Source organism: Zea mays, chromosome 10, assembly GCF_902167145.1.
Source record: "Zea mays cultivar B73 chromosome 10, Zm-B73-REFERENCE-NAM-5.0, whole genome shotgun sequence".
In the NCBI taxonomy this organism is placed as follows: Eukaryota; Viridiplantae; Streptophyta; class Magnoliopsida; order Poales; family Poaceae; genus Zea; species Zea mays.
The window spans coordinates 22,111,765-22,183,853 of NC_050105.1; the positions used below are offsets into that span (position 1 = coordinate 22,111,765).

Sequence of the window (72,089 nt, forward strand, 5' to 3'; positions counted from 1 at the left end):
CTGTTCACAAGACTTTTAGTTAGTAGAACCAAATATTATGTCATCGACATAAATTTGGCACACAAACAAATCACCATCACATGTCTTGGTAAAAAGAGTTGGATCGGCTTTCCCAACCTTGAAAGCATTAGCAATTAAAAAGTTTCTAAGGCATTCATACCATGCTCTTGGGGCTTGCTTAAGTCCATAGAGCGCCTTAGAGAGCTTACACACGTGGTCGGGGTACCGTTCATCCTCGAAGCCAGGGGGTTGCTCCACGTACACCTCCTCCTTGATTGGCCCATTGAGGAAAGCGCTCTTCACATCCATTTGGAACAACCTGAAAGAATGGTGAGCGGCATATGCTAGCAAGATACGAATTGACTCTAGCCTAGCCACAGGAGCAAAAGTCTCCTCAAAGTCCAAACCTGCGACTTGGGCATAACCTTTTGCCACAAGTCGAGCCTTGTTCCTCGTCACCACCCCATGCTCGTCCTGTTTGTTGTGGAACACCCACTTGGTTCCCACAACGTTTTGCTTGGGACGAGGTACCAGTGTCCAAACTTCATTGCGCTTGAAGTTGTTGAGCTCCTCTTGCATGGCCAACACCCAGTCCGAATCTAGCAAGGCCTCTTCTACCCTGAAAGGCTCAATAGAAGAGACAAAGGAGTAATGCTCACAAAAATTAACCAATCGAGATCGAGTAGTTACTCCCTTGCTAATATCACCCAGAATTTGGTCGACGGGATGATCCCTTTGAATGATCGCTCGAACTTGGGTTGGAGGTGCCGGTTGCGCTTCTTCCTCCATCACTTGATCATCTTGTGCTCCCCCTTGATCACACGCCTCCTTTTGATGAACCTGTTCATCGTCTTGAGTTGGGGGATGCACCATAGTTGAGGAGGAAGGTTGATCTTGCTCATGTTGTTCCTGTGGCCGCACATCTCCAATCGCCATGGTGCGTATTGCGGCCGTTGGAACGTCTTCTTCATCTACATCATCAAGATCAACAACTTGCTCTCTTGGAGAGCCATTAGTTTCATCAAATACAACGTCGCTAGAGACTTCAACCAAACCCGATGATTTGTTGAAGACTCTATACGCCTTTGTATTTGAGTCATAACCTAACAAAAACTCTTCTACAACTTTGGGAGCAAATTTAGAATTTCTACCCTTCTTCACTAGAATGTAGCATTTGCTCCCAAATACACGAAAGTAAGATACATTGGGTTTGTTACCGGTTAGAAGCTTGTATGACGTCTTCTTGAGGAGACGATGAAGGTATACCCTGTTGATGGCGTGGCAAGCCGTGTTCACGGCTTCTGACCAAAAGCACTCGGGGGTCTTGAACTCTCCAAGCATCGTCCTCGCCATATCGATGAGCGTCCTGTTCTTCCTCTCTACCACACCATTTTGTTGTGGTGTGTAGGGAGCGGAGAACTCGTGCTTGATCCCTTCCTCCTCAAGAAACTCCTCCACTTGAAGGTTCTTGAATTCGGACCCGTTGTCGCTTCTTATCTTCTTCACTTTGAGCTCAAACTCATTTTGAGCTCTCCTTAGGAAGCGCTTGAGGGTCCCTTGGGTTTCAGACTTATCCTGCAAAAAGAATACCCAAGTGAAGCGGGAAAAGTCATCAACAATAACTAGACCATACTTACTTCCTCCTATGCTTAGATAGGCGACGGGTCCGAAGAGGTCCATATGTAGCAGCTCCAGGGGTCTTGATGTGGTCATCACATTCTTGCTGTGATGCGCTCCTCCCACTTGTTTACCTGTTGACAAGCTGCACAAGGTCTATCTTTTTCGAATTGCACGTTAGTCAAACCTATCACGTGTTCTCCCTTTAGAAGCTTGTGAAGGTTCTTCATCTCTACATGTGCTAAGCGGCGATGCCACAGCCAGCCCATGCTAGGCTTAGCTATTAAGCATGCATCTAGACCGGCCTCCTCTTTTGAAAAATCAACTAAATAAAGTTTGTCGTCTAATACACCCTTAAAAGCTAATGAACCATCACTTCTTCTAAAGACAGACACATCTACATTCGTAAATAGACAATTATATCCCATATTACATAATTGACTAACAGATAGCAAATTATATCCAAGAGACTCAACTAAAAACACATTAGAGATAGAGTGCTCATTTGAAATTGCAATCTTGCCTAAGCCTTTCACCTTGCCTTGGTTCCCATCACCAAATATGATTGAATCTTGGGAATCCTTGTTTTTGACGTAGGAGGTGAACATCTTCTTCTCCCCCGTCATATGGTTTGTGCATCCGCTGTCGATAATCCAGCTTGAACCCCCGGATGCATAAACCTGCAAGGCAAATTTAGGCTTGAGACTTAGGTACCCAACTCTTGTTGGGTCCTACAAGGTTAGTCACAATTGTCTTAGGGACCCAAATGCAAGTTTTATCACCCTTGCATTTTGCCCCTAATTTCCTAGCAACTATCTTCCTATTCTTTCTACAAATAGTAAAGGAAGCATTCAAAGCATGATATATTGTAGAAGGACCATCCATAACTTTCCTAGAAACATGAACAATATTCTTTCTAGGCACATGATGAACATAACTCCTAGACATATCTCTATCATGCATATAAGAAGAACTAGAAGCAAACATAGCATGTGAATCATAAGCATGTGAATCATAACTTCTATAGTCATTTCTAGCGTGTCTCCTATTATGATACATAAAAGCATGGTTCTTTTTAGTACTACTTGCCATAGGAGTCTTCCCTTTCTCCTTGGCGGGGATGGGAACCTTATGGCTTGTTAAGTTCTTGGCTTCCCTCTTGAAGCCAAGTCCATCCTTAATTGAGGGGTGTCTACCAATCGTGTAGGCATCCCTCGCAAATTTTAGCTTATCAAATTCGCTCTTGCTAGTCTTAAGTTGAGCATTAAGACTAGCCAATTCATCATTAAGTTTGGAAATTGAAACTAGGTGTTTACTACAAGCATCAATGTCAAAATCTTTACACCTATTACAAGTTGCAACAATTTCTACACAAGATGTTGATTTACTAGCTATTTCTAACTTAGCATTCAAATCATCATTAATGCTCCTTAAGTTAGAAATTGTCTCATGGCAAGAAGATAATTCACAAGAAAGCATTTCATTTCTTTTAACTTCTAGAGCATGAGATTTTTGTGCTTCTACAAATTTGTCATGTTCTTCATACAACAAATCCTCTTGCTTTTCTAAAAGCCTATTCTTATCATTCAAGGCATCAATCAATTCATTAATTTTATCTACCTTGGTTCTATCTAGGCCCTTAAATAAACATGAATAATCTATTTCATCCTCATCACTAGATTCGTCCTCACTTGAAGAAGCATAAGTAGAGTTTCGAGTACATACCTTCTTCTCCCTTGCCATAAGGCATGTGTGACGCTCGTTGGGGAAGAGGGATGACTTGTTGAAGGCGGTGGCAGCGAGTCCTTCATTGTCGGAGTCGGAAGAGGAGCAATCCGAATCCCACTCCTTGCCTAGATGCGCCTCGCCCTTTGCCTTCTTATAGTTCTTCTTCTTCTCCCTCTTGTTCCATTGATCCTGATCACTATCATTGTCGGGACAGTTAGCAATAAAATGACTAAGCTTACCACATTTGAAGCATGAGCGCTTCCCCTTTGTCTTGGTCTTGCTTGGCTGCCCCTTGCGACCTTTTAGCGCCGTCTTGAATCTCTTGATGATGAGAGCCATCTCTTCATCATTAAGTCCGACCGCCTCAATTTGTGCCACCTTGCTAGGTAGCGTCTCCTTGCTTCTTGTTGCCTTGAGAGCAAGAGGTTGAGGCTCATTGATTGGACCATTGAGAGCACCTAGAGGGGGGGGGGTGAATAGGTGATCCTGTAAAAACTTAAAACTTAAGCCACAAAACTTGGTTAAGTATTAGCACAATAATCACCAAGTGGCTAGAGAGAAGTCTTAGCAAAACACAATAACCACAAGAGAACAATCACAGAGATGACACAATGGTTTATCCCGTGGTTCGGCCAAGACCAACGCTTGCCTACTCCACCTTGTGGCGTCCCAACGGACGAGGGTTCCAATCAACCCCTCTCAAGCGGTCCAAAGACCCACTTGAATACCACGGTGTTTTGCTTGCTTTACTATATCCCGTTTGCGAGGAATCTCCACACTTTGGAGCCTCTCGCCCTTACACTTAGATAATCACAAAGAAACACAGAGTAAGGGAGGGATGAGCAACGCACACAAGACTCAAAAATCAGAGCAACAACACACACACACAAGTCGCAACAAGAGCTCGCAACACAACCCAATGAGTTTACAACTCAACTAGAGCTCTAGATGCTATCACAAAGAAACAAATGCGTGGAATCGAAGTCTCGATGCTTAGGATTGCTTTGAGTATGCTTGGTGTACTCCTCCATGCGCCTAGGGGTCTCTTTTAGAGCCCCAAGGTAGCTAGGAGCCGTTGAGAGCATTCCAGGAAGGCAAATCTTGCCTTCTGTCGCGTGGCGCACCGGACAGTCCGGTGCCCGATTTCTTTCCTTAAATGGTGCAGCCGACCGTTGGCAGCCAGAGAGCCGTTGGCGCACCGGACATGTCCGGTGCACACCGGACAGTCCGGTGCCCCCTTCTAGCCGTTGGCTCGGCCACGTGTCCCGCGCAGATCGCGCGGCCGACCGTTGGCCCGACCGACCGTTGGCTCACCGGACAGTCCGGTGTACACCGGACAGTCCGGTGAATTATAGTCGTACGTCGTCGGTGAATTCCCGAGAGCGGCCAGTTCGCTCGATCCAGCCTGGCGCACCGGACACTGTCCGGTGCACCACCGGACAGTCCGATGCTCCCAGACTGAGCAGAGTCTTGGCTGCTCGAGCCAGGACAGTTCCAATTCGATTTTTCCTGTTTCCAGCACTTAGACACAATACATTAGTCTCTAAAACAATGTACTAAGTCTGAGAAACCTATCTTTATCCTTGATTTGTACTTTGTCCACCACATTGCATAGATCAACACAAAAGCACTTGCGTTGGCACTCAATCACCAAAATACTTAGAAATGGCCCAAAGGCACATTTCCCTTTCAATCTCCCCCTTTTTGGTGATTTATGCCAACATAACATAAAGCAAGTAGAACAAGTGCAAAATCACTTCAAATAAACTCAAATTTGTTTTTGAATCAGATTTGGCATATATGGATCATTCTTTGCCACCACTTGGTTTGTTTTTGCAAATCAAACTCAAATTTCTATCTCTAAGTCAAATACACATGTTAAGACATAAAGAGAGTCATTCCAAGAGAAATTGATTCAAGATTTCAAAAACTCCCCTTTTCCCATAATCAACACTTCTCCCCACAAGAAACCAACTTTTGACAAGAGAGACAATAAAAGAGTTTTGACAAACCAAAAGCTCTATTCTACTATTTTCAAAATCTCTCAAGTGATAGCTGATCCATTTATTGCTTTGGCCTTTATTTTCTCCCCCTTTGGCATCAAGCACCAAAACGGGATCAATCTTGGCCCTTGAACCCCATTGCCTCACCAGAATCTTCAATAAGAATACAAAGGCAATAAGAGTACATGAGATGAACTTGGAATAAGTTACCCTCTCATCGGAGTGCAGTGGAAGTCTTTCATGGTCCAAGTCCACCTTTTACTTTTCAAACCTCCTTTGAGACTAAAACAAGCAAACTCACGCACATGGTCAGTCTCAAAGGGTCAAGTTGTAACACATCTCCCCCTAAATATGTGCATCACTTTGCAACGGACTTGTGAGGTCCAGGGAGTGTTTGTACAACTTGAGCACCATAACTAAGCAACAAAATGCATAGGGAACATGATCAAAGGCATAAACACATGTATGCTATAACTCAATCCAGGTTCCGCGAATCTAAGACATTTAGCTCACTACGCAACCTGCAAAAGGTCTTCTCATCTAGAGGCTTGGTAAAGATATCGGCTAGCTGGTTCTCGGAGCTAACATGGAACACTTCGATATCCCCCTTTTGCTGGTGGTCTCTCAAAAAGTGATGCCGGATGTCAATGTGCTTTGTGCGGCTGTGTTCAACAGGATTGTCCGCCATGCGGATAGCACTCTCATTATCACATAGGAGTGGGACTTTGCTCAGATTGTAGCCAAAGTCCCTGAGGGTTTGCCTCATCCAAAGTAGTTGCGCGCAACACTGTCCTGCGGCAACATACTCGGCCTCAGTGGTGGATAGGGCAACGGAGGTTTGTTTCTTAGAATTCCATGACACCAGGGACCTTCCTAAGAATTGGCACGTCTCCGATGTACTCTTCCTATCGACCTTACATCCAGCATAGTCGGAATCTGAATATCCAATTAGGTCAAAGGTAGACCCCTTTGGATACCAAAGCCCGAAGCAAGGCGTAGCAACTAAATATCTAAGGATTCGCTTCACTGCCACTAAGTGACACTCCTTAGGATCAGATTGAAATCTAGCACACATGCATACGCTAAGCATAATATCTGGTCTACTAGTGTGGGGGATAGATATCCCCTGGGTCCACTAAAGAAGTAAAAGGCCTCACGAAAGGCCCAAGGGCCCAATAATTCGTAAGGTCATTCTTTCGTGGGCCTAGGGAAAGACAACCAACAAAGAAGAGAAGACGTGAGACTGAATTAGTGCAGACCCGGACGGCCCACAACGTCGAATGAATGAATCGCAACAGAGACCCGACTTTCGCGCGCTGGAGCCCCCATGCAACGGAGCCATGCGAGGATAAGTCGGCGAGGGTTACGTAGGGATAAACTCAAGAGGTTCACTATCTTTTAGCTACTTGTTGTTATCATATCATATGTACTGCCCCACGGTCGAGTATATAAGGCCTAGGGGCACCCCTTCAGATCGATCGACCCTGTTTTACTTAGCCACCGACATAAGCTCTCTGCGCCCTCTATCCAGAGAGCCCACTTGTAACAACACTCGCATACTCACCAGGACGTAGGGTATTACCCACTTCTAAGCGGCCCGAACCTGTAAATCTTGTCCATTGTCCCTCGTGCGATCGGCACGAACCATTTTGCTACAGTCGTCGATACCGTCCTACTCCTAAAAACACCTTGAGGGGCAACCCCGGGTGTGCGGTCGGACCCAAAACACCGACAGCTGGCGCGCCAGGTAGGGGGTGTGTCGACGATCCAAGCTAGCTCAATGGCCGTCACCTTCCACAGCAAGATCGCCGTGCATCCCGGATCTGTATTCTGCTTCGGGACAATCTCATCTGTAGCGGATGAAGAAGGAATTCTACACCGCATCGCAGATCTGCCGGAAAAGAAGTTTCCTCCAACAAACTCCAAAAATGCTGGAAAGATGCTACCTCCGGCTCTTCGGAAAAAGATCGTCTCCGGGGAGGCTGGGGCTGGAAGCTCGCTGACCCGGAAGACTCCGTTGTCTACTTCCCCGACGAAAGAGTGGACACGGGTCGTGAGAAAGAAGGAGACCAGGGAGAGGCAAGTCGTTCTTCCCGTTCCTCCAGCCTCAAAGGAGAACAAAAAGAAAGTCGCCGCGACAGCAGTACCATTCTACCCCGACGTCCTCTTCATCGGGAGAGCGGAGTCGCCCGCCGTCTCTGACGATGAACCGACCGCGCCTGGAGAAGAACCACCTCAGCGAGAATCCCGCCGACGAAGGAACCGACGCAGAAACGTTCGACGACATCACGCAGCCGGAGAACGGGATCCGGAGCAGCCTGTCTCGCGAGACGAGGTCTCGGAGATAGGAGAAACTCCGGAAGAACGCGTCTTCAGGGAACGAAGGAACTCCCGACGACGTGATCGCCGGCGGACTCAGGAGCAAGCCGAGCAAGATGCAAGGCAGCGACGCGAGAATCCGCTCTTCGGGCGCAACCTGAACCCCGACTTCACCCGAGCTATGAACACGCCGAGCGAAGTCGGAGGCGTTCTAGCTCGGATAGCTGATGGACTTCCTCGGACTCCCGACGCCGAGGGGTACCGACGCCTGTTCACTCAGGCGGCCAACCATCTTCTACCGCTCGCCCACCCGCCGAACGACTTACGACACGCCATCAACAGTCGCCGAGACGCGCGAAGCTCTATCAATGCTTCGCGCGAACGACGGCATGAGAACGAAATTCGCCGTCGGGAGGAGTATGACCGAGATCATGGCTTCCCGACTCAAAGCCAGGCCACCCGAACTGAGTCGGCAACAGCTTCAACTGGTGGAACCACCCGGGGACGGTCGAGGAACCACCACCGCCACTCCCCTCCCCGGGACAGACGACATCCCCGACGACAGGAAGACACGTGCGGAGTATCCGCCCTTACTCCGCGCCTTAGGGCCATCCAATGGCCTCCCAACTTCAAGGTATCCAATGTCGACAAATATGAACCTAAGCAGGATCCAGGGGGTTGGTTAGCCGTCTACACCACCGCTGCTCGGGCTGCCGGAGCATCCGAAGACGTCATGACCGCGTATCTGCCCATCGTCCTTGGGCAAGATGTGCTGCAGTGGCTACGACATCTACCCCGACACTGCATCGACGACTGGGGAGACTTCAGTCGACGTTTCACCGCCAACTTCCAGTCTCTCTCCGACAAGCCAGCGCAACCATGGGACCTCAAATCCATCAAGCGCCGGGGGGATGAGACTCTCCGGTCATACCTTAAAAGGTTCCAGACCATGAGAAACCGCATCCCCGAGGTCACGGAGGCGGCCGTGATCGAGGACTTCTACAGAGGGTCTAATGACTCGGCTTTCGTCCGGGCCATACTACAAAAGGCGCCGACCACCTCCGAAGAGCTTTTCCGGGAAGCCGACCTCTACATCACCACCGACGAGCGGGCCCAGGATCTCATCGGAGGAGCAAAGCCCGCACCGGCAGCACCACGACGCGACGCGAACCAGCCACCCGACAAACGCTGGGAGAAGAGGCCTCGTGAAGAAATACACGCCGCCGGACCACCCGCCTCTCGCGCCCGAGGAGGGCCTCGTGGAGGCGAACGCACGCTGGACGACATCCTCGACGCCCAGTGCCCGTACCACAAGGACATGCGCCACACTCTCCGCAACTGCCGGGATTTCAAGCACTCCGTCGGGCATGGCCGACCCTTCCAACCTCTACCGCCTCCTCCGCCGAGAGGAGGACCAGATGAACCACGACAGCCCCATCAGCCGGAGGAGGGGGGAGGAGGAGCTTTCCCACGCGTTGACAGGGAGGTCAATGTCATCTTCGGCGGACATGGATCGCAGGAGAACAAAAGACAACAAAAGCTCAACGACCGCCAGATACTAGTGGCGACCACCGGCCCTCCCGCCCCATACCGGTGGTCAGAACACCCGATCACTTTCACTCGGGAAGATCAATGGCTCAACTTCGACCATCCGGGCAAATACTCGCTCCTCGTCGATCCGGTGATCCGAGAGAGCCGGGTGAAGAAGGTGCTAGTGGACGGGGGGAGCAGCATCAACGTCACCTTCCCCCGTACGCTCCAAGGCTTGGGAGTTCACCTCAAAGAGCTCCACGAGTCAGACACTCCTTTCTTCGGCATCGTGCCGACGGAAGAGGAATACCCGCTGGGCCACATCTACATGCCGGTCACCTTCGGGACTCCGGATAACTACAGAACCGAGTTCCTGAGGTTCGAGGTGGCGAACTTCGACTGCGGGTACAACGCCATCATCGGGAGGCCAGGGCTGGCCAAATTCATGGCCATCCCACACTATACATACATGATACTGAAGATGCCAGGACCGCAAGGAATCATAACTGTGCGCGCCGATTTCCAAGGCGCCGCGGAATGTTTCCGAGTGGCCATCCAAGCAGCCCTCACCACCAAGCCGTCAACGGTTCCTTCTACACCGGCGAACTCTAAGCCTGAGGAAGACCTCGCCGTGCCGGCAAACGAAGCTCAGGCCGCGACCTCTATGCGGCCGACTGAAGAAACCAAGCGGATCAACCTGGGGTTTGCTGATGAGCGCAAGGCGGCCATCATCAGCTCCAGTTTGAATGACAAATAGGAAAGCGCGCTCGTCCAGTTCCTGCAAGATAACCGAGACGTATTCGCATGGCAACCTGCGGATATGCCGGGAGTCCCGAGGGAGTTGGCCGAGCACAAATTGAAAGTCTATCCTCAGGCGAGGCCGATCCGAAAAAAGCTGCGTCGTTTCACGCCCGACAAGAGAGAGGCCATTCGTGCCGAGTTAGCTCGCTTGGTCGCGGCCGGATTTATTAGAGAAGTATTACACCCCGAGTGGTTAGCCAACCCTATTCTTGTACTCAAAAAGAACAAAGTGGATTGGCGCATGTGCGTCGACTATACTGATCTCAACAAACACTGTCCGAAGGATCCCTTCGGGCTCCCGAGGATAGATCAGGTGGTGGATTCCACCGCTGGGTGTTCTGTGCTGTCTTTCTTAGATTGCTATTCCGGGTATCATCAGATTAGTTTGGCAAAAGAAGACGAGGAAAAAACGGCGTTCATCACCCCGTTTGGTGCTTTCTGTTATACCTCCATGCCGTTCGGCCTCAAAAACGCTGGAGCGACTTATCAGAGAGCCATTCAAACATGCTTAGCCGATCACTGGGGCAAGCGTGTGGAGGCTTACGTAGATGACGTGGTGATCAAAACGGAGAATCCGGAAAACTTCATTGAAGACTTACAGCTGGTTTTCAACAGCCTGAGAAGGTATAGATGGAAGCTCAATCCTGAAAAATGTGTTTTCGGGGTGCCAGCAGGAAAGTTACTCGGATTTATTGTCAGCCACCGGGGAATTGAAGCTAATCCAGATAAGATTGAAGCTATCATGAAGATGGAAGCTCCTCGGTCGCAAAAGAAGGTTCAGCGACTCACTAGATGTATGGCAGCCCTGAGCAGATTCATATCCAGGCTGGGAGAAAAAGGTCTGCCATTTTATAAACTACTCAAGAAGGTGGATAAGTTTCAATGGACTTCAGAAGCACAAGAAGCTCTAGACGCACTGAAGAAATTCCTGACAACACCACCAGTACTAAAACCGCCCCGGCGAGCTACGCCGACTCAACCGGCTGAAGATTTGCTGCTATATATCTCTTGCACGACTCACGTGGTAAGCACTGCGTTGGTAGTCGAGCGAGTGGAAGAAGGGCATGCCTATCCGGTACAACATCCTGTCTACTTCATCAGTGAGGTTCTAGGCCCATCGAAGAAAAAGTATCCTCAAGTTCAGAAGCTATTATATGCAGTACTTCTAACTGCCCGCAAGCTACGCCACTACTTTGACGATCACAAAGTCATAGTAGTTACTGGTTTTCCAATAGGGGACATTCTTCACAACAAGGAAGCCATTGGCCGAATAGCCAAGTGGGCTTGCGAGTTGGGATCCCATGATATCGAGTTCCGACCTCGCACTGCCATCAAAACTCAAGCACTGGTCGATTTCGTATCAGAGTGGACAGAACAGCAAGTTCCAGACAATCCAGAAACGGCAGAAGTATGGCGAATGTATTTTGATGGCTCGCTGAAGCTGCAGGGAGCAGGAGCAGGAATTCTCTTCACTGCACCTGGAGGCGATCACCTCAAGTATGCTCTCCAGTTGCTATTTCCGGCCTCTAACAACGCAGCCGAGTATGAAGCTTTGATACACGGATTAAACATCGCCATATCACTGGGCGTCAGGAGACTGATGGTGTATGGAGATTCTCTGGTAGTCATCAGTCAGATAAACAAGGAATGGGATTGTTCAAGTGATTCAATGGGAAAATACTGCGCCATCGTCCGAAAGCTAGAAGATAAATTCGAGGGTCTGGAGTTTCATCATATAGAAAGAGATCGGAACACGGCGGCTGATGTACTGTCCAAGCTCGGATCCGGTCGGACTCAGGTCCCGCCCGGGGTCTTCGTGCAAGAAATTCTCCAGCCAAGCATCTCAATGGATCAAATAGAAGAATGCAACATCATAGATCAACCCGAGTCAGACTCTGATGACTGGAGACAACCGATTATTAAGTATATAAAGAATGAAGAAGAACCAGATGACAAGAATTCGGCAGAGCGCATTGCCAGACAATCAGCTCACTATACACTCATTGGGGAGGTATTATACAGGAGGGGCGCGTCAGGCGTCCTCATGAAGTGCGTTCTCCCGTCCACCGGGAAGCAACTTTTGGAGGAAGTCCATGCAGGGCAGTGTGGAGTACATGCAGCATCCAGAACACTAGTCGGGAAGGTTTTCAGGTCAGGATTCTATTGGCCGACGGCGAAGAACGATGCAGCCGAGTTAGTTCAGAGATGCGAAGCTTGCCAGTACCTGTCAAAGCAACAACACATGCCAGCACAGCAGCTACAGACCATACCAGTAACTTGGCCTTTCGCATGCTGGGGATTGGATATGATTGGACCTTTCAAGAAAGCTCAAGGAGGATACACCCATATACTGGTGGCAATTGACAAATTCACTAAATGGATAGAGTTCCAACCCATTGCCTCTTTAACCTCTGCTAAAGCCGTGGAATTCATACAAAGCATAATATTCAGGTTCGGGATACCAAACAGTATCATCACTGACTTGGGATCCAACTTCACCAGTTCAGAATTCTTTGACTTCTGCGAGCAAAAAAGCATTCAGATCAAATATGCATCTGTAGCCCATCCGAGAGCCAACGGGCAGGTTGAGCGAGCCAACGGAATGATATTGGAGGCACTCAGGAAAAGGGTCTTTGATAAGAACGAAAAATTCGCAGGAAAATGGATAAGAGAATTGCCTTATGTTGTTTGGAGCTTGAGAACCCAACCTAGCCGGGCCCTGCATGGAAACACTTCTTTTTTCATGGTCTATGGGTCGGAGGCAGTGCTACCTGCTGATCTCAAGTTTGGGGCGCCAAGATTGATCTTCGATAACATAGCAGAGGCCGAAGCCACCAGGCTGGAGGATATTGATGTACTTGAGGAGGAACGACTGAATGCAGTAATCCAACCAGCACGATACCAGCAGACTCTAAGGCGCTACCACGACAAAGCTGTGCGGCAACGTTTCTTTCCGATAGGAGACCTCGTCCTCCGCCGAATTCTAACGGGGGAGGGACGGCACAAGTTATCACCCTTATGGGAAGGGTCATTCATAGTAGCAGAGGTCACTCGGCCCGGATCGTATCGCCTCACCCAGATGGATGGCACGGAAGTTGGGAACTCCTGGAACATAGAGCACCTCCGAAAGTTTTACCCCTAGCTGTATTTCAAAACAGCCGGGGCGACCGTGTATTCTGTATAATGGAAATACGTCATCAATAAAGAGAAGATTTCAAAGACACTTGACTCGTTTACGATTGACTTGCACGCTTACTTAACTCGGGGTGACCACTATGCCCTACAAACGGAGCAATCGACTTAAGTCGGCAACGACTTAAGGCGGTGCAACATGCTCACGCTTACTTAACTCGGGGTGACCACTATGCCCTACAAACGGAGCAATCGACTTAAGTCGGCAACGACTTAAGGCGGTGCAACATGCTCACGCTTACTTAACTCGGGGTGACCACTATGCCCTACAAACGGAGCAATCGACTTAAGTCGGCAACGACTTAAGGCGGTGCAACATGCTCACGCTTACTTAACTCGGGGTGACCACTATGCCCTACAAACGGAGCAATCGACTTAAGTTGGCAACGACTTAAGGCGGTGCAACATGCTCACGCTTACTTAACTCGGGGTGACCACTATGCCCTACAAACGGAGCAATCGACTTAAGTCGGCAACGACTTAAGGCGGTGCAACATGCTCACGCTTACTTAACTCGGGGTGACCACTATGCCCTACAAACGGAGCAATCGACTTAAGTCGACAACGACTTAAGGCGGTGCAACATGCTCACGCTTACTTAACCTAGGGTGGCCACTATACCCTACTAACGGAGCTATCGACTAAAGTCAGTGGTGACTCAAGCCGGTGCAGTTTACTCGCGCTTGCGCAACCCAAGGGATGACTTCCATATCCCGAAAACAAACTTCATAATCATCAGGCAGAGTTACCACAAATTTGCAATTCGGATACAATAAGAGATTGATGATGTCATCCGAATAATAAGCCGATAACCTCTAACGAGTACTTGATCATGCCAAACCGCGCGCTAATAGCACGCGCAATGTTTCTTTATTTTCCGATGTCTTTCTCAGGAACGACTGACGAAGAAGGGCGATTCGAAGAATCGGGGGCAGCATTCACATCGGCTCTTATATCTTCAGGGACAATCACGCCGGGTCTTCTCATCAAGATTCGTCCCGCTCGAATAGCCTTGTCCAGGGCTTTATCACGCTGAGCTTTGAAAGTGACAGCAGTTTCTTCGGCAACTCTAGTAGCCAGCTGAGCAGCTTCTAACTCCTGAGCAATGGATTTCTTAGAAGCTCGGAGTCCCTTGATGGTGGCATCCTTTGCTGATAGCAACTGTGTAAGGCGTGTCACTTCGTCCAAAGATTCTTGTAGCTGACGACGCTGATTGTCCAGTTCTTCCATCGTAAAACGGTGGCTCCTTTCCAAGATAGTCAGCGAGTTGCTGGAATCTCGGTACAATCTGTCCAGGTTGTCACGAGAAGCAGCAAGGATGCGTTTTTCTTCCTACAAGCAAAAATCAACTCATCCAGAATCCAAAAGCATGATAAGGCGAAGCACGGTTTCGTGAGTTACCTTTTCAGAGTCAAGCTGAGCATGAAGAGAAGAACTCAGAGCGTTGGCGTCATCCAAAGCCGCAGAGACTTGACTCAATTCAATCTGGCTCTGAGAATACTTATCCTCGAAGTCAGCGCACCGTCGAGCCATCTCAGCTTGATCTTGGGAATGTTTTTCTCCAAGAACTGTAATCTGCCGAGTCATCCCTATCAAGAGGTATTCAAATGAAATGAGATCAGAAGGTAAAACAATCCACGAACAAGAACAAGGAAGAAGAAGAAAGGACACTAACCAACATTAGCCGCCTCCAACTCGGATACACGACGACGAAGCAACACCGGATTCCAATGCTCAAGAGATAAAGCCACTTCCGGGATGGAAGCACCCTGCGACTTTAGCTGGCTGGCCATTCCATCCACCAAAGCCTGATAAGAAGAGCGGATGAACATAATGACACAATTCATGCAACATAAAGATCAAACTAAAGCATAGCACAGCACCTGGAAGTTGGAAAAGAGCGAAGGGATCCCCAAGTCAGGAGGAATCAGCTGGTAACCAGGTGCCAGACCACCACCTGAAGTAGCTCACAGCAGACCAGCAGGAACGAGCTCAGTACATTCAACAGGGCCTAACGCCAGACCAGTGGGGGTGCTGCCCTCTAAAGCGACCCCCTGATCCGGAGTTTGGGCCACCACCATACCGCCAGAGTGCGGAGGTGAACCTGCATGAACATCCATGGAAGTGCAGGAAGGAGACCTCGCTCGGACATCCTCGGGGGCTGGGTCAAAGTTGGCACTGCCCACTTGAGCCGGATCATCCCCGGCAACACCCTCGGGGGCTGGGCAGTGACTTATACTCCTCACCCGAGCTAAGTCTTCCCCGGCGACATCCTCGGGGGCTGGGCACGTGTTAGCACTATTCAAGGGATCCAGGCTCTCTGTCGTAACCACCTCTAAGGTTGACGGGCCTTCAGCTATTTTCATGGGATCAGGACAATCCAAGTCAGCATCCCGACCCTCGAGATCATGCTCTAAGGTCGACGAGGCACGGGATGACCTCAACCCAGCATCTGGCACGGCTGCACAAGTCTCTGTTGCATCAACATCCATAGGTTCTGTCAGCAAATCCTCTGGGACCATATCCTCTAGAGTTTGATCAAAATTGGCCTTGGACAGCTCTTGCAGACCAATAAGGGCAGACAAAGCAGGAGAAGGAACTCCACTACTTCCACCGCTAGCGACGAACTGCCGACTATTTTTCCGAATTAGTGGAGTTTCATTTTCTTCCTCCTCATCTTCCACAGTAACAGCACAAACAGCATCCTCATTGGGGTCAGTAGCAGGCGGAACACACCCATTGGGATCAATGTCAGCAAGGCCAGTTGCAGTCATTTCTTCAGCAGCAGGAGCTAAGGTACTGGCGTCCTCGTCAAAGCTGGATACTCGCCGGAGGCGTCTTCTCTTCTTCTTCTGCTCATCAGCAGAAGGCTCGGGCTGACTGGTTCGGCTATGGCGCCTCGGGCGAGTACTGATAGGTTTCGGGACATCCAAGGTTGCATCAACCTCTAGAAGGGGCACCACTGCCAATGTACCATCAGGAGCAGCATCAGATGAATCCTCAGCTAGCAGATCAAGCATGTCATTTATGTCTGCATCACTAGGGTTCAGGGGCACTTCAAAATAAATCTGCCGTTCATCATCAGGTATCTCCCCGAGCGAATCAACCAAAGTACGGACTTCTTCAGCGGAGGGTCGCACTCTAAGACCCAAATTGCTATCAGTCACGGGCGGATTGGACACAAAAAGGGTGGAAGCTTTGGGAGAAGGTAGGTTCCAAGCTGAGTATGCCACTGGAGCACCAACGTTTGAAACTTTACCCCTGAGGATCATCTCAAGTCGGCTTACCAAGTCAACAGAAGGAATTCTCCTATTGGTAACTCGGGTTGAGTCGGCCAGCCCTCGATAAAGATATGCCGGATAGGCCCTGTCTTTCAGCGGCTGAATGTTTTTGAAAACAAAATCTGTGACCACAGCTTTGGCAGTCAGACCTCTCTCTTTCAGTAACCCGACTTCAGTAAGCAACATGCCTGCCTCGGCCACTTCTTGATCCGTGGGAGACTCAGTCCAACTCGGAGTACGAACGTCCGGCTGTCTTCCTGACCGGGAGGGGAGAGAATTTCCATAATTATCAACTATAAACCACTCCAGACGCCAACCTTTAATGCTATCTTTGAGGGGTATCTCGAGATACTCGGTCTTCCGCCCACGACGCATCTCCAAACTGGCACCTCCAACCAACTGATGTTGCCCCCCGGCCATCCCAGGACGACAGTGATACAGATACTTCCATAAACCGAAGTGCGGCAGCACGCTGAGATAAGCTTCGCAAAGGTGAACGAAAATGGAGATTTGGAGAATGGAATTAGGGTTCAAATGAGTCAGGTTGATGTGATAAAAATCAAGGAGGCCACGGAAAAAAGGAGAGATGGGAAGGCCGAGGCCGCGGAGAAGGAAAGGAGCGTAAACTACTGACTCGTGGGTATCTTCGGTTGGGACAGTAGTCCCGTGGCAAACCCGCCAAGAACAGAGTTCCCGCGGGGGAAGAACCCCGATGGAGACAAGACGGAGGAGCTCAGCTTCGGAAATTACAGACATGTGGTTACCTGCGAAGGGTAACTGACTGTTGGGGTCGATTGAGGGGATCACTGCAACAGACGAGTTCGCAGTTTTCCTCTTGGGCGCCATCTTGCTTCTCACTGGCGGACAGAGTAGGAGGCGAGTGGCAGAGAAGATTCAGATGCGGAAATGCAAGAACTAGGGCACGGAAAGCAAAGGCGGCTAAAAGCGCAACTCTTATGGGATATTCTTAAGCCAGATACCGTTTCAAAAAGTGCCCAGTCATCGCCGGGCGGCTATTTCCGAAACCTCAACATGCCACGTGGACATCTGGCAGTCATTTCCAGAAAAGCCGACGTACCACTTCATCACTCGGATATTATCCTCAAAATAACCCGCGCGGCTGGCTATCACTCAGCGTTGCCTCTAAGACGCCGACCCCGTATTCAATCGCTCGGCATTACTTCTAAAATGCCGACGCCGACCTTCAATCACTCGGCGTTGACTCCAAAACGTTGGTCCTGTGTTCTATCGCTCGACATTACTTCTAAAAACGCCGACGCTGACCTTCAATCACTCGGCGTGGCCTCTAACACGCCGACCTCGTGTTCAATCGCTCGACGTTACTTCTAAAACGCCGACGCCGACCTCCAATCACTCGGCGTTGCCTCCAAAACGCTGAACTTGTATTCTATCGCTCGGCATTACTTCCAAAATGCCGACGCCGACCTTCAGTCACCCGGCGTGGTCTCTAAAACGCCGATCTCGTGTTCGATTGCTCAGTGTTACCTCTAAAACGCTGATGACAACCTTCAATCGCTCGGCGTTGCTTCTAAAACGCCGATACCGACTACAATATTATTCGGCAGCTACTTCTGGAAGCGTCAATGTGATGCGCAAGTTATTCATCTACTATATCAAAAGAGCCAGTTCAACAATCAGAGAAAGCAAATCATCGAGATGGGGCCAACGACAGTTCTTCATTAAGGGGAAACTAATAAGTTTACAAACCAACTCTTCGCGAGTTGGTGCTTCCCTACTTCTACTCTACATTACTACTACTACTAAACTACACTATACTACTCTACATTACTACTACATTATTCTAACTATACTAATATTTAAAGACCAGTGGCGTTTAGCCACTGGCCCTGCCGCCGCTGCCCTTGCCGCCGCCGCCTCCGGTGCTGCCCACGCTGCTGCTGCCCTTGGTGCCGCCCTCGTCGCCGCTGCCTCCGCCGCCGTTGCCGCCATCACCGTCACCTCCGTCGTCGTCGTCGCCGTCGTCGTCGTCGTCATCTTCGCCCTCGCCGCCGTCCGAGTCCTCCTCGTCCGAGGAGAACTCAGACTCGTCCGAGCCCTCGAGCCCGGAGCGCTCGACGGCCCGGATGTACGTCCAGACCTCCGCCGCAAGCCCCTGGGAGTCGTCTGAGTCATCAGACGACTCACGCAGGGGGATGGGAGCCGGAGACCCCTCGGACTCAGAGGAGAACTCCTCCTCTGAGTATTCCGAGTCACCAAACTCCTCCGATGGAGGAGTCGGCTCACGCTTGCGCTTGTTGTTCTTGCCCATGGTGGAAGCAGACAGAAGGGAGGAGAAGAAGGCAGTAAAGAGCAGCGAAGAGATGTGAAAAAACCAGAGAAGCAAAGGTGTTATTTATAGAAGGGAAAGGCAACCGCTCACTTCTAACCGCGGTCACTGAACAGTCGCAAGGCATTCAATAAGCACTTCCACCCATCTGAAGACACGTCAGACGGCGGACGCCGTTTCATGCAACACTACACCCATTGGGACTCCAGTCAACAGCGCAAAGGATATGATTACACTAGCCGTCCCATCGCATTACTACTCAGAAGCAGCCGGCTAAAACACTCAGCGTACCAAGCCGTCCCTTGCCCACACCCATTGGGGGGGGACGCCTAGGAATTATCAGTATATTTTTCAAACCGGTCACATCCGTGCAGGGCAGGCAGTGAATACCTCAAGACAAAAATGAGATATCAGTAAGGATCAGAGGAAAGCCAAATATAGCCAGCAAAGTACAAGATATGGCCGACAGAAGCGACGTGAAGACTAGACAGAGAACGTCCGTCAAACGTCCAATCAATCGCAGAAGCAAATAAATTGCACTACCTAGCAAGATATGGATGGATTGCAAACTCGGTTGCTAAAGACAAAATATACGCTGACCTCTGCAGCAAAATATTGATGACATAATGCTGACCTCCAAAGCATAATGCAAAATAGCTTCATGCCAGTTTCCACAAACGAAAGGAAGACCTTCGAATGGATTATCCTTAAAAAATCCATTTGAAGGTCGGGGGCTACACCCATTGGGTGCACCTCCGGTGCACCCCATGGATTATCATTCCAAACCAAGATAGTGCAGACTTCTAAGGCGTGGGACAAGATTAAAAAGACCAATCCTCAACCAAGATGCAGGAGTGCAAATGGAGATAGTTCCTGGGAAAGACCTTTGAGTGGATTATCTTCTAAAATCTACTCAAAGGTCGGGGGCTACACCCATTGGGTGCACCTCCGGTGCACCCAATAAAGTCCAGAATCTTATAATCCAAAATGCCGACCTCAAAGGCACAAGCACAAAACTAAACTTTTGTCGAACGAGTGATCAGAGCAAGAGAAGACAGCAGGAAATCATCTTTTGGTCCTTGGATCTTTGAGTTGATTACCTCTAAATCAACCCAAAGATCGGGGGCTTGTGGGGGATAGATATCCCCTGGGTCCACTAAAGAAGTAAAAGGTCTCACGAAAGGCCCAAGGGCCCAATAATTCGTAAGGTCATTCTTTCGTGGGCCTAGGGAAAGACAACCAACAAAGAAGAGAAGACGTGAGACTGAATTAGTGCAGACCCGGACGGCCCACAACGTCGAATGAATGAATCGCAACAGAGACCCGACTTTCCCGCGCTGGAGCCCCCATGCAACGGAGCCATGCGAGGATAAGTCGGCGAGGGTTACGTAGGGATAAACTCAAGAGGTTCACTATCTTTTAGCTACTTGTTGTTATCATATCATATGTACTGCCCCACGGTCGAGTATATAAGGCCTAGGGGGCACCCCTTCAGATCGATCGACCCTGTTTTACTTAGCCACCGACATAAGCTCTCCGCGCCCTCTATCCAGAGAGCCCACTTGTAACAACACTCGCATACTCACCAGGACGTAGGGTATTACGCACTTCTAAGCGGCCCGAACCTGTAAATCTTGTCCATTGTCCCTCGTGCGATCGGCACGAACCATTTTGCTACAGTCGTCGATACCGTCCTACTCCTAAAAACACCTTGAGGGGCAACCCCGGGTGTGCGGTCGGACCCAAAACACCGACAGCTAGCACATAAGTAAAGTAATGACACTACCATTGACCGGTATGCCTTTTGATCAACGGACTTACCTCCTTTGTTGAGATCAGTGTGCCCGTCGGTCCCCATCGGAGTCTTTGCGGGCTTGGCGTCCTTCATCCCAAACCGCTTCAGCAAGTCTTGCGTGTACTTCGTTTGAGAGATGAAGGTGCCATCCTTGAGTTGCTTCACTTGGAACCCAAGGAAGTAGTTCAACTCGCCCATCATCGACATCTCGAATTTCTGCGTCATTACCCTGCTAAACTCTTCACAAGACTTTTTATTAGTAGAACCAAATATTATGTCATCGACATAAATTTGGCATACAAAAAGATCACCGTCACAAGTCTTAGTGAACAGAGTTGGATCGGCTTTCACAACCTTGAAAGCATTAACAAATAGAAAGTCTCTAAGGCATTCATACCATGCTCTTGGGGCTTGCTTAAGTCCATAGAGTGCCTTAGAGAGCTTACACACGTGGTCGGGGTACCGTTCATCCTCGAAGCCAGGGGGTTGCTCTACGTACACCTCCTCCTTGATTGGCCCGTTGAGGAAAGCGCTCTTCACATCCATTTGGAATAACCTGAAAGAATGGTGAGCGACATATGCTAGCAAGATACGAATGGACTCTAGCCTAGCCACAGGAGCAAAAGTCTCCTCAAAGTCCAAACATGCGACTTGGGCATAACCTTTTGCCACAAGTCGAGCCTTGTTCCTTGTCACCACTCCGTGCACGTCTTGTTTGTTGTGGAACACCCACTTGGTTCCCACAACATTTTGTTTAGGACGAGGCACCAGTGTCCAAACTTCATTCCTCTTGAAGTTGTTGAGCTCCTCTTGCATGGCCAACACCCAGTCCGGATCTAGTAAGGCCTCCTCTACCCTGAAAGGCTCAATAGAAGAGACAAAGGAGTAATGCTCACAAAAATTAACTAATCGAGACCGAGTAGTTACTCCCTTGCTTATGTCACCCAAAATCTGGTCGACGGGATGATCCCTTTGAATCATCGCTCGGACTTGAGTTGGAGGTGTCGGTTGCGCTTCTTCCTCCATCACATGATCGTCTTGTGCTCCCCCTTGATCAGACGCCTCCTGTTGATGAACCTGTTCATCGTCTTGAGTTGGGGGATGCACCATAGTTGAGGAAGAAGGTTGATCTTGCTCCTTTTGTTCCTGTGGTCGTACATCACCAATCGCCATGGTTCGTATAGCGGCCGTCGGAACATCTTCTTCATCTACATCATCAAGATCAACAACTTGCTCTCTTGGAGAGCCATTAGTCTCATCAAATACAACGTCGCTAGAGACTTCAACCAAACCCGATGATTTGTTGAAGACTCTATACGCCTTTGTATTTGAGTCATACCCTAACAAAAACCCTTCTACTGCTTTGGGAGCAAATTTGGAATTCCTACCCTTCTTTACTAGAATGTAGCATTTACTCCCAAATACACGAAAGTAAGATACATTGGGTTTGTTACCGGTTAGCAGCTCATACGACGTCTTCTTGAGGAGGCGATGAAGGTAGACCCTGTTGATGGCGTGGCAAGCCGTGTTCACGGCTTCCGACCAAAAACACTCGGGGGTCTTGAACTCTCCAAGCATCGTCCTTGCCATATCGATGAGCGTCCTGTTCTTCCTCTCTACCACACCATTTTGTTGTGGTGTGTAGGGAGCGGAGAACTCGTGCTTGATCCCTTCCTCCTCAAGGAACTCCTCCACTTGAAGGTTCTTGAACTCGGACCCGTTGTCGCTCCTTATCTTCTTCACCTTGAGCTCAAACTCATTTTGAGCTCTCCTTAGGAAGCGCTTGAGGGTCCCTTGGGTTTCAGACTTATCCTGCAAAAAGAATACCCAAGTGAAGCGGGAAAAGTCATCAACAATAACTAGACCATACTTACTTCCTCCTATGCTTAGATAGGCGATAGGTCCGAAGAGGTCCATATGTAGCAGCTCCAGGGGTCTTGATGTGGTCATCACATTCTTGCTGTGATGCGCTCCTCCCACTTGTTTACCTGCTTGACAAGCTGCACAAGGTCTATCTTTTTCGAATTGCACGTTAGTCAAACCTATCACGTGTTCTCCTTTTAGAAGCTTGTGTAAGTTCTTCATCCCCACATGTGCTAAGCGGCGATGCCACAGCCAGCCCATGCTAGTCTTAGCTATTAAGCATGCATCTAGACCGGCCTCCTCTTTTGCAAAATCAACTAAATAAAGTTTGCCGTCTAATACACCCTTAAAAGCTAATGAACCATCACTTCTTCTAAAGACATACACATCTATATTTGTAAATAGACAATTATATCCCATATTACATAATTGACTAACAGATAGCAGATTATATCCAAGGGACTCAACTAAAAACACATTAGAGATAGAGTGCTCATTTGAAATTGCAATCTTGCCTAAACCTTTCACCTTGCCTTGGTTCCCATCACCAAATATGATTGAATCTTGGGAATCCTTGTTTTTTACGTAGGAGGTGAACATCTTCTTCTCCCCCGTCATATGGTTTGTGCATCCACTGTCGATAATCCAGCTTGAACCCCCGAATGCATAAACCTGCAAGGCAAATTTAGGCTTGGGACTTAGGTACCCAACTCTTGTTGGGTCCTACAAGGTTAGTCACAATTGTCTTAGGGACCCAAATGCAGGTTTTATCTCCCTTGCATTTTGCCCCTAATTTCCTAGCAATCACCTTTCTATCCTTTCTACAAATTGCAAATGAAGCATCACAAGCATGATAAATTGTAGAAGGTTCATTAACTTTCCTAGGAATATTGACAACATTTCTCCTAGGCATATGATGAACAACATTTCTTCTAAACACATTTCTACCATGCATATAGGAAGAACTAGAAGAAAATATGGCATGAGAGTCAAAAGCATTACAACTCCTATCATCATGAACATTTCTAGAAAATTTTCTATCATGGTACATGAAGGCATGGTTCTTTTTAGCATTACTTGCCATAGGGGCCTTTCCCTTCTCCTTTGTGGAGATGGAAGCCTTATGGCTTGTTAAGTTCTTGACTTCCCTCTTGAAGCCAAGACCATCCTTAATTGAGGGGTGTCTACCAATTGTGTAGGCATCCCTTGCAAATTTTAATTTGTCAAATTCACTTTTGCTGGTCTTAAGTTGGGTAGTAAGACTAGCAACTTCATCATTTAATTTTGCAATAGAGGCTATGTGTTCACTACAAGCATCAATATCAAAATCTTTACACCTATTGCAAATAACATCATTTTCTACACAAGATGTTGATTTACTAGTTATTTTTAACTTAGCATTCAAATCATCATTTATGCTCTTTAAGCTAGAAATAGAATCATGGCATGTAGACAACTCACAAGCAAGCATTTCATTCCTCTTAATTTCTAATGCAAGGGATTTTTGTGCCTCTACAAACTTATCATGTTCTTCATACAAAAGATCCTCTTGCTTTTCTAGAAGCCTATTCTTATCATTTAAAGCATCAATCAATTCATTAATTTTATCTACCTTGGTTCTATCTAGGCCCTTAAATAAATATGAATAATCTATTTCATCCTCATCACTAGATTCGTCCTCACTTGAAGAAGCATAAGTAGAGTTTCGAGTACATACCTTCTTCTCCCTTGCCATAAGGCATGTGTGACGCTCGTTGGGGAAGAGGGATGACTTGTTGAAGGCGGTGGCGGCGAGTCCTTCATTGTCGAAGTCGGAAGAGGAGCAATCCGAATCCCACTCCTTGCCTAGATGCGCCTCGCCCTTTGCCTTCTTATAGTTCTTCTTCTTCTCCCTCTTGTTCCCTTGATCCTGATCACTATCATTGTCGGGACAGTTAGCAATAAATTGACCAAGCTTACCACATTTGAAGCATGAGCGCTTCCCCTTTGTCTTGGTCTTGCTTGGCTGCCCCTTGCGACCTTTTAGCGCCGTCTTGAATCTCTTGATGATGAGAGCCATCTCTTCATCATTAAGTCCGGCCGCCTCAATTTGTGCCACCTTGCTAGGTAGCGTCTCATTGCTTCTTGTTGCCTTGAGAGCAACAGGTTGAGGCTCATTGATTGGACCATTCAATGCGTCGTCCACGTATCTTGCTTCCTTGATCATCATTCGCCCGCTCACGAACTTTCCAAGTATCTCCTCGGGCGTCATCTTGGTGTACCTAGGATTCTCACGAATATTGTTTACAAGATGAGGATCAAGGACAGTAAAAGACCTTAGCATTAGGCGGACGACGTCGTGGTCCGTCCATCGCGTGCTTCCATAGCTTCTTATCTTGTTGACGAGGGTCTTTAGCCGGTTGTACGTTTGAGTTGGCTCTTCTTCCCTTATCATAGCGAATCTCCCGAGTTCGCCTTCCACCAACTCCATCTTGGTGAGCATTGTGACATCATTCCCCTCATGAGAGATCTTGAGGGTGTCCCAGATTTGCTTGGCGTTATCCAAGCCGCTCACTTTGTGGTATTCATCCCTGCATAAAGAAGCTAGAAGAACAGTAGTAGCTTGTGCATTTTTATGAATTTGCTCATTGATAAACATGGGACTATCACTACTATCAAAATGCATTCCATTCTCAACTATCTCCCATATGCTTGGATGGAGAGAAAACAAATGACTACGCATTTTGTGACTCCAAAATCCGTAGTCCTCTCCATCAAAGTGAGGAGGTTTACCAAGTGGAATGGATAATAAATGAGCATTTGTACTTTGCGGAATACGAGAGTAGTCAAAAGAAAAGTTTGAATTAACCGGTTTCCTTCTCTCGCAGTCGTTGTCGTTGTTGTCCTTTTGGGAAGAAGTGGACTCATCGCTGTCGTCGTAGTAGACGATCTCCTTAATGCGTCTTGTCTTCTTCTTCTTCCCATCTTTGCGTCTGTGGCCCGAGCCCGAGTCGGTAGGCTTGTCATCCTTCGGCTCGTTGACGAAGGACTCCTTCTCCTTGTCGTTGATCACGATTCCCTTCCCCTTAGGATCCCTCTCTTCGGGCGGTTAGTCCCTTTCTTGAAGAGAACGGCTCTGATACCAATTGAGACCACCTAGAGGGGGGGGTGAATAGGTGATCCTGTAAAAACTTAAAACTTAAGCCACAAAACTTGGTTAAGTATTAGCACAATAATCACCAAGTGGCTAGACAGAAGTCTTAGCAAAACACAATAACCACAAGAGAACAATCACAGAGATGACACAGTGGTTTATCCCGTGGTTCGGCCAAGACCAACGCTTGCCTACTCCACGTTGTGGCGTCCCAACGGACGAGGGTTGCAATCAACCCCTCTCAAGCGGTCCAAAGACCCACTTGAATACCACGGTGTTTTGCTTGCTTTACTATATCCCGTTTGCGAGGAATCTCCACACTTTGGAGCCTCTCGCCCTTACACTTAGATGATCACAAAGAAACACAGAGTAAGGGAGGGATGAGCAACGCACACAAGACTCAAAAATCAGAGCAACAACACACACACACACACAAGTCGCAACAAGAGCTCGCAACACAACCCAATGAGTTTACAACTCAACTAGAGCTCTAGATGCTATCACAAAGAAACAAATGCGTGGAATCGAAGTCTCGGTGCTTAGGATTGCTTTGAGTATGCTTGGTGTACTCCTCCATGCGCCTAGGGGTCCCTTTTATAGCCCCAAGGCAGCTAGGAGCCGTTGAGAGCATTCCAGGAAGGCAAATCTTGCCTTCTATCGCGTGGCGCACCGGACAGTCCGGTGCACACCGGACAATGTCCGGTGCCCGATTTCTTTCCTTAAATGGCGCAGCCGACCGTTGGCAGCCAGAGAGCCATTGGCGCACCGGACATGTCCGGTGCACACCGGACAGTCCGGTGCCCCCTTCTAGCCGTTGGCTCGGCCACGTGTCCCGCGCAGATCGCGCGGCCGACCGTTGGCCCGGCCGACTGTTGGCTCACCGGACAGTCCGGTGTACACCGGACAGTCCGGTGAATTATAGCCGTACGTCACCGGTGAATTCCCGAGAGTGGCCAGTTCGCTCGATCCAGCCTGGCGCACCGGACACTGTCCGGTGCACCACCGGACAGTCCGGTGCTCCCAGACTGAGCAGAGTCTTGGCTGCTCGAGCCATGACAGTTCCAATTCGATTTTTCCTGTTTCCAGCACTTAGACACAATACATTAGTCTCTAAAACAATGTACTAAGTCTGAGAAACCTACCTTTATCCTTGATTTGTACTTTGTCCACCACATTGCATAGATCAACACAAAAGCACTTGCGTTGGCACTCAATCACCAAAATACTTAGAAATGGCCCAAAGGCACATTTCCCTTTCAACCATTCAATGCGTCGTCCACGTATCTTGCTTCCTTGATCATCATTCGCCCGCTCACGAACTTTCCAAGTATCTCCTCGGGCGTCATCTTGGTGTACCTAGGATTCTCACGAATATTGTTTACAAGATGAGGATCAAGGACAGTAAAAGACCTTAGCATTAGGCGGACGACGTCGTGGTCCATCCATCACGTGCTTCCATAGCTTCTTATCTTGTTGACAAGGGTCTTAAGCCGGTTGTACGTTTGGGTTGGCTCTTCTCCCCTTATCATAGTGAATCTCCCGAGTTCGCCCTCCACCAACTCCATCTTGGTGAGCATTGTGACGTCATTCCCCTCATGAGAGATCTTGAGGGTGTCCCAAATTTGCTTGGCGTTATCCAAGCCGCTCACTTTGTGGTATTCATCCCTGTACAATGAAGCTAGAAGAACAGTAGTAGCTTGTGCATTTTTATGAATTTGCTCATTAATGAACATGGGACTATCCGTACTATCAAAGTGCATTCCACTCTCTACAATCTCCCATATACTAGGATGGAGAGAGAACAAGTGACTACGCATTTTGTGACTCCAAAATCCGTAGTCCTCTCCATCAAAATGAGGAGGTTTACCAAGTGGAATAGATAATAAATGAGCATTTGTACTTTGAGGAATACGATAGTAATCAAAAGAAAAGTTCGAATTGACCGTTTTCTTTTTCTCGTAGTCGTCGTCGTCGTCCTTTTGGGAAGAGGAAGATTCGTCGCTGTCGTAGTAGACGATCTCCTTGATGTGCCTTGTCTTCTTCTTCTTCCCGTCTTTGCGCTTGTGGCCCGAGTCCGAGTCGGTAGGCTTGTCATCCTTCGGCTCGTTGAAGATAGACTCCTTCTCGTTGTTGTTGACCACCATCCCCTTTCCCTTAGGATCCATCTCTTCGGGCGATTAGTCCCTTCTTGAAGAGAACGGCTCTGATACCAATTGCGAGCACCTAGAGGGGGTGGGGTGAATAGGTGATCCTGTAAAACTTAAAACTTAAGCCACAAAACTTGGTTAAGTGTTAGCACAATAATCACCAAGTGGCTAGAGAGGAGTCTGAACAAAACACAATAACCACAAAGATATCAATCACAAAGATGGCACGGTGGTTATCCCGTGGTTCGGCCAAGACCAACGCTTGCCTACTCCACATTGTGGCGTCCCAACGGACGAGGATTGCAATCAACCCCTCTCAAGCGGTCCAAAGACCCACTTGAATACCACGGTATTTTGCTTTGCTTTTCTTAATCCCGTTTGCGAGGAATCTCCACAACTTGGAGCCTCTCGCCCTTACACTTGAAGTTCACAAAGAAGCACGGAGCAAGGGAGGGATTAGCAACTCACACAAGACACAAAGATCACAGCAAATACGCACACACAAGACCCAGACTTGAGCTAAAGAGACTAGCACACTAGAACGGAGCTCAAATCACTAGAATGTCGAACAAATGCGCAGGAATGGAGTGTGAGTGATCAAGAGTGCTCGAGGAATGCTTGGTATACTCCTCCATGCGCCTAGGGGTCCCTTTTATAGCCCCAAGGCAGCTAGGAGCCGTTGAGAGCAATCTGGGAAGGCAATTCTTGCCTTCTGTCGTCTGGCGCACCAGACAGTCCGGTGCACACCGGACAGTGTCCGGTGCCCGATTTCTTTCCTTCTACGGCGAAGCCGACCGTTGGCAGCCAGAGAGCCATTGGCGCACCGGACATGTCCGGTGCACACCGGACAGTCCGGTGCCCCCTTCTAGCCGTTGGCTCAGCCACGTGTCCCGCGCAGATCGCGCGGCCGACCGTTGGCTCGGCCGACCGTTGGCTCACCGGACAGTCCGGTGCACACCGGACAGTCCGGTGAATTATAGCCGTACGTCGCCGGTGAATTCCCGAGAGTGGCCAGTTCGCTCGAGCCAGCCTGGCGCACCGGACACTGTCCGGTGCACCACCGGACAGTCCGGTGCTCCCAGACTGAGCAGACTTTGGCTGAACAAAGCCATCTTATTTCCAATTCGATTTTTCCTGTTTCCAGCACTTAGACACAATACATTAGTCCATAAAATAATGTACTAAGTCTAGCAACATAACTTTTGACATGATTTGCACTTTGTCCACCCCTTTTCATAGTTTAACACAAAAGCACTTGTGTTGGCACTCAAACACCAAAATACTTAGAAATGGCCCAAGGGCACATTTCCCTTTCAATCTCCCGCCCGGGGTTGTCCTCGAGCAAGCCGTGACTACGTCTCCCGCTCAGGATTGGCCTCGGGTGAGTCATGACTGCGTCTCCCGTCCGGGGTTGACCTCGGGCGAGTCGTGAATGGATCTCCTGCGCGAGGTTGGCCTCGGGCGAGTTGTGACTGTGTCTCCCGCCTAGGGTTGGCTTCGGGCGAGTCAGACAACATCTCCCGCCCGAGGTTGGCCTTGGGCGAGTCATGACTTAGGTCTCTCATGCCTTGGTAAGGTTGGGAGCGTGTTTGCTTATGACCCTTTCTTACTCAAGCGTCTAGGCACTTTAGAGTTGTGATCTGGACCCCTAATTACGGTACCTGACACTTACAATCTCTAATGCAGTTTAACCTCTAACTCGTCTATAAACACATTATCTGTTTACCAAGTTTCTTACTAGTAGCAGTTTTCAGTTTAGCAACAACACGTTACTCAGCACCTTGTTAGTAAACAATTCAGGTATTGTATTTTTAGTTTTTCAAGCATCTTATGTGGATCACATGTCTCACATCTGATCAGCAGCATCACATATAATAGAAAGAAATTGCATTGTGAAACAAAACCACCAATGACATAGTATGGGAAGCAACACAACACACCAATCAAAATTGGAGGAGCGCATAGTATGGGAATATGACAACCAATGGCCTGAAACTAAGCAAAAAACAAGTAAACTATTCTAAAAACATTGGATTGTGTCTTCACCGGTCAAGATTAGCACCAACATTGGAGGAGCACATAGTTCTGTCTTTAACAAGTAAACTATTCTAAAGAATGGTCTTAGTAGGATTGTCTGGAGCACATGGATTTCAGTAGGTGATCTGAACTGTCTAGGGCACATGAAAAAGCTAAAGATGTTCTCAGTGGATGGACTTGCAAGAAAGAAATAAAAGACTTGTTTTCTGGATAGCAACAAATGTAATTTGGCGACAACAAGTGAATGCATACTATTGACTGGACAACAACTAACGAGTTCAGAGTTGGAATGCTTATTCCTGAACTTATGGAAGAGTTGGAATGCTCAGGCGATGTCGTGACCTGGGAACAGAACCAACACATCCACACATATGCTTAGTCGTTGTTCTCAGTAGGAAAAAATGAAGATGGCACCTACAAAGAAACAACGGAATACGCACCTCCCGTTGTCCTCGCGATGGGTGATAGCATCGTCTATGGCGCCCCTTTTCCACTCTCTAATAGTAATCACTGTGTACTGGCGAATATGGAAGGAGCGTGGTGTGGGGGAGAGGATGGAAGGGCATCGGAACGCAAAGCGCTTGGGGCGCGAAATCGGGGGCATCTCCTGTGGAAGGCGAGACCGGCACGTTGGCGAGGAAGGAAGGTAGATCCCGACGCGGGGCGGGGGGTTGGTTTTCATTGATTGGCTGTCGTCTCAACCGATCTTGATTTCACTGATCGAGTCGAGGATGGAAGGGAGAACGACGAGTGGGTAAAGATGGAAGGGGCTAGCTGCTCGAGGGTAAAGATGGAAGGTGGCACTGGCTGTACTGGACGGATGAGGCTGGCTGGTGTTGGGCGACATCCGTGGGAGAGAGACGTGGGCACGTCGGGCGCGGTGGCGGGTACTGCGGGCGCGGCGACATTCGTGGGAGCACGTGCAACGCGGGCGGGGCGCGTGGGCAAGAGCAGAGCTATGGACGCTGACTTTACGCTCTTAATAGAGTGTGAACATATTCGTTTTATCACGTTCTAAGTGCTGATGGTTGGTCGCAACGACTTCAATATCCTCTGCATCGACATCTTGGATGCCTTGAGCTTGAGGACCCGGCGCTACTCTGAAATCCAGCGGACTGGCACACATGGATCACAAATGCTCGCACGATTCTCTCTCCCTTTTTTTTTTGTTTGCGAAATTTCCCGCGTCTCTGTCTCGCGATCCTATTGACAATTCTGGCACCACTGAAGCGGATCGGAAGAAAGAAATTGCTGCCAAACACTCATTCAGAGAGACGAATCAACGACCAGTACCCCATTACATAGCGAACGTTTCCGATGCGACAGACTGACATGCATGAGGCATGGCATCACATGGTGATCCACATGTTGATTAGTTACAAGCAGGCGGCCAAAGTAAATAAAAAGTATTTTTATCACCATCAAAGGGAGGGGGCGCAGACGACGCAGGCGAGCAGAAGCATGGCGGAGGAGGCGGCGTCGTCCTCCTCGCTGAAGCAGCTGCGCTTGAACCGGCACGCCTTGGCCTTGTTGATCGGCAGCAGCCGACGCAGCACCAGCTCCTGCTGCTGCTGATGATGATGGCGACGATCCCGCCACCGCCCCCCGCTGCTGCCTCCCGCCGCGGCCGGCTGGTCCGCCACCCGGCTCCACCCTTCGCCTGCCCGATCGCCGGCTGCAGCCGGCCGCTGAACCATCTTTTGTTTGCTAGTACGATGGTTCAAGAACTAGCTTATTAGCTTATGAGATGGTGAACGATCCTGGGATGATCGAGTGGAGTGGAGAGACATGGCCATATGGTGAGGCGAGGTCTATCTATTTATAGGCGGCCGGGGTTGGCGTCCGCCGGCCGGCGCGGTCTCGTATGCCATGCCATGTGCTGTGCCGTGGCCCATGCTGCGATTCTTGTTTGGTTCCAAATGAAAAGAAACTCTACACTACGCTACTATAGCCATATGGCAGTGCAATGCATAGACATCTTTAATTCGAATGCATTCGGAAGCCACAGCCGGCATGCATGGTGGGATGGATGGGGTGGCCGATCCCGATCGAGGAGGGCCTGCTACGGGTAGAGTAGAGGAAGCGACGCGCGCATAGGACAGTTTTGATGTGGGTGGGCCTGTGGGCTGTGGCGTGGCAAATGATAAAGCTGGAGGATTTGAAAACCGGCGAGGAGGGAGAGGGGGGGCCAGAGCTGATGGGCATCAGCTGCATATACCGGCAACGGGCATCCTGTTGATGATATTATTATCAGGGCAGAACATGGTAGGGTACACGGAAGGAGGGGCCCATCCCATGGTCCACCGAGATGGTATGGAATGGAGCAACGTCTCCATGTACAGAGAGACGTGTGTTGAAACTGCGACCCCGGGTGTCGAATTCCAACGGAGTCAAAAAGAAAAACTGGAAAATAAATCTTAACATTATGATAACTGAATTGCCATTTCTCTAGTTTTGAAACAAGTTAGATGAGTTTTATTTTTCTAGTTTTAGAGTGTGTTTGGTTCAGCTTCTTCTTAAACCAGATTCTCTGCCGGAAACCTAGGTTTTAACCAAACATAAACCGGTATACAACCGTGAAATAAATTTACGAAGATCTATTGATTCCTCTAGTTCAATTTAGAATCATATTGTACCCTCCAGATTTTCCAGATTTCCGTCATCCATATTACACGCTATCATTCTTTTACGAAATCTATACTTGACAATTGTTTCACTAAATATATTTTACTAGCTGAATGCCCGTGCGTTGCAACGATAATATATAATACGAGTATTCTACGATAACTTATATACAAAATGTGTGTTATACCGTTATGAGAAAATGTTTCATAACCAATTTGTGATTCTGACCATACATAAATTTTGTTATTTATAATCTATCTGTTTCACCACTACATTGCAACTATCAGTATCATGCAGATTTCGATATATGTCACGATTTGCATGGTCTCATCATTATAGAGCACGTTCCACACATACTGGAAGAAATTACATCGTACATCGTTAGTCATCAGACACATACCACCATACGCTTTTGCTTAAATAAAAAGGCAAGTGTGTGTTTGCGAAGAGAATTAAAGGAAAGCCGGCACAAAAGCTACCCCAACGGTGGCGAGGATGACGAACTGGTCATTGTTGTCGGTCCTCCTCTGCGTCACCTCTGGCGCCAAGATGACGCCACAGTCCTCGATATAGTAGTCATCGAACGCACGCGACATACCGAGTACTGATGACTCTTGGCTGGGCTGTAAAACGAAGTGCACCCCGGGCTCATCAGCAAGGTAGTACCCCTGACCGTTGCACCACCGGATGCGCTACTCCTCTACATACATCGTGTTCAAGGACACTCATACAACGTCAGCAACGGCCATCGTCTCAGCGCACAAGAATTCATGGCCAGTCAGTAGCGACTTACGTGGCAGGTTGGGCTTTAGGTGGACGATGAGCTAGACGACGTGATGACGTCGTCGTTGAATGCAGTGCCCAGAACAACCCGAGAGTCACCGATGTTGGCGACGACCATGAGGTCCCCCAGCTTGACGATGGACAGCGCGGAGCAGCCGCTCTGCACCGCGTCCAAGCGGTGGCGGCGCCAGAGCTTGTCGTACATAGCGGCACATGCGGCCACGTAGGGCTATTTCTAGATGTCGAACTGGCAGTCGCCAAGTTTCTTCTTGTCGTCGATGAGCGACCCCAACACGAGTGCCTCCTGCTAATGATGTTTGTTCGGGGTTTTCAAGTAAGAAACATGGATTCATGTTTGACGTTGTTTTATAAAAATGACTCACAAGTCAGATCCATGGGAAAAATATTACGAAGAATAAATGTCACACATGCAAAAAAGGAATTTAAGTTGAAAATATTATTCAAACAAAAGAAATTGCATGTAAGGCTCTTCTTTAAATACTACTCACTTCATCCAAAAATATAGTTCAAGAATCTCGGTGATACTTATCTAATACTACACATTGTGCAAGGATAGCAGGTGGGCTTGGGAAGAGATGTAGTAAATGTGTTTTCTGTTATAGTTGTAGATATAAACACACATGTTGTGTAGTGGTAGCTACTGTTAGCATTTGCTTGAGAGGTCGTGGGTTCAAATTCCCTTGGGGCTATGTGTATTTTTTTCAAATCTCCTTGGGGCCATGTGTATTTTTTTAATTTTAGCTAGGCACCGATTGTACGGGGGAATGGGAATGAGAATGAGCTGTGCGTGGGGAGGAGGGAATCGGAATGGCAGAACACGGAATGACCGACTAATATTACAGCCTTAATAAGTAGTAGAGATTTTCCTAAAACCGGCGGCTCGCAACAACTTTCTCGCAGCCCGAACCAGGATTCAATTCCTTGTGAGTTGAAACTACTATCGATGAACGTTATCCGAATCATGTAATTGTTTTTTTTGTCCAAGTTACCGTTGGGCGATAAACAGCACGATTTTCAGCAACACCGGGTGAAAAAAAAAGTTAGTCCATGTTTGGTTTCTTTAGTCTAGGGACTAAAGTTTAGTTAGGAGACTAAAGTTTAGTCCCTAACATGTTTGATTCTAGTGGCTAAAAATAGTAATAATATACTAAATGACTCATAAGAAGACTAAAATGGCCTTTAACATTATTCTGTTATTAGTACAATTGAACTAAAAGTGATAAATGTGGAATTAATATGGTTTAGTGCCTTTTAGCACATATGTGAAGGACTAAATACTAAATCATTTTAGTCCATATTTTAATCTTAGTGTTTGGCAAAAAATAGACTAAATGAGACTAAACTAAAGACTAATCTTTAGTCCCAATAACCAAACACCCCCTTAAACTAGCCTTCATAATATTTGGTATCACAAGTGGATTTTTGTAAATCATATATCACAGCTAGGGCTGACAATGATCTATAAATTTTGCACTATAAGATTTAAGGATCGAATCGGGTTAGGATCGGACTCTATTTCTAGTAATTTTTGAACTATAATTTATTTAGGTCCTTGATATTTTGTGAAAAACCATTTGGATCACGATCCATTACCACCCCTAATCACAGCACATTTGTCCTTGGTACATTATTAGCGTCGTCCTTAGCAGGTCAACGCCTTCAAACCTTCGGGGCGCCAAACGGACAGTCGATTTGATTGAGTACATCTGGACCGTGCTCCGTGCATCTTACCACTGCACTGCATTTGCATGCATGTTCTTCGTTATCAGGGAAGTCACGCTTTTGCTTTGTGCATGCTCCTTCAACTTATACTAGTTAATTAGTTGGCCATATATTGCTATATTTTTCTATATATTATATTGATAGGCCTTTTTAAATAATTTATATTTATTCAAACATAATTATATTTTAAAATTTTAAATTATTAGTATATATATACAATTTCATTCTTTATATAGCACAAGTGAACAAGTAAGTGCCTCAGCCGTGGATATGTCAATTCTTTAGTTGCTGTCTACAGTTTAAATCTTGCCTGACACACTATTTTTTGGCAATTTCTCCAGTGCATGACTCAGGGGTAGATCCACGTTGAAAGGAATGGGGACACAGAGCTTTATTAGTTAATAGACCTAGAATTTTGGTGATAATCCACATGTATTGAGTGGTATTGAGCCGGTTTAAATCCATTATAAATCAAAATACTTATCAATTCCACCCAATACACTTCAATACACATGTAATATCAATAACCGAACAAGGCTTAAATATAGTAGAGATATACGTTGATAGGGCAGTAGTCTCAAGCAAAACAACCGAATTTTTTGTATTTTAGCCCTTAAACAGAAGTAAATTTACGTTTAGACCTAAAAAAATTTTAAATGCAGTTTTAGACCCTTAGCTCGGCGCCATAGCCTGTGGCGCCGAGCTAACACAGCTCGGCGCCACAGCCTATGGCGCCGAGCTATGACGTGGCCGCAACGGCTAGCTGCGTCCAGGGCTGACCTGGCGCTGACGTGGCGGCGGCGCGGCCTCGTAGCTCGGCGCCACAGATCTTGGCGCCGAGCTACGAATTCCTATAAAAACGCCCGCGCGGCTGGCCGAGAGCAGCTCATTTCATCCCATTTCCAAACTTCGTAAAAATTTCCTGGATTCAAAGATTTGAGTTGGTTCACTTCGTAGACCAAGGTATGATTTCGAACTGATTCGTTTTGTATATTAGGTTTTTAGTTTAATAATTTGTATACACCTATTATATTATCATTTCGATTATTAGTTTGTGTAAACTTATTATAAAGCATAATAGGTACAAGTGATAATTATAATCGTTTATTAGATGAAAGACATGTACCGAGAGGCGTTGTGGCAGAAGAGAGGTCGTCCTCGGGAGTTATATCCGGACGTATCTAGTAAGGATGCTCCTGTTCCTCCTGAACTCCCCGTGCCTAACTGTGACTGTGGCAGACTGGCTTGGGTACATCAATCACAACGTCCAGACACGGCTGCTCGCTGCTACTACCTTTGTGGCACTTTGGACGTACGTAGCTTATGACTTATCACTTAATTTTGTTCGCATTCATTTTTTTGTAGATATGTAATAGTGCATCTTTCCATTATTTTAGGGACATCAGAAGTGTTTCTTTTTCCAGTGGATCGATGGTCCTGATAAATTTGACCCTCGATATCTTCTTTTCGTTAATTGGTTGAGTGGAAAGACAAGTCATGAGCGTTTTAAGCGTTGGGTACCTCCTCCCCGAATCCTCCACCAATGACGGATGAGGAGAAGGAGGTAGCAACAGAAAGACGGATGGACTCACCGCCTCGATGCGATTGCGGAGACCGTGCTGTCATCGACGAAGACTATGACAAGCAGTTCTGTTGTCCGAACATTGATTATGTGAGCCCATTGATACGCTAAATGTATAAACTAGTTTTTATTTACAATAAATTACTAATTTTTTCTCTTGCAGCCATACGGGTGGCGTAAGTGTCGTTTCAGAGAGTGGTTGTATGGTCCTTTGTCCCAATGGCCAGAGCCAGAGGTAAAGGAAAAGCGATACATGGGGTGGGCGGCAGAAGAGGTCAAATTTGATCCAGTACTCTGCAAATGTGGTATTGAAGCTAAGTATGGATTAGTTCCTTCGGAGCTTGGCGTTGGATATTTTTGTGGACATATGGTCGATTACGATGAGGTTGGTATTTTTTTTGCACCAGATGTAATGTTATAGCGGTACTTACTATTTTTTTGTAGGAGACGAGGAAATGCAGTTGGGAGAGTTACGACGACAAAGGAGAGGTGATGCGCACAATAGAGTCCAAGAGAATAATGGGACAGAAGATGCGTTGTGGATCTCGACTCGTTGATTCATACATTAACGATCGCATACGCGACATGCGTAGGGAAGCAAAATCTGCCTTTTATGATAGCCCGAAGCGTGCAGAGTATAGGAGGTTGAAGGCGGCAGATGAGAAGAGAGCACAGGATGCAAGGGAATGGGAAGCGGCTCAAGCCGAGAAACAGATGTTGGATAATCTTGCTGATCGCCTCAAGGGAAGTAAGTGAGATAAATGATATTATAATAATGTTAGTACAATTTATTTATCCTGACTTTGCTAACTTAATTTTCTCATTATATTTGCAGAGATTGGAAGCGGCGTAAACTATTTGGCCGATGAGGCGCATGCGAGATATGTTCAGGATAAAATGGCAACGGTTGAGCTGATGGAGGAGGAGGACGACGACACATCTAGATTGAGTGAGCTTATCGCCCTCGCAGAGGCAGGATTACATGAAGAAGAGGAGGACGACATGTCAAGGTTGAGTGAGCTCATAGCACTAGCTGAGGCTGGATTACGTGCTCAAGAGGAAGAGGATGAGTTTATGTCACAGGCCGCCGCAGAGGTAGAGGCAGCTTATTACAAGAAGAAGTCTGATGAGGCTGAGGCTGAGGATGAGCTATTCTCCCAAGCTGCAGATGAAGCAGAAGCCAATTATTACAAAAGAACTGGTGACAAGTGTGATGCAGGACAATGCAGCAAGTGGAATGAGGTTGTTGTTGAGGATTGCGCGACGGATGACTCCGAAGATGAGTTACTCATAGATTGTGATTCAGACTGAAGAATTGTAGCCTATTATGTAGTATTTACGTATCAAAAATAATTTAGAACTCTAAAGATGCGTTACTTATCATCGTCGTCGTCGTCGTCGTCCTGGGCCACGTTCTCAAACGTGTCCCGCGTCGATCTCGACGAGCTGAGTCCTACTGTAGATGGTCCAACTGCACAAATGGGAGGCTGAACGTCCTGCTGCATACGAGGCATAGGCAGCTGCACGTCAACGCCTGCTAGAGACCGGCATCCACACCGAGCCGCTGCTCGACGAAGACGACGTGATACCCTCTGTAATCGAAATGTTAGTTAAAGACATATGTTACAACATACAAATAAACAAGTTTTCTGTTAGACATTGATACTCACTGATAGTAACGATAGCGTAGTAGTATCTGAAGTTCTCTGTGAGATACGCTCGAGTTCAACAACAGATACGAGCATAGAGTTTCCCTATCACAAGTTAAGACATTAGGATGCTCAAAAGTAGACATAAAACATTGAATTGAAATCTCTAATTTTAGTAAAGAAATAGTTACCACTCTATCAAGGATTGGAGCAGCCTCAATTTGGGATCCGTGCCGAGCAGCTATGTCGAAAGCTGTGTCTTCGTCGTCTGACGATTCTTGCTCGGCGTAGTCTGCTGCTGTCCACTGTCCCTTCAGCTTGCACCTAGTCACACCAGAATACCAAATCAAATACCTCCGGAAGTTGTAGTTTGTGTGCGCCTGGTCATTCTCATAGTTCAGATCCCCCTGCTGGTTCCATTCATCAATGTAATCACGATGGTGCGTCTCGAAGTCCGTGACCTTCTTCTGTCTCTGTCTGTCGAACCTGCAAAAGTTAGAACCATATATTAGCGACTAACTGATATTTCAATTATTAGTTAGAATAACAAGTGCATGTAGTAACTCACTTATGAAGTTCTATTGAAGTCGAGAATGGCTCCACCGGAAACTCCTGGCGCAATCCGAACTGTCGAGCAACTCTGTGGGGCAAGTGGTACTCAACAGCATAAAAACAGATGAGGGGACACCTCATGAGGTAGATGTCCTCGTCTATTGAGCACATGCTGCTCAACTGTATGCTGGCGAAATATGGATCAAGATACGGTTGCCAAGTCACCTGCAAAAGTTTTAGAAAGCCCATGTAAGCACGCTGGTGTCGTGTGATAAAAGTAGAAAGGACATGTAAAAAGAAAAAAGGAGACAACTCACCATCGAAGGAGTAAGTGCGTCGAGCTCGTTTGAGTACTCCACGTAAGCACGCTGGTGTCGTGCGAATGGCTCCTCGACCTGGTCCCAGCGGTAAGCAGCCGTGGGCTTAAGCCGATGTCCGGCTACCACGAACCACTCACGAGGAGGAAACTCTCTGGGTCGCCCGACGGGTATGTGTGCCCACATCCACAGCTGTAGTAGGTAGACACATCCACCTAAGCTGGCGGTCCTCGATGAACGACGACAAGCCTCGCAAAGTTGCCTGTACAGGAAGGCCAACACTGCTGAAGCCCAGCTGTAACCTCCGGTCGTATCCCAGTCAGTCAGGCAGGGCAGAAACATCCATGAAGCGTTGTCGCCTGTTGCGTCTGGAAAAAGAACTGAACCAAAGAGATGGAGAATCCAAGCTCGACAATGGTATCCAACCGTCTGCTCATCTGCACCAGGTGGACACTGCCCAAAGCTCTGCCTAAGCCAGGTCAGTGGGACTCCGGTGTTGTGGCTACCTCGTAGCTCATCCGGAAGCAGTCTCCCAAGAAAGGCCTCCACCCTCTGCCTCCAACCGCCTGGTGATGCCTGACCGGTCACTGGACGACCCATAATGCTGAGACCAAGAATCTTCTGGCAATCTTCAAGCGTCACGGTCATCTCACCGCAGGGAAGGTGGAAAGTGTGAGTCTCTGGCCGCCACCTATTGGAAGACAAAAGAATACAAAATCATTAGTATGCAAAGTAGATTTGATAATTGTAAATATTAAACAACTAGAGAAGTCTTTACCTGTCGACCAGAGCCGTCAACGCCGCTGGGTTGAAAGTGGGTAGCCCACGGCGGACCTGGTACGATAAGACGTCCAAGCCAGCCCTCTGTAGGAGAGGAGTGTACCTCTCATCGTACCTCATCTCCTCCAGAAACCGGTCGTGGGTCCGGACCCGCAGAACGGGCAACACCTAGCAATCAAAAGAATTTTCATTAGTCAAATATAGGTCGCACATATTAATTCGAAAATTTAATTTATGTACAAAATGTTACCTCTCCCTCTGCGGTGAGACGGCCCCTGTGGTGCTCGCCGTAGTGAGGGTCCAGCAAGTGGAACTGCGCCATCCTGCAAATTAAGATATCAACATATTAGAATAAAATTTGTGTATAAAAAAATCGACATATTAGAATAAAATTTGTGTATAAAAAAATATATCACACCTGACTAAGTGTCCAAATGCATGTACGTGAGTTGTGGCCAAGTCTACCGCATTTTCCGCATTCATTCTGCTCTGGGTCCACGAGAAAGGGGGACACTCGTCCTCTCCTACTGCGACCGGAAACCTGATCCATAACCATGTTGCACCGGCTCCTTTTCCTACTACCACGTTTGTCCCATCGATGCGCTGGATCAGCAACGTATACCGGACCGGTGTACGGTGGCCATTGTGACTCATCAAGAAATGGCTCAAAACGAGGGCTCCAGGTACATACTAAGCTCTCTACACTGAACTCAGAAGGTATTCTGCTCTCAAATGCAAAGTTACGATGACGTGCGGCCGCAACATAATGAGAACATGGAAAATGGTATTGTCTAGGTTTACCACATCCACACCAGAATGCATCAAGTAACACGACATGTGTCCTCGAAGGTCGCACCTCACCGTCGGAAGTTATGCCGCCTAGTGTTGTTACCTCGTATTTACCCAGCTCCTCATCAAAGCATTGTACCTCATGTCTATGGGCACGTACCTTTGCATTATAAAAGGACTGAAAGAACAACACGTTAACTAACATATAAAAGGACTAAATATATTTACAAGTAAATGGCTAGCTAGTATACTAAATACTAAACTAAATAAATACTAACTAAATGCTAAACACTAATGTAACCACTAACCCTAAACCCTAAACCCTAAAATGCTAAAAGCTAAATACTAACTAACCACTAACGAACAACTAAACACTAAATAACTAAGTAATACCAACTAAATACAAAAATATTAAGTAATAATTATAAAAAATTATTACCTTGTGAGCTGGAAGGCCGGAGGGAGAGCGGCAGGTGGAGGAGAGCAGGCGGCGGCCGGAGTCGAGCGAGCGGTGGGCGGAGAGCACACTCAACAATCGTGTTGTTTGTCGTCGGCGGGCGAGCTCGGCGGGCGCCGGGCGGGCGGCGAGCTCGGCGGGCGAGCTCGGCGGGCTGCGGGCGGGCGGCGAGCTCGGCGGCGGCGGGCTGGCGGCGAGCTCGGCGGCGGCGGCGGTATGAGCGGCGGCGGGCGTAGGAAACGAAAGCCGAGCGAAACAGAGAAGAAACGAAGAGGAAAGGGGGTTTCGGTTAAGTTTCCTAGCTCGGCGCCAAGATCTGTGGCGCCGAGCTAGGTGTGCCACGCGGGCTGCCACGTCATGAAGCTCGGCGCCATAGCCGATGGCGCCGAGCTGTGTTAGCTCGGCGCCACAGGCTATGGCGCCGAGCTAAGGGTCCAAAACTGCATTTAAATTTTTTTTAGGTCTAAACGTGATTTTACTTCTGTTTAGGGGCTAAAATACAAAAAATTCGGGCAAAACAACGGCCTAATAACGCAGGCAGGCAGGACACGTTCATATGCAGGATCTACAAGAGACACCCTAATAACGCAGGCAGGACCGTAAAGTAATGAGTAAGCATAATTATTCTCCTAAATCTTCTCAAGAATTCAGCACAAGATCATGCACCAATAACCGACAAACGAAACCAAACGACATATGAGAGGCACATGATTGCCATGCATGTTACATGCTACGACGGGCCATGTGGCTTAGTTTGTTGATTATTAGGACTACACATATGGACAAAACGGACTCAGTACTAGAGCCGTTATTACGACTGTACGATGGCCACCGGTTCTGTACTTTTATTGCCGTTGCAATTCAAATCAAATATTTCGCAGCGCTTCAACGTCCTCCAATACTATAGTAGTTGTGGATGTCCTCTTGCCATGATGATGACTTGACGGCCCATGTGTGGTTTGGACATATTATTAGTGTACTAGATGCGTAAGTTTGAACCGAATGATACTCTAAAGCATGTTATAGTCGAGATCACAAATCAAAATCTTCTGTCTCGCCCGAGGCCAACCTTGGACGGGAGATGCGGTTCCGTCTCGCCTGAGCCTAGCTTTAGGCAGGAGACGTAGTTCTGACTCACTCGAGGCCAGCTCTGGGCGGGAGACACAGTTCCGTCTCGCCCAAAGCCAACCTCGGACGAGAGATGCAGTTCCATCGCGCCCGAGGCCAGCTCTGGGCGGGAGAGGCAATTCTGGCTCGTCTAAGGCCAACTCTGGACGGGAGATGCAGTCATAACTCGCCCAAGGCTGACCTCGGGTGGGAGCGCAAAAACGCTCCATGGGCCACTTAATGGGCCTCCCAATGACTTGCCTAGCAAGGCATGCCCTCGAGCCGCAACCAGGCTGGATGAGCTCGACCCAGGGAGACGAATACCAGGTGACCGAGTCATGCGCAGAAGGAGCGCTGCTACCTCGGGCAGGGAGGTTGAGCGTACCCGAAGCGTTAGATACTCGAAGATAACTCAGATGAAGGGCAACTGAACTCTGGATAAGCAGGAATGTGTGCCGCGTTAAAAGGAGGATTCAGGTAGAGTTAGATAGACATCACGACTTGTAAAGGGATAACCCTCTAGTCATCTATATAAGGCTGAGGGGCTACCCCTATGATCTCACATCATCTCAGCTCATCACATCCCATCACCACCATGGGGTTGCGGCGGTCCGTCTATAAAGGGCAGACATCCTTCAATCGGAGGTCACAGACGAACAACAACCGACTCATCCTTTTCTTCTCAATTCTCTAAGTCGCCGCTTATCTACCCTGTTGTCCCTCCGTCTGCCGTGCAGCAGATCAAGGGAGAGCGGTGTCTCTAAACCACCATCGGTGTTTCGACGACCTGCACGGGTGCCGGCGAATCAGGTTTCTGGGAAGTGCTTCGCGCACGTCCGCTCGGGTTCCTCTACAAAACTTGTGGAAATCATTGTGATAAATGATGTGAATTCTTTTTTATCTCAAAATTTTGATACGAAGGATTTGGGAGAGGCTGATGTTATATTAAACATAAAACTAATTAAGGGTGAGAATGGGATTATTCTGAAACAATCTTGTTTTGTGGAGAACATTCTAAACCGCTTTGGGTTTTCTGATTCTAAAGATTCTCCAACACCTTTTGATCCTAGTATAAAGCTTCGCAAGAACAGAGGACAAGAAATTAATCAGTTGAGATACTCCCAAATTATTGGTTCCCTCATGTACCTTGATTGGTTCCCTCATGTACCTTGCTGGTGCAACTAGACCTGATATATCATTTGTTGTGAGAAAATTGAGCAGATTCACTTCTAATCCAGGAAGCGATCACTGGTGTGCACTAGACGTGTAATGAGATATTTGAGAGGTACTTCTGCATATGGACTTCACTATACTGGGTACCCAGCTGTACTTGAAGGGTATAGTGATTCCAACTGGATCTCAGATGCAGCTGAGATCAAGGCCACAAGTGGATATATATTCACAATTGGTGGGCTGCAGTTTCTTGGAGGTCTTGTAAGCAGACTATCTTAATAAAGTCTACTATGGAGGTGGAACTTGTAGCATTTGAGTCAGCCACTACTGAGGTAGAGTGGTTGAAAGAGCTCTTAATGGACTTGCCAATGGTTGATAAACCGGTACCAACCATTTTGTTGCATTGTGATAATCAAAGTGTGATCACAATTGTAGGCAATGAAAAGTTCTCAAGACATGTGAAACGACGTATCAAATAAGTAAGGCATTTGAGAAATACTGGAGAGATCGCTGTAGAGTATATTAATACTGCTTGAAACTTGCGGACCCTTTTACAATGGGATTAGCACGTGCTATGATTGATGGAGCATCAATGGAGATGGGGTTGAAGCCCATGTGATGTTATCATACAGTGGTAACCCAATATATGTGATCGGAGATCCCGTGAATTAGTAATTGGGAAGAACAAATTGTTTTGTATAACAAGAGAATACATTATTTTATTTGTTTCCCGCTAGAAGATGCGTACTCTTAGTACTGCAAGGGAGGTTGACTTTTGTCTTAATGTATTCTGAGGCCTGTAACAGGCAAGGTACTGTCCTGCAGGGTACACTTATAAGAATACACCTATATGAGTTTGACTGTGAGGTCGCAGTCTATGAGATGTGGGTAATCTCAAATAAATTCACTAAAAGACACGGGAGCATGACTGTAACGCTCCAATCAGAGGCATGGCTTTAGGCGTCCTAGTATCAGTGATGCCTATAGGTGAAATCAACTTACAGAAGACTAGCAATTAAAGGCTTTGTTCATTGCAAAGTCGTGAGTAGGTGAATCCTATACTGCAAGGTGTAGCTCAACCCGTATCGGGTCTGCACTATAAAGCTGGTATATGAAAGTGTAGAGATTGAGTCAATTGGAGACCTTGGCTTTGGTGGGGATTGTTGGAATTAGGCCCATTAGTGGGTGGTTCAATTCAATAAGGAAGCCAAGGTGGTGTGTAGAGATGGCATGGGACTTTAGTCCCATATCACCCATCTAGGTAGGAGAGAACCAACTTATATGTGAGAGTGTTCCCTACTCTTCACATGTGAGAAATAAAGGGATATGGAGGCTGTCACACGCGCACGCTCGCTCGCGTTTCACGTTATTTATCGTGTGACTTGTGACTTGGGACTATGCGTGATCGCGTCGTGACGAGTTCTAAATGACAGTTTAATTTTTGCCTTTTTTTGGTTATCAAATATCACACCTAGACTACCACGTCAACCAGGAGTAATGAGCACGCACGTTACGTACGAGATCTCCGGGCGGGTGCACGTAGAGATATTCCAGGGGCAGTTCCTAGAATTTAGAAGATCAAATCAAGGGGTTGTGGCGGCCCGTCTATAAAGGGCAGACGTCCTTCAGTCGGAGGTCATAGCGAACAACAACCGACTCATCCTGTTCTTCTCAATTCTCTGTGTCGCCGCTTCTCTGCCCTACCGTCCCTTCATCTGTCGTGCAGCAGATCAAGGGAGAGCAGTGTCTCCGAACCACCGTCGGCGTTTCGACGAACTGCACAGGTGCCGGCGAATTAGGTTTCTAGGAAATGCTTCGCGCGCGTCCGCTCGAGTTCCTCTACAAAACTCATGGAAATCACTGTGAGTAAATCTACAGTTTTAGTTTGTTGCAATGACAGTCTTATGGTTAGATCTATTGTCTATTCTTATTTTATGCGTTAATCTTGTTGAGTTAGTTCAGATATGTTCTTTTCTAATGTCGTGGATATTATCTGCCATTAGATCTAGATTTTTCGTTTTATGCCGCATTATCAAATTAACCTTAGGCCATGTTAATTTTCTAATAATCCAGAAACCTAATAGAATTAACATGGCTGGACCTTCGGATGCACTTAAACCTGACCGGTTTGCCGGCGGTCAAAACTTTAAGAGATGGCAGACTATGTTTAAATTCTGGCTCATGTCATTGAGGATCTGGTGGGTGATTTGCCTAGTTCTTCCTCTCACTGAGTAGCAGGACCGTAACTTCGAGTCGGATAACGAAACATGTGTTGGTTGTATCTTGACACTATTGTCAGATCAACTATATGACATACACATGCACCACGAAGTGGCTCATGATTTATGGGAGAACCTGGATTGGATGTATACTGAATCAGATGATGGACGTGAACTTTGTGTTAATGAGCAGTACCATGAATACAGGATGGTCGATGACCGTTCTGTCGTGGAACAGGCTCATGAAATCCAGCTTCTGGTGGGGGAACTTTCACACTTTGACTGTGTCTTGCCTAAAAAGTTCATGGTTGGTGGCATCATTGCCAAATTACCTCCTAATTGGAGGAATTTTGCCACGGCTCTCAAACACAAGAATGAGGCAATGACTATTGAAAGTCTAATTGCTACTCTTGATGTTAAGGAGAAGGCAAGATCTAAGGATGTACCCTGTTCTGGTCCAATGAATAGTGGTACCTCTAATGCCAATGTGGTTGAAGACAAATCTGGTGGGAACAACAAAAACAAGACGAATTGGAAACCAAAGGCCAAGCAGAACACTGATTTTAAGGAGAAGAAGAAAAACCTTGTAGACCTGACTTGCTTTGTGTGCGGTGAATCTGGTCACATAGCTAGAAAATGTCGTAATAGGAAGGGCAAGAAAGGTGAGGGTCAGAAAACTGCAAATGTGGTTATTGCTGATGTTGGGAATTCTGGGTATGTCCCTCAAATTCTTTTAGCATGTCAATCCACCGATTGGTGGTTAGACACTAGAGCCAATGTACATGATTGTTCTCATCTAAACTTATTTTCTTCTTATCAGGCTACCGACAGTAGCGCCATCTTGATGGACAGTAGCGTACATGGAATAGGAAGAGTTGATCTAAAGTTGACCTCTTGAAAGACTCTCTCTTTGAAGAATGTGCATCATGTTCCTGGAATAAATAGGAACCTTATTAGTGCTTCTCTTTTATGCCGTGATGGCTTTAAGTTAGTGTTTGAGTCAAACAAGTTTATTGTCTTTAAATTTGGTTTGTTTATTGGCAAAGGTTATGACAGTGGTGGTTTGTTCCGCCTTTCTGTGGCTGATGATTGTAATAATGTGGCAAACTCAGTTTCATATTCTGAATTGAATGTAGGCGAGGCTGCTGTTTGGCACTCTCGACTTTGTCATATTAGTTTTGACCGCATTATCCAATTGTCTAGGCTTAATTTGATTCCGAAAATTCCTGTTGTTAGGAGATCTAAGTGTCATGCTTGTGTGTGTAACACCCTGAATTTGGGGTATAAAATTTCTTTGCTCATACTCACAAATTCAGGTGTTACTCCTCTCTTCACATCTTCCCCAACCTCCTCTTTCTCTTTTTATAGAAGAAGAGTGGTTATTTTTAAGTGTAAATGTAATTATAATCTAGTAGGTTAAACCCTAAGGGAACAATGGTTGTTGCATCATGTTAGAAAGTATTTGTTTTTTTTGTTTGATGAATGGTTTGCTTGATCTTTCATCTCATCATTTGTTTGCGCATAGTGTCAAACTGAAATAAATAGAAAAGAGAAAGAAAAAGAAAAGAAAAGGAGAAATGGATTTCAGCCCAACTCCCTCCCTGGCCCAGCTCGGCCGGCCCAGCCGTCCCCCCTCCCCCCTCTCTTTTCTCCCCCCGGCCCACTCGCGCCAGCGCTCCCTCGTGGGCCCATGCGCACCGCGGGGGCCCAGCTCCAGCTCCCCCCCCCCCGCGCCAGCTCTCTCCCTCGTGGGCCCGCGCGCTGCTCGGCCCAGCTCCCAGCGCTCGCTCGCGCCAGCCTCGCTCGCGCCGCGGCCCAGCTTTGGCGGCCCAGCGCGCGATGCCCCGCCGGCCCAGCTCCGCGGTCGTGGCCCAGCGCGGCCAGCGCGCCCTGCGTGCACGCGCCCTACGCGAGGAGCGCCCTGTTCATCTCCTTGAAACCGCCAGACGCACGATTTCTTCGCACGCCGCACGATTTCTTCGCCCGACGCGCAGTTTTCTTCGCCCGAGTGCCTAGTTTCTCGCCCAACACCGCTCCTCCTCGCCTCGCCCTCGCTCTCTGTGTCCCCTGCGCCGTCGGAGTGCCGCCGTTGTCGCCGTGTGCGCGCTCGCCGCACTCGCTGCGCAGCGAGTCTCGCCATCGCGCCGCCGTCGAGCCCACGTCCCGTTGCGGCCGTCGTCGTGCTCGCCGCCGAGGTGAGCTCACCCTCTTCCTCTCTCTCCCCCACTCTTCTCCTCTCGATGTACTGCTCGCTCGGCATGGCTAGAGCTCGGCTGAGCCGACCCGGACGCCCCGTTCCTCTCCGTCTCGTCGTTCCGTCGGTCGAGCACCCAGCCCAGCCGTCGTCTCGCCGGTCAGCCCCTGCGCAACGCTTAGCCCGCGCGTCCAGCAGCCCCGCGCGCTCTTGTCCGGCGAGCAGAGGCCGCTGTCGCCTAGCGTCGACGTAGCAGCAGCATCCCCTCGCCGTCGAGCCTAGTCCCTGCGCGTCGCAGCCGCGTTGCTGCGCGCTCAGCACGCCCAGCCGCGTTGTCATTTAGCGCCGTAGCAGTCGTTCGCCGTCGAACCTTGCCCCTGCGCGTCGCAGCTGCGTTGCTGCGCGCTCGCCGCTGCCCAGCTCGCCCCGACCGTTCGTCTACCATCGTCGTGCCTCGCTACAGTTGCCTAGCGCATTGCGTACTTGTCAAGCCTCACGCGCGCAATTTCGCACGTGATCACGGGTATCGCGCGCACCGTCGTCGTTGTTTGTAGAATCCTCGCGCTGTTTCGCGCGTGTCGTGCGCCCATTCTGCGCGCAATAATTAATTACTTCGTTATAATCGTCCGTACGCGTTAGTCAATTAGTTCTCGTATTAATTATCGATTAATTGATAATTCATTTTTTATCTAAAATATTCCACACAAGTAGTTTACGTCAACTAAATTGAACTTAGAAATATAATTTTCGCGTTTAAACGTAATATAGGTTGTTCGTCATCACGTCATTAATTAGCCGCAGTTTGTTAATTATTTAATGTGTCGTGCGTCGCACAACGAGTGCGCGCGCTCGCGTTTGCTTGCGCGCAGTGCGTCGACGGGACTCCGTCTACGTTCGCCTACCCTTCGTCTACCCCTAGACGACTCTCGTCTACCCCTCGTCTACCCCCCGTATGCTTCGTGTCGTTCGCCATCGCCCGCGCGTCGCACAATAAATCGTCGCGTGCTATTCGCGCGCATTGTGCGTGCTGTTCACACGTGTCGTCGTGCGTTTTACGCACGCTAATAATTCGCCTCACCTAGAATAGCTCACGCTAATTAAATATATATTTAAGCAACGGTTATTCGAACAACACACTAATCGGGACTAAGTAGTATTTTTACTTGGCATGTGATTATTGTCCGTTAATATGATTAAGCCGAATTAAATATTATAATTCATATTCGCTTAGTATACATGTGATATCCCTCGACCGTAGTATCAGTCATCTCGGTTCCGTTCTCGCGTAGTCATAGATGTGAATTCTATGTCGCGTGCATATTTATTTGATCTATACTGTTGTATGGTGTACTGTTTTCTACCATTTCAAGAATGTTGGATGTATGTTTGCACTCGCGTAGATATCGGGCCGTTCGTGGAGTCTGAGGGAATTGCAGGAGAAGACCCTGAGCAGCAGCAGCTTGGTGAAGGCAAGTGTCCTCAGTCCCATTATGTCCCATTTATTTTATAATACACTGTCCCGCATACTATGAACAACCTAAGGATTTACTAGCTTTCTATTTACCTTGTCCTTGATTTACCTTTTGGGCTACTATGGTTAACTGCATGCTAGCGCTTTACTCTAATTAACGAACATGATGAGAATTACTTGATGATACGATGCTTTTATTTTGGATACGATGGTGGTATACTTGTGGCATTTTAGGGGACTCGAGCCGTTTCCCGAGCACCTCTCCGTAAGGACCTGTTTGTTGAGAGACCACCCGGGATAACAGTGCAACCATGAGGGTGAAATGGGATGCCCTTAGCTAATTAATTAGAGGAACTAGAGGTGTAGTTGCGTCGCCGTCGTGCCGTCAATGGGGTCCAGGCACAGTGCTTGCTCTGCCGAGGCCGAGTGCCGAGGTTCTTTCGTTTTGCTTTTGTTAGTCACTCTCCTGCGGGGAGGGGTACTGTGTTTATCAAACTGGAGAAACCTAACGGGCGGCTATGATCTCTAGGGAATCTTTGTAAAAGCTATGTAGTGATACCTTGCCGGACCACCTAGGTAGTGGTCAATGGGGATTAGCTCTCCCCGGGCAGAAAGGGAATCACGGCTCATGGGTAAAGTGTGCGACCTCTGCAGAGGGTAGTGAAACTGATATATCAGTCGTGCTCACGGTTAAGAGCAGCCTTGGGATCCTCTTTGATTAGAGATACAGATGGTTCGAGATACAATGGTTCTATTAATGTTGTTGGTTCGATGATGATCATGATGTTTCCTCGATGAGGAAATGACTCAGGGGATGGTTATATAATAAAACTTGGCTCCTACAAATAATAAATACCTGACCAACTAAAAGCAACTGCTGAGCCTAACCCCACATAAAGCTAGTCCACTTCAGCCAAACGGGGCATTTGCTGAGTACGTTGATGTGTACTCATCCTTGCTTTACCACAAAACACCAGGTTGTCCCCATTGCAACCACTGCTCAGGAGAAGATGAAGTCGTGGAAGGAGACTTCCAGGAGTTCCAAGACTACGACGAGTTTTAGGTGTGGGTTGGCGGCAACCCCCAGTCAGCTGCCTGTGAAGGCCTTATCTTTACTACGTTTCGCGTAGCACTCTGATTTATACGTTAAGTTGATGACTATGTGGATGTCTCTAACTCTGTGATGTAATAAGTTAATACTCTTTTATGTTATTATTCGAGCACTGTGCGATGATGTTCATTTATGTAATCGCTGTGTACGTGAGTTCTGATCCTGGCACCTACATAGTTCGCATTCGGTTTGCCTTCAAAACCGGGTGTGACATAAGTGGTATCAAAGTCGTGCTGACTGTAGGACCGCCGACCTAGAGTAGCACTGGTCGTACTAAGGACTATTGACCTTCACCCTCACCTTGACCTCTTGCGTCACTTCGTCGGTCACCTCGACCAACCCTATGTTTTACTACATATATATATATATACTATATTATACCTTGTTAAAATTTTATTTTGTTCTGTCTATGGTTTACTCACTTGTCATATTAGTTCTGTTCTTACTCTTATGCTTACGGTGTCTTTTGTAGATGGCTCGACTTAGACACACTGCTCGTAAGTCGGTGATTCCTTTCCTGTCGTCTCGCCTTGCGGAGCGTCCTCTGCGCCGCACCGTGTCCGGTCAGTCGAGTCACCTGGAGAGGCTGCACCACCGCCTGCGTGAGGAGCAGGAGCGCCAGCGTCAGCACAGGGAGCAGCAGGGCTCTTCCTCCCCACCTGAGCAGGAGGTGGAGTCCGTGAGGCGCTGCTCCCCTGTTCCCCAGCTGGAGGCGCCCCCTGCACCACCGCAGGACGCCCCGGCTGTTGGAGGAGCTACTGGAGGAGGTCCTGGAGGAGACCCCGACGACGATGACTCAGACCACAGCACGGAGTCCTCTGAGCCGCAGGAGGCGGAAGGATGGGTCGCCCGACCCATCACCCGTGACGCCGCTCGCGGTTGTCACTTCCACGACGCACTCGACACCTTGTTGCGCCAGGCCTTCGACCGGCACACCTGGTCGATCGAGTACCGTTGTGTAGTCTACCAGCACAGTCGCGGGAGGTACCCGGACCGCTGGGAGGCTACCTGCCTAGTTCGCCGTCCGGAGGATGATCTCCGGGGTGCGGAGGCCTTTTCGGAGCACTACTCTATCTCCGAGAGGGACACTGCAGAGGCGGCTATGCAGGATGCAGCACGGCGTGCACTCTCCCAGTACTATTCTTTGTTCGGTGGGGGTGGCCGACGGTCTTAACCTTAGGTACTACCCCCGCCGTCCTACTGGCAGCACAGAGAGTGTGGTTGTCTCACCTGTTGGTGAGGATAACCCTAGGTTGAGCAGCACAGTCAACCTAGTCGCAGTGCTTAACACCGAGCTGGATCACTCTCTGGACGAGCTAAGCAGGGCTCGAGCGGAGATTGCTGAGTTGCGTGCTGAGCTAGCAGAGCGCCGCCACCAGGAGGGTGGTTCCCCCGCTCCTGTTGGAACTCAGCACCCTTACCGCTCGCCGCCACGTGGTCACCACACTTATGGTTCCCCTGCCTATAAGACCAGGATAGATCTGGATCCTTAGATCGTTAGCGTCGGAGTTTGTAATAATTCTTAAGTCAGATGTCTCAGTCTTAGATAGTCAGTTTAGTTTGCTTATCAGTTGCTTCCATTCAGTTTAGTTTGCTTATCAGTTGCTTACATGCTTGTTATGATGAACTTGTGCTGGATTTGGATCTTTGTAATGACTGTTGCCAACATGTGGGTTTCCCCTGCAGTTTGGCTTAGCTAGTGATGTTAATGAAGTCAGTTGATTAGTTGGGAAACCATTTACTTCTACTTTCCTTTTTATCTGAGAAGCTGTTTTGGATCGTAATGAGGATCAGTGAAGTTCTTTGTTCACTTAGTGACATGAAGAATTCTGTTTTCCCTCTTCTTATGCTGAAGGTTTGTAAGATCAATGCTGATGTGTGAATGTCTTCCACAGATGTCTGACAACAGGCGCCGATGTAACAGGCGTGCTCAGCAAGAGCAGCGTGCCCAGCAGGAGGAACATCGGAGGCAGACTCCCCCGCCACCCCCGATGACAGTGGAGCAGATGTTCTTGATGCAAACTCAGGCAGTGCAGGCTATTGGGCAGACTCTAGCAGCCATGCAGCAGGCTCAACAGCAACCCCAACCTCAGTTGCAAGTGCAGATGCCTCAGATGCCACGGGACAAACGTGGCGAGTTCATGAGAGGGCACCCTCCTACCTTCGCCCATTCTGCTGACCCCATGGATGCAGAAGACTGGCTGCGTGCAGTGGAAAGGGAACTGCGCACCGCCCAGTGTGACGACAGGGAGAAGGTTCTGTATGGTCCCCGCCAGCTAAGGGGAGCAGCCCAGTCTTGGTGGGAGTCCTACCTCGCTACCCATGCTGACCCCGAAGCCATCACTTGGGAGGAATTCAGCGAGAGTTTCCGCAGGTACCATGTTCCAGAGGGACTGATGATCGTGAAGAAGGAGGAGTTTCTGGCTCTGAGGCAGGGACCCCTGTCTGTGAGTGAATACAGGGACAAGTTTCTGCAGCTATCTCGTTATGCACCTGAAGACGTCAACACTGATGCTAAAAGGCAGTACAGGTTCATGAGGGGTTTGGTGGATCCCCTGCATTACCAGCTGATGAACCACACCTTCCCCACCTTCCAGCACTTGATCGATAGGGCAATCATGACCGAGAGAAAGCACAAGGATATGGAAGATCGGAAGCGTAAGATGAGTGGACCATAGTCCAGGAGCATCAGCCGCCCCCGCTTCTCAGGCAGTTCATCTCAGCAAGGCAAGCATGGTCACCCACAGGGATATCAGCATCAGAGTCAGCGTCCGTACCAGCAACAGTCTCAGAGGCAGTACCCACAACAACAGCAGTATCGTCAGAACAACCAGCAGGGAGGTAACCAGTATCAGAGGCAGAACAACCAGGCACCTCGCCTTCCTGCCCCAGCAACAAATCAGAACAACCAAGCAGCCCCAGCACAAGGAGGGGGCAGAGGATGTTTTCACTGTGGAGAACAAGGCCACTGGGCGATGCATTGCCCAAAGAAGATGGCGCAGCAGTAGACCAACCCCAATGCTCCAGCAAGGCAAGGTGTACCTCAACAGGCAGCAGGTAATCGTGGCCAAGCGTACAACCGTGGGAAGGTGAACCACTTGGAGGCCGAAGCGATCCAGGATGCACCAGATGTGGCAGTAGGTATGTTCTCAGTCGAATCTCATCCCGCAAAAGTGCTATTTGATACCGGTGCAACTCATTCATTTGTCACTACAACATGGGTAGAAATGCATAACATCTCAGTAGAGGCAATGATGCCGCCCATGAGGATTAATTCGGTCGGTGGTAAAGTGCAAGCAGATAGAATATGCTCAAATATAAGGGTGGAAATAAGGGGGATAGGGTTCCCCAGCGACCTAATAGTAATAGACACTCCTGGGGTAGATGTCATCCTAGGGATGAATTGGTTAATGAAGTATGAAGCGAATGTTAGCTGTGACAAGAGGACCGTAACATTGAAGTCCCCACTCGGAGAGAAAGTAGTGGCTGAGCTAAGGATGCCTAAGACAGTGAAAGGAGATTGTCACCAGATTTTGGTTGATAGTAAGGAGGCCAACCCGCTTGAGGCTATCAGGGTTGTGTCGTACTTTCCAGATGTGTTTCCTGAAGAATTGACGGGCATGCCACCCGAGAGAAAGGTTGAATTTGCCATAGAGCTTATCCCTGGTACCGCCCCCATTTCTAAAAGAGCCTATCGAGTGTCTGGACCAGAATTGGTGGAACTCAAGAAGCAGATTGATGAGCTGTTAGAGAAGGGTTACATCAGACCAAGTACCTCGCCTTGGGCCGCTCCAGTATTGTTTGTAGAGAAGAAAGATGGTACCAAAAGGATGTGCATAGATTACAGAGCCCTGAATGAAGTCACCATTAAGAACAAGTACCCCCTGCCAAGAATAGAAGATCTGTTTGACCAACTCAGAGGTGCCAAAGTATTCTCGAAGATAGATCTGAGATCAGGTTACCATCAACTCAGAATCCGACCCTCGGACATACCGAAGACAGCATTCATCACCAAGTATGGGTTATATGAGTATACAGTTATGTCCTTTGGTTTGACAAATGCGCCAGCCTTCTTTATGTATCTGATGAACAGTGTGTTCATGGACTACCTAGACAAGTTTGTGGTAGTGTTCATCGACGATATTCTCATATATTCCAAAAGTGAGGAAGAACATGTGGAGCATTTGAAGATGGTATTGCAAAGGCTACGAGAGCATTAGTTGTATGCCAAGCTGAGCAAATGCGAGTTCTGGATTCATGAAGTCTTGTTTCTGGGTCACATCATAAACCAAGATGGGTTAGCAGTGGATCCAAAGAAAGTAGCAGATATCCTGAACTGGAAAGCACCGAAGGATGTTCGTGGGATCAAGAGCTTCATTGGAAAGGCCGGATACTATAGGCGTTTCATTGAAGGCTTTTCAAAGATTGCTAGACCAATGACAGCGTTACTAGCGAAGAAAGTTGAGTTTAAGTGGACCCAAAAGTGTCAAGAAGCATTTGAAGAACTGAAGAATAGATTGACTACAGCACCTGTGTTAGTTCTGCCTGATGTTCACAAGCCATTCTCGGTGTATTGCGATGCTTCTTACACCGGATTGGGATGTGTGCTAATGCAAGAAGGAAGAGTTGTAGCATACTCATCTCGACAGCTGAAGATCCATGAGAAAAATTATCCCACACACGACCTAGAGTTGGCAGCAGTGGTTCATGCTTTAAAGACATGGAGACATTACCTGTATGGACAGAAGTGCGACATCTACATAGATCATAAAAGTCTGAAATACATATTCACCTAGTCAGAGTTAAACATGAGGCAGCGAAGATGGTTGGAATTGATCAAAGACTACGAGTTGGAGATACATTACCATCCAGGCAAAGCCAATGTCGTTGCAGATGCTCTGAGCAGGAAGAGTCAAGTCAATATGATGGCTACGTACCCAATGTCATATGAGTTAGCCAAAGAGTTCGACAGATTGAGTCTTGGTTTTCTGAACAGTACACAAGGAGTAACAGTGGAATTAGAGCCCACCCTAGAGCGGGAGATCAAAGAAGGGTAGAAGGATGATGAAAACATCAACAAGATCCGGCAGCTGATCTTAGAAGGAAGAGACAAAGACTTTCGAGAGGATGAAGAGGGAGTAATATGGTTCAAGGACCGATTGTGTGTTCCCGACATCAAACCTATTCGGGAGCTGATCCTCAAGGAAGCTCATGAGACAGCCTACTCCATACACCCTGGAAGTGAAAAGATGTATCAGGATTTAAAAAGGAGGTTTTGGTGGTATGGCATGAAAAGGGAGATCGCAGAATATGTCGCCATCTGTGATAGCTGTCAAAGAACCAAAGCAGAGCATCAGAGGCCCGCCGGACTGTTGCAGCCATTGCAGATCCCTCAGTGGAAGTGGGATGAGATCGGAATGGATTTTATAGTTGGCCTGCCTCGTACCCGGGCCGGCTATGATTCCATCTGGGTGGTTGTGGACCGCTTAACAAAGGTGGCTCATTTCATACCCGTGAAGACAACATACACCGGAGCAACATTAGCTGAGTTATACATGTCTCGGATAGTCTGCCTTCATGGTGTGCCGAAGAAGATAGTGTCAGATCGAGGAACACAGTTTACCTCTCATTTTTGGCAGCAGCTACAAGAAGCTTTGGGCACGCATCTGAACTTCAGCTCGGCTTATCACCCGCAGACAGACGGTCAGACTGATAGAACTAATCAGATCCTAGAAGATATGTTGAGAGCCTGTGCGTTGCAAGACAAGTCAGGATGGGACAAAAGGTTACCTTACGCAGAATTTTCCTACAACAATAGTTACCAGGCCAGCTTGAAGATGTCACCGTTTCAGGCGCTCTATGGACGGAGTTGTAGGACTTCGCTGCATTGGGATCAGCCTGGAGAGAGACAGGTGTTTGGCCTCGACATTTTGCTTGAAGCCGAAGAGAATATCAAAATGGTTCGGGAGAATCTGAAGATAGCACAATCAAGGCAGCGAAGCTATGCTGACAGAAGGAGAAGAGAACTGAGTTTTGAAGTGGGGGATTACGTCTATCTGAAGGTGTCGCCTATCAGAGGAGTCAGAAGATTCGGAGTCAAAGGCAAGTTAGCACCCCGGTACGTTGGACCATATCAGATTCAAGCAAAGCGTGGAGAAGTGGCCTACCAGCTCAACCTACCAGAAAGTTTGTCGGCAGTGCACAATGTGTTCCACGTGTCGCAATTGAAGAAGTGTCTGCGAGTACCAGAAGAACAGTTGCCAGTGGAGGACTTGGAAGTCCAAGAGGATCTGACCTACATAGAGAAGCCAACACAGATTCTGGAGTTTGCAGACAGAGTCACCCGGAGGAACACCATCAGAATGTGCAAAGTCAGATGAGGCCACCACTATGAGGAAGAAGCAACCTGGGAACGAGAAGATGATCTGAAAGCCAAATACCCCGAACTCTTTGCTGACCAACCTTGAATCTCGGGGCGAGATTCTTTTAAGGGGGATAGGTTTGTAACACCCTGAATTTGGGGTATAAAATTTCTTTGCTCATACTCACAAATTCAGGTGTTACTCCTCTCTTCACATCTTCCCCAACCTCCTCTTTCTCTTTTTATAGAAGAAGAGTGGTTATTTTTAAGTGTAAATGTAATTATAATCTAGTAGGTTAAACCCTAAGGGAACAATGGTTGTTGCATCATTTTAGAAAGTATTTGTTTTTTTGTTTGATGAATGGTTTGCTTGATCTTTCATCTCATCATTTGTTTGCGCATAGTGTCAAACTGAAATAAATAGAAAAGAGAAAGAAAAAGAAAAGAAAAGGAGAAATGGATTTCAGCCCAACTCCCTCCCTGGCCCAGCTCGGCCGGCCCAGCCGTTCCCCCCCTCCCCCCTCTCTTTTCTCCCCCCGGCCCACTCGCGCCAGCGCTCCCTCGTGGGCCCATGCGCACCGCGGCGGCCCAGCTCCAGCTTCCCCCCCCCCGCGCGCCAGCTCTCTCCCTCGTGGGCCCGCGCGCTGCTCGGCCCAGCTCCCAGCGCTCGCTCGCGCCAGCCTCGCTCGCGCCGCGGCCCAGCTTTGGCGGCCCAGCGCGCGATGCCCCGCCGGCCCAGCTCCGCGGTCGTGGCCCAGTGCGGCCAGCGCGCCCTGCGCGCACGCGCCCAGCGCGAGGAGCGTCCGCCGCCGCCGCTCCAGCCGGGCCCGCGTGTCAGGAGCGCCCTGTTCATCTCCTTGAAACCGCCAGACACACGATTTCTTCGCACGCCGCACGATTTCTTCGCCCGACGCGCAGTTTTCTTCGCCCGAGTGCCTAGTTTCTCGCCCAACGCCGCTCCTCCTCGCCTCGCCCTCGCTCTCTGCGTCCCCTGCGCCGTCGGAGTGTCGCCGTTGTCGCCGTGTGCGCGCTCGCCGCACTCGCTGCGCAGCGAGTCTCGCCATCGCGCCGCCGTCGAGCCCACGTCCCGCTGCGGCCGTCGTCGTGCTCGCCACCGAGGTGAGCTCACCCTCTTTCTCTCTCTCCCCCACTCTTCTCCTCTCGATGTACTGCTCGCTCGCCATGGCTAGAGCTCGGCTGAGCCGACCCGGACGCCCCGTTCCTCTCCGTCCCGTCGTTCCGTCGGTCGAGCACCCAGCCCAGCCGTCGTCTCGCCGGTCAGCCCCTGCGCAACGCTTAGCCCGCGCGTCCAGCAGCCCCGCGCGCTCTTGTTCGCCGAGCAGAGGCCGCCATCGCCTAGCGTCGACGTAGCAGCAACATCCCCTCGCCGTCGAACCTCGCCCCTGCGCGTCGCAGCTGCGTTGCTGCGCGCTCGCCGCTGCCCAGCTCGCCCCGGCCGTTCGTCTACCATCGTCGTGCCTCGCTACAGTTGCCTAGCGCATTGCGTACTCGTCAAGCCTCACGCGCGCAATTTCGCACGTGATCACGGGTATCGCGCGCACTATCGTCGTTGTTTGTAGAATCCTCGCGCTGTTTCGCGCGTGTCGCGCGCGCATTCTGCGCGCAATAATTAATTACTTCGTTATAATCGTCCGTACGCGTTAGTCAATTAGTTCTCGTATTAATCATCGATTAATTGATAATTCATTTTTTATCTAAAATATTCCATACAAGTAGTTTACGTCAACTAAATTGAACTTAGAAATATAATTTTCGCGTTTAAACGTAATATAGGTTGTTCGTCGTCACATCATTAATTAGCCGCGGTTTGTTAATTATTGAATGTGTCGTGCGTCGCACAACGAGTGCGCGCGCTCGCGTTTGCTTGCGCGCAGTGCGTCAACGGGACTCCGTCTACGTTCGCCTACCCTTCGTCTACCCCTAGACGACTCTCGTCTACCCCGTCTACCCCTCGTCTACCCCCCGTATGCTTTCGTGTCGTTCGCCATCGCCCGCGCGTCGCGCAATAAATCGTCGCGTGCTGTTCGCGCGCGTTGTGCGTGCTGTTCACACGTGTCGTCGTGCGTTTTACGCACGCTAATAATTTGCCTCACCTAGAAGAGCTCACGCTAATTAAATATATATTTAAGCAACGGTTATTCGAACAACACACTAATCGGGACTAAGTAGTAATTTTACTCGGCATGTGCTTATTGTCCGTTAATATGATTAAGCCGAATTAAATATTATAATTCATATTCGCTTAGTATACATGTGATATCCCTCGACCGTAGTATCAGTCGCCTCAGTTCCGTTCTCGCGTAGTCATAGATGCGAATTCTATGTCGCGTGCATATTTATTTGATCTATATTGTTGTATGGTGTACTGTTTTCTACCATTTCAAGAATGTTGGATGTATGTTTGCACTCGCGTAGATATCGGGCCGTTCGTGGAGTCTGAGGGAATTGCAGGAGAAGACCCTGAGCAGCAGCAGCTTGGTGAAGGCAAGTGTCCTCAGTCCCATTATGTCCCATTTATTTTATAATACACTGTCCCGCATACTATGAACAACCTAAGGATCTACTAGCTTTCTATTTACCTTGTCCTTGATTTACCTTTTGGGCTACTATGGTTAACTGCATGCTAGCGCTTTACTCTAATTAACGAACATGATGAGAATTACTTGATGATACGATGCTTTTATTTTGGATACGATGGTGGTATACTTGTGGCATTTTAGGGGACTCGGGCCGTTTCCCGAGCACCTCTCCGTAAGGACCTGTTCGTTGAGAGACCACCCGAGATAACAGTGCAACCATGAGGGTGAAATGGGATGCCCTTAGCTAATTAATTAGAGGAACTAGAGGTGTAGTTGCTTCATCGTCGTGCCGTCAATGGGGTCCAGGCACAGTGCTTGCTCTGCCGAGGCCGAGTGCCGAGGTTCTTTCGTTTTGCTTTTGTTAGTCACTCTCCTGCGGGGAGGAGTACTGTGTTTATCAAACTGGAGAAACCTAACGGGCGGCTATGATCTCTAGGGAATCTTTGTAAAAGCTACGTAGTGATACCCTGCCGGACCACCTAGGTAGTGGTCAATGGGGATTAGCTCTCCCCGGGCAGAAAGGGAATCACGGCTCATGGGTAAAGTGTGCGACCTCTGCAGAGGGTAGTGAAACTGATATATCAGCCGTGCTCACGGTTAAGAGCAGCCTTGGGATCCTCTTTGATTAGAGATACAGATGGTTCGAGATACAATGGTTCTATTAATGTTGTTGGTTCGATGATGATCATGATGTTTCCTCGATGAGGAAATGACTCAGGGGATGGTTATATAATAAAACTTGGCTCCTACAAATAATAAATACCTGACCAACTAAAAGCAACTGCTGAGCCTAACCCCACATAAAAGCTAGTCCACTTCAGCCAAACGGGGCATTTGCTGAGTACGTTGATGTGTACTCATCCTTGCTTTACCACAAAACACCAGGTTGTCCCCATTGCAACCACTGCTCAGGAGAAGACGAAGTCGTGGAAGGAGACTTCCAGGAGTTCCAAGACTACGACGAGTTTTAGGTGTGGGTTGGCGGCAACCCCCAGTCAGCTGCCTGTGAAGGCCTTATCTTTACTACGTTTCGCGTAGCACTTTGATTTATACGTTAAGTTGATGACTATGTGGATGTCTCTGACTCTGTGATGTAATAAGTTAATACTCTTTTATGTTATTATTCGAGCACTGTGCGATGATGTTCATTTATGTAATCGTTGTGTACGTGAGTTCTGATCCTGGCACATACATAGTACGCATTCGGTTTGCCTTCAAAACCGGGTGTGACAGTGTGCAAGCTAAGCAACCACGTAAACCTTTTAAGAGCAAGGAAGATAAGAGTCTAGAACCTTTAGATCTCATTCACTCAGATCTGTGTGAAATGAATGCAATTTTGACGAGAGCAGCTAAGAATTATTTTATCACATTTATTGATGATGCTACTAGATATTGCTAGCTCTATCTTGTTAAGACGAAAGATGGGGCACTTATATGTGTTAAGATCTATAAGGCAGAGGTAGAAAACCAACTAGAAAAGAAAATTAAACGAGTTAGGTCTGATAGAGGAGGGGAGTATCTTTCTAATGAATTTAGTGAATACTGTGCGGAACATGGAATCATCCATGAGACAACAACTCCCTACTCGCCTCAATCAAATGGGGTGGCTGAACGAAAAAACCAAACTTTGACATACTTGGTTAATACCATGTTGGATAGTTCTGGTTTACCTAAATCATGGCGGGGCGAAGCTATTTTGGCCGCATGCTTTGTTCTAAACCGAGTTCCATCAGCTAAGGGTGATAAAACACCCTATGAAGGATGGAAAGGTAGAAAGCCTACTCTTGGATTTCTGCATGCATGGGGCTGTTTAGCCAAAGTTAATGTGCCTGCATGCAAGAAACGTAAATTGGGACCAAAAACCATTGATTGTGTCTTTCTAGGATATGCGCATAATAGTGCAGCCTATAGATTTCTGGTGATTAAATCTGATTTTTCAGATGTGCATGTTAACACTGTGACTGAATCTTGTCATGTCTCCTTTTTCAAAGATATATTCCCTATGAAGGATAGAGTTGCAGCATGTAGCGAGGCATCTAGTAGTTATACTCCTGTACATAATCTAGTTTCTTTACCTCCTGCTAATTCTGAACAACACATTGAGGATAACAGTATGGTAGCTCCTCGTAGGAGGAAGAGACAAAGGACTGAAAAATCCTTTAGTGATGACTTTATTGTTTATCTTGTGGATGATACACCAAAAACCCTTGCAGAGGCATATGCATCACCAGATGCAGAGCGCTGGAAGGAGGCAGTCCACAATGAATTGGAGTCCATTCTAACAAATGGGACTTGGGAAATTTGTGACCTGCCAGTTAGGTGTAAACCTGTGGGATGTAAATGGATATTTAAGAAAAAACTGAAATCAGATGGTACTATCGATAAATACAATGCTAGCCTTGTGGCCAAGGAATTTACCCAAAAGAAAGGTGAGGATTATTTTGATACCTATTCACCAGTTGCCAAATTGATCACAATTTGTGTGCTAAATAGCACTTGTTGCGAGTCATGATCTACTCATCCATCAAATGGATGTGAAGACAACTTTCCTTAATGGTGAGCTTGATGAGGAGATCTGTATGATGCAGCCAGAGGGATTTGTGACACATGGACAGGAGAACAAGGTGTGTAGACTAAGGAAATCCTTACATTGCCTCAAGTAGGCGCCAAAGCAATGGCATGAGAAGTTCGATAGAACTTTGATGTCAGCCGTCTTTGTGGTAAACGAAGCTGACACTTTTGTGTACTATTAGTTTGTAGGTGGTAAGGGAGTAATATTGTGCTTGTATGTGGATTACATACTAATCTTTGGGACTAGTATTGATGTGATAAATGATGTGAAATCTTTTTTATCTCAAAATTTTGATATCAAGGATTTGGGAGAGGCTAATGTTATATTAAACATAAAACTGATTAAGGGTGAGAATGGGATTATTCTGAAACAATCTCATTATGTGGAGAACATTCTAAACCGCTTTGGGTTTTCTGATTCTAAAGATTCTCCAACACCTTTTGATCCTAGTCTAAAGCTTTGCAAGAATAGAGGACAATGAATTAATCAGTTGAGATACTCCCAAATTATTAGTTCCCTCAAGTACCTTGCTGGTGCAACCAGACCTGATATATCGTTTGTTGTGAGCAAATTGAACAGACTCACTTCTAATCCAGGAAGCGATCACTGGTGTGCATTAGAACGTGTAATGAGATACTTGAGAGGTACTTCTGCGTATGGACTTCACTATGCTAGGTACCCAGCTGTACTTGAAGGGTATAGTGATTCCAACTGGATCTTAGATGCAACTGAGATCAAGGCCACAAGTGGATATATTCACAATTGGTGGGGCTGCAGTTTCTTGGAGGTCTCATAAGTAGATTATCTTAACGAAGTCTACTATGGAGGCAGAACTTGTAGCACTTGAGTCAGCCACTACTGAGGCAAAGTGGTTGAAAGAGCTCTTGATGGACATGCCAATGGTTGATAAACCGGTACCAGCCATTCTGTTGCATTGTGATAAACAAAGCATGATCACAAATTGTAGGCAATGCAAAGGAAAATGCAAAGTTCTCAGGACATGTGAAACAGCATATCAAATCACTAAGGCATTTGAGAAATACTGAAGAGATCGTCGTAGAGTATATTAATACTGCTCAAAAACTTGGCGGACCCTTTTACAAAGGGATTATCACGTGCTGTGATTGATGGAGCATCAAGGGAAATGGGATTGAAGCCCACATGATGTTATCATACAGTGGTAACCCAATCTATGTGATCGGAGATCCCGTGAATTAGTAATTGGGAAGAACAAATTGTTTGTATAACAAGAGAGTACATTGTTTTATTCGTTTCATGCTAGAATATGCGTACTCTTAGTACTGTAAGGGAGGTTGACTTTTGTCTTAATGTATTCTGAGGCCTGTAACATGCAAGCTACTATCCTACAGGGTACACTTGTAAGAATACACCTATGTGAGTTTTACTGTGAGGTCGTAGTCTATGAGATGTGGGTAATCTAAAATAAATTCACTAAAAGACACGGGAGCATGACCGTAACACTCCAATCAGAGGCATGGCTTTAGGCGGCCTAGTATCAGTGATGCCTATAGGTGAAATCAACTTACAGAAGACTAGCAATTAAAGGCTTTGTCCATTGCAAAGTCGTGAGGAGGTGAATCCCGTACTGCAAGGTGTAGCTCAACCCGTTTCATGTCTGCACTGTAAAGCTGGTATATGAAAGCATAGAGATCGAGTCAATTGGAGATCTTGGCTTTGGTGGGGATTGTTAGAAGTAGGCCCATTAGTGTGTAGCTCAATTCAATAAGGAAACCAAGGTGGTGTGTAGTGATGGCATGGGAATTTAGTCCCATATCGCCATCTAGGTAGGAGAGAACCAGCTTATATGTGGGAGTGTTTACTACTCTTCACATGTGACAAATAAAGGGCTATGGAGGCTGCCACACGCGCGCGCGCGCTCGCTTGTGTTTCACGTTTTTTCGTGTTATTTATCGCGTGACTTGTGACTTCCGATGATGCGTGATCGCGTCATGTTGAGTTCTAAACGACAGTTTAATTTTTTCCTTTTGTTTATTTGGTTATCAAATATCACACCTAGACTGTCACGTCAACCTGGAGTAACGGGCATGCACGTTACGTGCGAGATCTCTAGGCGGTTGCACGTAGAGATATTCCATGGGGCAGTTCCTAGAATTTAGCATATTGAAACAAGGGGTTGCGGCGGCCCGTCTATAAAGGGTAGACGTCCTTCAGTCGAAGGTCATAGGCGAACGACAACCGACTTGTCCTTTTCTTCTCAATTATCTGAGCCGCTGCTTCTATGCCTTGCCGTCCCTTCGTCTGTCGTGCAGCAGATCAATGGAGAGCGGTGTCTTCAAACCACTGTCGGTGTTTTGATGACCTGCACTAGGGCCGGCAAATCAGGTTTCTGGGAAGTGCATCGAGCACGTCCGCTCGAGTTCCTCTACAAAACTCATGGAAATCACTGTGAGTAAATCTGCAGTTTTAATTTGTTGCAATGACAGTCTTATGGTTAGATCCATTATCTATAATTCTTTTATACCTTAATCTTGTTCTGTTAGTTCAGATATGTTCTGTTCTAATGTCGTGGATATTATCTGCCAGTAGATCTGGGTTTTTCGTTTTATGCTCCATTATAAAATTAACATTAGGCCCTATTAATTTTCTAACAATCCAAAAACCTGATAGAATTAACATGGCTGGACCTTCGGATGCACTGAAACCTGACTGGTTTGCCGGTGGTCAAAACTTTAAGAGATGGTAGACTATGTTTGAATTCTGGCTCATGTCGTTGAGCATCTGGTGGGTGATTTCCCCAGTTCTTCCTCTCACTGAGTAGCAGGACCGTAACTTCGAGTCGGATAACGAAACATGTGTTGGTTGTATCTTGACACTATTGTCGGATCAACTATATGACATACACATGCACCACGAAGTGGCTCGTGATTTATGGGGAACCCTAGACCAGATGTATACTGAATCAGATGATGGATGTGAAATTTATTTTAATTAGCAGTACCATGAATACCGGATGGTCGATGACCATTCTGTCGTGGAACAGGCTCATGAAATCGAGCTTCTGGTCGTGGAACTTGCACACTTTGATTGTGTCATGCCTAACAAGTTCGTGGTTAGTGGCATCATTGCCAAATTACCTACTACTTGGAGGAATTTTGCCATGGCTCCCAAACACAAGAAGGAGGCAATGACTGTTGAAAGTCTAATTGCTACTCTTGATGTTGAGAAGACGAGATCTAAGGATGTACCAAGTTCTGGTGCAATGGATAGTGGTACCTCTAATGCCAATGTGGTTGAAGGCGAATCTGGTGGGAAAAACAAAAACAAGACGAACTGGAAACCAAAGGCCAAGCAGAACACTGATTTTAAGAAGAAGAAGAAGAAGAAAAACCTTGCAGACCTAACTTGCTTTGTGTGCGGTGAATCTGGACACATAGCTAGAAAATGTCGTAATAGGAAGGGCAAGGAAGGTGTAACACCGTAAATTTGGGGGAATAAAATTTCTTTCTAAGTATCTACCCAATTCAGGTGTTACTCTTCTCTCTCTCTAGTATCTCTCTTTCTTTTTCTTTTGGGTAGATTTAGCTTAATTAGTGAGGGATTAATTATTTTATTTTGTCAAAACAATATGAGTCATGAAATGTTGCATCATGCTGAGCTCCAAAAATTCTTTGAATGGTTGCACATGTTTGATTTGGTTTAAATTTGAAACTTGATTTGAATTTGAATTGAAAACCCCAGAGAAAACAAAAAGAAAAGCATTAGAAATTCCCTGGAAAATGGAAAACCCCATTTCAGTCCAAGTCGGCCCAGCTGTCCCAGCCTCGCGCGCGCACGCCCTCAGCCCTTGACAGGCGGACCCCGCTTCTCAACGCTAGCCCGCGCGCCCCTTCTCTCCCTCCCGCAACTCTGTGGGGCCGGCCTATCGGTACCGATCCCCTCGCGCACACGCTCATCCTCTCTCTCTGCCCTGCAGACCCCACCCGTCAGAGCCCGTCCCTAACCTCTCGTCCACGCCCCCGTCGTGGACGCGCCCACGTCCGCGCGTTTTCCGGCCACCCCCACACACCCTCGCCCCTTTAGAGCCCACGCCCCGCTCGCCCACTTTCCCCTGTTCATTTGCGCCCTCAGCCGAGCACTCTCGCCCTCTCTCTCGCCCTGCGCGCGCACCCAGGCAGCTCCATCGTCGCTCACCGACGTTCGCCGCCTGTTCTACGATCGTCGTGGAACTCCCCGCCGCGTCTGTTGCCCCGGTAAGTTCCGCCCTATCACCCGCCACCTGGAACGCTCCTTGGTTCTCCTTCTCCCCCTCTCGTTCGTCTGATCCACGCTCACTGGAGCATTTCTTGCAAAGCCGGAGAACCGCCGCTATAGACCCGTGTCCTCGCCGCGTCCCAACCTTCGTTCGTGAGCCCCTAAGTCTCCACTTGAGCTAACCATCCTACCCCCCGCCCTTATTTTCCCCTGTCGTGCACTTTATTGCCCGCGATTGCTCGCCATAGTGCCCCAGTCCGTCGAGGATCTCCCTCTTCACCGTCTAGTCGTCTCAGCCCCGTTCACGCAACCCCGACCCCGCCATAACGCTTGGCAGGTCACCCCTAACCTCTCTAGGCACCCGGACCGACCCCTAACGCCCTAAGAACTCCGGTCTGCCTCGACTCCAGCGACGGCGCTGCCGTGCCCGCAGGGAGCGCCGCCACTAGCTGACAGGCGAAGGCAGTATCCCAGACGCCCATCTTAACCGCTCATTCCTAATCGGATGGTTCGATTTCAATTAAACCCAATCTAACCCAGGCCGTCTGATTTGGATCTAACCGCTCGAACCCACCTTATCACCTGCACCCCTACCGCTGGGCCCGGTCCGTCAGTCCTACCTTAGGTCACTGATGCCCCGAGCCCACCTGTCAGCGCTTGCCGCGCGCCCGCGCCCGCGCGCTCTCCCGTGGAATCTAATCTCGGTCGTTCGCTCGTGATCGTGCAGTCAAGATTACCCGATACCCCTTCGCGTGGCGGTTTTGCGTAAGAGACCCTCGGGTTTCCAAGAATCAACCCGCCATCCTGAGTTTTACCACGCAGGCCCCTGGATTCTTTTACACAGACCCCTAACCTTTTAAATAATCACAGAATTGGGCTTAGTTTCATATTTTAAACTTCAAAACTTGTTTATTTCATATCTTTTCATATGAACTCCAAATTTAGTGGTTCAAGTTGCAAAATGCTCATAGAAATATTCTCTATCCAAATAAATTATAATCATCCACATTTTGTACACTTTAATTTTATTCCTAGGCTAAAGGTTAAGTTTAAGTAATAATGTATTTGTTTAATAAAATAAATAAAAAGGAAATGCTAATGGTACTTAGATATTTAATTTTTTGAGATTAGTAAAAGGTTATGCATGAATTGATCCCTGTTATAACTTTGTGTCTCACTAAAATTAGTGGCACTAAACTAAATAGTCCATAACATCTAGGGAATCACTGATATCTAACTATATTAAACCTTAACATTTAGGTCTACCTCTTTTATGTTCATAATGTCTTGTCAAACTAGTATATACTTGATTGTACATGTTTGGTGTGTTGTTCATTTGTACTTTCCAAATGTATTGAATATATGATCGCTTTATTTAGACAACAAGCAGTCCATGGTCCCTGAGTGTGTTGCCGAAGATCTTCCTGAGCAACAACTTGGTGAAGGCAAGTGCCATCTGTCGGCGTTTCGAGACCGGGGGGTCCCTAAGCCGACGAGTGAGTGTGCCGCGTGCCCCAGCCCAGATGGGTCGAGCGCGTGGGCGAGCGCGAAGGGGGGAAGCGAGGTGGCCGGAGACGGGCGTGAGAGAGGTGGAAATCCCGCGGCCTTCGTGTTCGTCCCGCGCCCAGGTCGGGTGCGCTTGCAGTAGGGGGTTACAAGCATCCACGCGGGTGAGGGAAGCGAGCGGCCCCAAGAGAGCGCCTGTCCCGTCCTCGTCCCCGCGCGACCAACCTTTTCTAAGAAGGCCCTGGTCCTTCCTTTTATAGGCGTAAGGAGAGGATCCAGGTGTACAATGGGGGTGTAGCAGAGTGCTACTGTCTAGCGGGGGGAGAGCTAGCGCCCTAAGTACATGCCAATATGGCAGCCAGAGAGATCTTGGCACCCTGCTGGTGTGATGTCGTGGCTGTCGGAGGAGCAACGGAGCCTGGCGGAGGGACAGCTGTCGGAGCGGTTGGTTCCTTGCTGACGTCGCCCTGCTTCCGTAAGAGAGCTGAGAGCCGCCGTCGTCACAGGGCTTGCGGGGCGCCATCATTGCCTTTCTGGCGGAGCTAGCCAGATGGGACACCGGTCTTGTTCTCTGCGGCCCGAGTCGGCTCGGGGTAGGGTGATGATGGCGCTTCCTGTTGACATGGCGGGCCTGTGCCCTAGGTCGGGCGACGTGGAGGCTCCTCCGAAGCCGAGGTCGAGTCTGTCTTCCATGGCCGAGGCCGAGCCCGAGCTCCTGGGTCGGGCGAGGCGGAGGTCGTTCGGCGGAGGCCAGGGCGGAGTCCGAGCCCTGGGGTCGGGCGAAGCGGAGTCCGAGCCCTGGGGTCGGGCGAAGCGGAGTTCGTCGTCTTCCGGGGCTTAGCCCGAGTCCGAGCCCTGGGTCGGGCGGAGCGGAGTTCGCCGTCTTCTGGGGCTTAGCCCGAGTCCGAGCCCTGGGTCGGGCGGAGCGGAGTTCGCCGTCTTCCGGGGCTTAGCCCGAGTCCGAGCCCTGGGTCGGGCGGAGCGGAGTTTGCCGTCTTCCGGGGCTGAGCCCGAGTCCGAGCCCTGGGTCGGGCGGAGCGGAGTTCGCCGTCTTCCGGGGCTTAGCCCGAGTCCGAGCCCTGGGTCGGGCGAAGCGGAGTTTCCTATGGCGCCTTTGGCAGGGCCTGACTGCCTGTCAGTCTCACTCTGTCAAGTGGCACTGCAGTCGGAGTGGCGCAGGCGGCGCTGTCCTTCTGTCAGACCGGTCAGTGGAGCGGCGAAGTGACGGCGGTCACTCCGGCTCTGCCGGGGGCGCACGTCAGGATAAAGGTGTCAGGCCACCTTTGCGTTAAATGCTCCTGCGACTCGGTCGGTCGGCGCGGCGATTTAGTCAGGGTTGCTTCTTAGCGAAGGCAAGGCCTCGGGCGAGCCGGAGATGTGTCCGCCGTTAAAGGGGGGCCTCGGGCGAGACGGAAATCCCTCGGGGTCGGCTGTTCTTGTCCGAGGCTAGGCTCGGGCGAGGCGTGATCGAGTCGCTCGTATGGACTGATCCCTGACTTAATCGCACCCATCAGGCCTCTGCAGCTTTATGCTGATGGGGGTTACCAGCTGAGAATTAGGCGTCTTGAGGGTACCCCTAATTATGGTCCCCGACAGTAGCCCCCGAGCCTCGAAGGGAGTGTTAGCACTCGCTTGGAGGCTTTCGTCGCACTTTTTTGCAAGGGGACCAGCCTTTCTCGGTTGCATTTTGTTTTGGTGGGTGCGCGCGAGCGCACCCGCCGGGTGTAGCCCCCGAGGCCTCGGAGGAGTGGTTTCACTCCCCCGAGGTCTTAATGCCTTGCGTAATGCTTCGGCTAGTCTGGTTGTTCCCTCATGCGAACTGGTCGTAGCCCGGGTGCACGGTCGAGGCCCAAGCTCTCGGGCTGGTATGTTGACGCTGTCAACGGTTCGGCCGGAGCCGGGTTTGCGAGAGCAGCCCCCGAGCCTCCGCACAGGGCGAGAGGGCGATCAGGGACAGACTCGGCTTTTTTACATACGCCCCTACGTCGCCTTTCCGCAAGGAGGAGGGGGGGAGAGCGCCATGTTACCCTCGATGGGCACCGAACATGGTGTCTCCGGTGAGCTGCAAGCGGGTAATCCGAGTGGACGTCCGTGCCCCGTTCGTTGGGGGTCGGCTAGGGGCCCAGAGGCACGCCCAAAAGTACCTGCGGGTGATCTGTCGGACCCGGTCCCCTGGCGACGGGGTCCGAGGGCTCGATGCCTCCCTCCGATGGGATTCCGTTACAAGATCGCTCCCGCTGGTCTCGGAAATGTCCTAGGGTACCTCGGGAGCGCAGCCCGAGCTTTGGTTATGTATCGAACGTACACCTGGTCATCCCTCGCTCGGTGTCTGAGGCGACTGTGAACCCTTCGGGGGCCAGCCTTCGAACCCCTGATCAGTAATGGGCGCGGAGCCCGAGTAGCCTGAGGCGGCCGTGGAGCCCTTCGGGGGGCCGGCCTTCGAACCTCTGACCAGTAGTGGGTGTAGGGCCCACGCGATCTGAGGCGACTGTTGAACCCCTCGGAGGGCCAGCCTTCGAACCTCTGATCAGTAGGGGGGGCTAGGAGCCCGGTTCCTTCACAGGGAAGGATCCTTTTCGGGGTATCCCCCTTTCCTGGTCCCTGTTGCAAGAGATAGAGAAAGAGGAAAAAAGGAAAAGGATACAAAATCGAACGACGTGGCGTACCTTTTTTTGGCGCGGTTATTACGGCGAAGGCGAAGCGTCGCCCGCTTCTCCTGCCAGAAGCGCCGCCTGTCCCGCCGCGGAGTTAATGCGACGGGGCGAGTGGTTGGTTGGGCGGCCGTTGCGCGTGCGCGAGCCGTTCGAGGAACGGCCGTTTCGCTTCGCGTTTTTTGAATCCTGCGTCCGGTCCGGGCGGAGCGCTGGAAACGGTCTCGCCCTGGTCTTTATATACCCGGGAGAGGGTCTGGTGACGGTTCTTCGCTCCGCTTCCTGCCTCTTCCTTTAGGTTTTCGCAACCCGAGAGACTTTAGCCAGAAAAGAGGAAACCGCCCTTCCTGCCCCTTGCGCCGCCATCGCTTCCGTTTTGGTGATGGCTGATCGGGCAACCATCATCTCACCGCGCGATCCATGGCCCTTTTCCACGGTGACGGCGAGCGATCTGGAGGAGCTGGTCGGCGAGGGTTTGCTTTGCCCTCTCACAGATGAGCAGCGACCAGAATGGATTCCTCCCATGGGCGGAGTCGCTCCATCCCCACCGCCGGGGTACGTCGTGAGCTTCGTCTCCTTCCACGAGCGGGGATTTGGTGTGCCGACGGGCCGCTTTATGCGGGCAATCCTGTTCCACTATGGGGTGGAGTTGCACAACTTCACCCCCAACTCCATCTCGCAGGCCGCTATCTTCGTAGCGGTGTGCGAAGGGTATTTGGGGATCGCCCCCCATTGGGATTTGTGGACTCATCTCTTCTTCGCCGAGCTTTTTGCCTTGCCAACGGGGGAGAGGAAGGTCCGTGCAGCGGTGCGGGCCGGCGGCTGCACCCTCTTGCTGAGGCAGTCGCGGGCGTCGCAGTACATCCCTGCCATCCTCGCGTCCTCGAACAAGGGGTGGCAACGCCGGTGGTTCTACCTCCGGAATGACGGTGAGTTGCTCCCGCCGTTCTCCCAGCGAGTAGTCACCACCGCCACCGACACCTGGCGTCATGGGACCCCGCACGAGAGACAGAAAAACCTCGAACCCCTTCTCCAGGCCCTGGAGGCGTTGCGGGAGGGGGGACTCACCGCTGCGGGAGTGGTTGCCGCCATCCACCGTCGGAGGGTGCTTCCCTTGGCGGAGCGACGGCTGCCGCTTTGGGAGATGACCCCGGAGGCTGACTGGGAGGGCTCACGAATGTCCCCTGATCCTCTTCCCTTCGACGCCCTCCAATGGCGGGTGTCGGCTGCGATGGGGAAGCCGGACTCCCACGCCTTCTCCCAGCTTCGGATGCGCCCCGACCAGGGGTGCGTAACCCTGGTGAGTGTTCGCTCCTTCCTTCTTCATACATCGGGTTGCTCCTGGTTCTTACGATCGGGTTTCTTTCCCCCCTTTCTCAGGAGGTGGGGTGGCACAAGCCCTCCCGGCCACGGATCCTGGAGGACGCGGTGGACCGAGCAGCGCGGCGGGTCGCCGCGGAGGAGAAGAAGAAGAAGAAGGACGTGGAGAAGGCCCGGGCCCGCGAGCGGAGGCGGGCTCGGGACGCCTTGGAGAAGCGCCGTCGCCAGCAGGAGAGGGAGGGACTCCCAAGGGAGCCGTCGCCGGAGATGCCCGACGACGACGACGACGATGATGATGAGGAGGAGGACGACATGGCCGTCCGTCTCGGCCTCAGCCCCGGCTTGGGGTGTGGCCAGGAGCCGTCGAGCCAGCCCCCGAGCGGGCCGACACCGTCAGTCCCCGGAGTTGGGGCGTCGGGGTCCCGGCCCGAGGCACGGGGGCGACCCGAGAGGTCACCTGACCCCTCGGCTGGAGGAGCTGAGGCGGCTCCGGAGGGCCAGGTCAGGGTGTCTGCTCCCCAGGGGCTGCCGCTCGTACCG

The 72,089-nt window shown here is 48.9% G+C and overlaps 1 protein-coding gene across 1 annotated transcript; it reads right to left on the bottom strand.

Moving 5' to 3' along the window:
* Positions 1-30,994: 30,994 nt before the first annotated feature.
* On the bottom strand, positions 30,995-31,541 carry LOC100277980 (uncharacterized). The gene has a single exon (NM_001151408.2). The coding sequence runs from the start codon at positions 31,449-31,451 to the stop codon at positions 31,176-31,178; it is 276 nt and encodes a 91-aa protein (NP_001144880.2). The 5' UTR covers positions 31,452-31,541; the 3' UTR covers positions 30,995-31,175.
* Positions 31,542-72,089: the final 40,548 nt, after the last annotated feature.

Coding starts and splice junctions, on each gene's coding strand:
- LOC100277980 (NM_001151408.2), bottom strand. CDS start 31,451: ATGGTTCAGCGGCCGGCTGCAGCCGGCGATCGGGCAGGCGAAGGGTGG.